Source organism: Primulina eburnea, chromosome 7 (genome assembly GCF_022965805.1).
Source record: "Primulina eburnea isolate SZY01 chromosome 7, ASM2296580v1, whole genome shotgun sequence".
NCBI lineage: Eukaryota > Viridiplantae > Streptophyta > Magnoliopsida > Lamiales > Gesneriaceae > Primulina > Primulina eburnea.
Window position 1 is genome coordinate 32432625 of NC_133107.1, and position 72089 is coordinate 32504713.

The window sequence follows — 72089 nt, forward strand, 5'->3', positions numbered from 1 at the left end:
TCATGTCCTGTTCTGCCTCCAATGCCCTCGCTACTGCGACCTCATAGGTCATAGGCCCTACCACCTTCACGTCACGGCGCAAGATTGGCCGCATCCCAAGGAGAAAGTGTCTCACCTTGGCCTGAGCATCATTGGCGATCAAGGGCATAAATTGGCAACCCTTCTCAAACTTCTGCACATAATCAGCTACGCTGCTATCTCCCTGTCGTAGCGTCATGAACTCCCCAATCAGTTTCGTACGCACTTCCTCAGTGAAGTACTTGGAGTAGAACACCTCCTTGAACCCATTCCACGTGAGAGTCTGTAGGTTAACTATCACGGATGCGCTCTCCCACCAAACTCTTGCACTCCCATGAAGTAGAAAGATAGCGCACCTCACTCGATCAGCATCCTGCAACTCCATGAAATCGAAGATTACCTCGATGGATTTAACCCATCCCTCTGCTATCAATGGGTCCGTCGTCCCTGAGAATTTATCTGGGTGCATCCTGCTGAACCTCTCGTAGACAGCCTCAGCTCTGGGTCTCGCCCCTGCATCAGCCACTGTCTGGTTACCCATAAACTGGGCAAAGAACTGAGTCATTCCGGCCATCATCTGGGCCTGCATGTCGGGTGGTGGAGGTGGTGGAGGATTGGCCCTCTCCTCGATTCGAGGCTCTCTGTCCTCCTCCCTATCTTCTCGGTTAACCTCACGTCTAGGGGGCATGCTGTTCCAATAATTACCCAACACGTAAACCCAACATGCATGATTATGATACCAAAATCAAAAGATGCACATAATTTGAACTTGAAACATATACATGCTGAAATCATGACTTAATGCATAGTACATAGCATAACTCAAAACTTTAAAACTTACAGACTTGAGGTGTGACTTCGAGAGCTTCTTGCGACTGGCAGTAGGCGTAACCCTTTACAAGAACACCGCTCTGATACCAACTGTAACGTACCGTACTTAACTACTTGAATTTTGCGGAAAAATTAAAAATTTTATTCAAATAAAACATCCGTACGGTCGTCACCCAACATTCATAAAAATATCTTTAAAGTAATTAATCGTCAAATAAAAGTTTGCTAAAAACAACGCTGTCTCAAAACGCCTCCCATTCAAATCAAAACATCAGAGTAGTTTAAAAGTTTGCATAAACATAAACTCGCGGTCCTCGGGTTTAGCCTGCCACTCAGCCCAAGCCTGCCCCTTGGTCGCCACCTCCTGTCTCCTGCTCATCGTACTCACCTGCATCGATCAAGTCTAGTGAGTCTAAAGACTCAACACGTATAAACTGGAAGTAACGAGTACTACATAATAAAAATCGCATGCTTCTTTAAAATAGGACATACATAACTTTAAATTGACTTGCATAAACTTCAACTTGAAATAAACTTGAACTTGAACATACATACTACGACGTGCCATGAACATAAACTTTTCTTAAACATGCTATCATACCTCAACATACTTAACTGCATAATTTACGTGGAGGATGTTTCAAAGCAAGTGACCCTTAACATGATAAACGCCTGATCAGACACACCACAGTACTGGGCTGACAGGGACGTATCCACTGTCGCATACATAAGATCCCTGTTCATGATTTAACAGGCCAGTTGATCCACGTTCATAATTTAACGCTTCACAACCACGATCTAACCCGTTCATAATTTAACGGGCGGATTGGTCCCCGTTCATGATTTAACGCTTTCCAATCCTTAACTTTCTTTGGTCACAAGACAATTAGCATACCTCCAAACTTAAACATTTTCTTGCACGTCAACATACTTACTAGGCGTTGAGGGATTCGTTGGACTTGGACTGGGCCGTTGCTGCGACGTACTAACATGGAATTGCATACTTAACTTGCATAACTTAGACGTAAAATCATACTTACCCCTAAGTTCAATCAACACTTGGGACGTTCTAAAATTTCCCATGACTCGATCATGAAAACATCATATTAAACCTTAACTTAAAACCTCAACCCAATTCCTAAGTGAATGAAAGATTGTACCCCGAAAATAGGAGGACACGGACCCCGTGTCTGGGTCCTGGCTTGGGTCCGTGTAGATACTGTATGGGGTGTGTGTAGAAAAGCAAGGGCACGGACCCTCGTCTAAAGGTCCGGGTCAGGGTCCGTGTAGATACTGTAAAAGGAGTACTCGGAAAGGGGAGAGGCACGGACCCCGTGCTTGGGTCCGTGTGGGGGTCCGTGTACACTCGGGTCCTAGACATTGCTGAGGGAACAAAGGCACGGACCCCGTGCGGGGGTCCGGGTAAGGGTCCGTGTGCCTACGTATTTCTGAACCTGCGAGGAAAAACTTACACAATACTTAGTCTCCTAATTAACACATAATGGCACAAGATTCCACAACTCGAGACTATCCTAGGACACCATAGCAGTGAACTAAACTCGTGTAATTGCCCCAACGTGACGACGTTCACCCTACAACTCATACGAACCAAAATACGGTCTTTGACATCAACTTGATTCCTACGACATTTGATTCAACTAGATGACCAATGACCCGAAGCGAACCATTAGTGATCGACCCAACAACATAAGCAAGTACCTACACGCAGCAACAATCACCGGTCGAGCCCCCAACGAAGCCTGCAACATAAAACTTCAAGAAACGTATCAATACAAATTTTCTGAAAATCGCAGTTTGAGCAGTCACACGAAAAATATCATAACTCTCTCATTTTTCGTCCAAAAATCTCGTACCTTATATCAAATCGAAGGTATCGAAAAGTTCTACGTTTTTGCCGTTGAAAGTTTTCCCAAAATGTGAACAGAAAAATCGCAGTTTTTGAAAAGACAGCAAAAACGAGTTTTAGATCTAAAATTTTGCCCTCGAAATTGATCCGATCTATACCCCGCTCAAACTACTAACATGATACATAACTTTTACGCATAAAAATCCACGCAACGCATAATATGACTTGATCGACACAGCAAGAACATAATATACGTGCCTTATGATATCAAACGTTACCGAAAGACGACACCGAAGCGGAGATAGGAGCGAGGTTGATCCGGGACGAACGTGGCACCGTTTTTCCTTGAAAATAACCAACGAAAATCGCCGGGAATATTGACTAAAAGGGGCGGCTGCTGTTTTGCAAAGAACCCTAATCTTTTTCTCTCCAAAATAATGAAATTTTGAATTGTATTGTGTGAGTGTGTGTTTTACGTTTTCTAGTGTGTGTAGAGTGTGTGTGTGCGTGTGTTAGATAATTAGGAGGAGTAAAATTTGCTAATTAATAAATAACAATGCTAATCAAGATGCTAATTAAAATGTTGACTCAAATAACAATTTAATTAAAATACTATCCTTACTCATCTTTAAATAAAACTCTTTAATTAAAATATAGCACACACCATACTAGATTTTAAAAGTTCTAAAATCATAGACTCTCAAAATAATAAAATTTAGGATTCAAACTACTAACATCTCATAAAATACTAAATTTTAAAAGTTTTAAACTCTTAAAATCACTAACTAAACATTTAGGCTCAAAAATGCTAAAACTCACTAAATTATTTAAAATACCCCCAAACTCAACTTAAAATAAAATACCATCTCTAAAATTGCCAAAATCGTCCCCGGGTCTTTTCCTCAATCCCGCTTCGAATAATCGCCTGAAACATGAAACTCGAAAGACATTTCCACGTGCATCACATAACATAATTTAATTTAAAATAGTGCATTTACATAAATTATGCATGACTAAAGCTCCTTTAAAATTAATTAAATGCTTTAATAATTTAAATAGATGCATGGGTTATACGTGTACTGAAATCGGGTTCTACATATTTGTTATCTAAAAATGAATTGTGACATTCCCATCAACAATCTACAATAAATAACACAACAAGCACTAGATTCTCTATAGGCTTCGATAGCATTATAGGCCTTCCGAACTCTATAAATACCATTGATGTATTTGATCTTTTTGTTGTTTAGAATTTCCTCTTCCGAGTGATAAATTGTAAACATATAAAGCATTCCAAATATGACCAATAAATTGAAAGCATTAAGATTAGAACAATAAAAATGAACAATATGAAGAACTTAAATAACTTAATTTATAACTTCTAACACATGGTTTCTAGTTTTGTTCCATCATTCCTCTAGAATTAAAACTTAGTTCATAATAACACAATCAAAACAACAAAACATGGTTTCAAAATAAGACATAACAAATGAAAAACAAAGGAAAGAAGAACTTAGAACAAGAGTTTGAAGAGCTGATTCCGTTCCCGAGTTGTACAAAAGATTTCTTCCGAACTTGATGAATTTGATCTTCAATCTAGTAGTAGCCTCTTTCACACTTTCCTTGGCTCCCCCATACCCTAGATAGTAGCAAATGATGTCTTATTATAGTCTAGACAAGATAGAAGTCGTAGCACACAAAATTATCAAACTTCCACGCGCAGCACACAAAATTACAGAATTTCCGGATTCTGCTTTTCGAAGACCGCGGGTGCGGTGAAGAACAGACCGCGGGTGCGGTCCTCTTTCTGGTGTATGAGCGCAGGTGCGCTGCCTATTTCAGTGCGGGTGCACTAGCTTACCGCGGGTGCAGTACATGAATAAGCGCGGGTGCGCTGCAGCTACTGTATTTTTTTTTATCTTTTTGCACTTTCCAATTCAACACTTTTAATACTTCACACTCTTATTCTATACTTCCAAACTATAACAACAAAAACAACAACAAATCAAATAAACTGCTCAAGAATCACATAATTCTAAGTTAAAAACAAGTAATAAAAGTGAAATAAATTACACTTATCACCATTACTCAACTCTATGTGATACATATATTCCTGTGACTGCTTCACCATCAATTGTTAGACCACAGATGATTGAAACATCTTGTAACATGACAGTTGCTTCATCACATGTAAAGTGAAACGTGTGTGTCTCGCGTCGCCAATGTTCAACAAGAGCATTATTCAAATGATTATAAAAAACTTGTGAGCCACATTCTAAAACTCCATAAAAACACATATGATTCAAGTATCCAAGTACATGATTGTGTATGTAATTATCATTGTTTAACTTCCAAATCAAATTGTCTGACCTCTTCACTTTGACAATATCATCAACAGTTACGGAAGAAACTATAGATGACATATGTGTCGCTTATAAATAGAGGACAGTGGGATCTTCTGGACCTCGATTGTCCGTCATTCAGAAATAAGTTGTCGATCTTCTAAACTTCGTTATACGGTAAGAAATGAGCTCAAGATCCAGTGAGGAAGGGAGGATTTTCCAAAGCCACAAAACAAATAAAGAGCAGAGTAAGGAAGGTGCAAGAAAGAAAGAAGAGTCAAAGAGATAAGGTGCGGTGTGGGTGGAGGGAACATTTCCACGTGGCCACGAAGCACGGATGCTCGCCTACCCACGTGGAGCATCCATGCTTACGAAGCACTGATGCTCGCCCACGTGGAGCATCCGTCCTTCGTAAGCACGGATTCTTGCACATGTGGAGAATCTGTGCTTACGAAGCACAGATAATGCTCACGTGGACTTTAAATCCGTGCTTCGTAAGCACAGAATAAAGTATTTATGCGAATTTTTTTTTAAATTTAATTTTAAAATAGTTTTTTTTTAAAAAAACCCGGAGTTTATATATATTATATAAGATCTATTAATGTATTTTATTATAATAAAAGGTGATAATTGTTGCTTTAACGTGAATATTTTAATATTTTTATAATGTAATTATATATATCTACATTATATTAAGTTTGAGATATTTAAAGTAATCAACTTTCAGTGTCATGGTCTGTTTTAATAATTATATATATTAATAAAGTGTTAAAACATTAATCCAAGTCATATCTAGCTCAGCGGATAAAATCTTTATTTCTTAATTAATTATCCAATTTCAGTTTCAATTTTTACTTAAGTCTATTTTTTTCTTTCCTTTTTCTATTTTTTTTATTCATATATCAAAATTGGAATGTAGTCTTTCACTATTTCTTATAATTGCATTTTGATATTCATTTAAATATAAACTAAATGAATTATAAAAAATATTTTGTATGCACGCAACACATGCATCAGTTGTGGCGCCCCAAACCTCGCCACGTGATCATACAATATGCGACGTCATATTCTTAACAGTTAGATTAACAAGGACATAAAATATAACTGAAATCATAATAGAAATAACCTCTTTGCTGTTTCTGGACAATCAGAGCATCAAAAATATCAACAACATCACTCTCATACTACTGCAACAACAACATCAACAATACGTCGCACCCCTACTCTACCGACAACAATATCGTCAATCGAACAACATCAACAATACGTCTCCCAATAAACGACAGCCAACAAATTAAAAAAATAAAAAATAATAATAGATATAATATTAAATCACCCATTTCCGGTGATGTTCCATCATTCAACACAACAGTATTCATCAATACTAAACAATAACAACATATTCTCGTACTTCAACACGTAACTGATAATCGAGTATATATAAATCTGGCAATTTATTTGATCATAAGGCTTGTGATGTATCTCAAATAGAAAATCTCATGTCAATGATTTCAAAACTAAAGTGGATTAGTCGATTGGATAAACCGATAAGTCGCAAGTTCGAAAAAAAATCAAAACCATGTTCTCTCTTTTGTGACACAGAAATTTCACAGCTTGAACAGTCCCACAAAAATGATCATAACTCACTTTTTTCTTGTCCAAAAATTACGAATTTACTGTCAAATCGAAGTTATAAAAAATTACTACATTTAATATGTTAAAAGTTTTTCCAGAAAATCGACCAAAAATTCACAGTAATCAAAATCACAGCAAACTCGGTTTTTGAGATCTAAAAATCGTTTCAAAATCAATCCAACAATTTTGTGCTTGAACTTTGCATATCACACATGAATTTTGCACACAATAAACATCAAAACAAATAATATGACAAGATCGATGAAAAAATGAAAGAATATACATGCTTTTGATGATTAAACTCACGAAACGACGGATAACGACGCGAGGGAATGCGAGACTCGATCCGGGACGACTTGTGGCATGATTTATTTGCTAAAATCGAACGAAAGTTTGCCAGAAATTTTAGAATGGGAAGGTGGCTGCTGGTATAGCTCAAGAACCCTAGCTATACCTTTCAAAAAATGAAATGGGAGTGTGTGTGTGTGTGTGTGAGGCGTGGGTGTGTGTGTGTTAGGTGAAAAGTTGCTTAATTAATTATTTAACTAACTAATTAGGGCTACATGTGTTTAATTAAATAATTAGTGATAAAAATAATACTACTCTAATTATTCAATACTACACAAAGATTAAATAAAATAATTGAGTACCAAGTTTGAAGATTAAAATCTCCAAATTTTCAAATTGGTATTTGAAAAGTTTAAAATCTTAAAATCACCTAATAAATTAAATTAGGCTATAAAATGCTCAAAATTTCGTAAATCATTTAAAATAATAATTTTCTTGACTTGAAATAAAATATCTCATCTTAAAAAATCGTCTAAATCGTCACCGGTCTCTTTTCCCGATCCCGCATCGAATATTTGTCTGAAACACAAAACTCAAGAAAACATTTTAACGTGCATCTCAATAACATGTAATAATTTAAAATCATGTAAAATAATCAATTATGCCTTGCTAAAATCATTTTAAAATTAAATAAATAATTTAGCAATTTAAATAAATGCAAGGGTTTACATGTACTGATTTTGGGCTCTACAGGTGCTAACTCCAAATCATGCACATGGTACCTTGTTTCATGTGGCGTCACATATCTCGAGGCATATGCCACAACATGTTGATCTTGTATCAAAACACATACCGAACCATGTAAAGATGCATCAATATAAATAACAAACATCTTGTTCTCTGTAGGGATTGATAACACCGGTGCTGTCGTCAGTCGGTGCTTCATCTCGTGAAAATTTCTTTCACATGCCTCAGACCACTGAAATCACACACATTTATGAGTCAACTGTGTCAAAGGTCTAGCAATCTTTGAAAATCTTTCGATAAATCGACGATAATAACCTGTTAAACCCAAGAGACTATGGATCTTCGGTACAGATGTAGGTGAAAAACACTGCAACACGGCTTCGACTTTCGTTGGATCAACATAAATCCCATCTCTGGATATACTTCGACCCAAGAAAACCACTCGATCCAACCAAAACTCACATTTACTGAATTTGGCATACAACCGTCTATCTCCCAATACCTGTAATACTGAAAGCAAATGCCCTACATGCTTAGCCTCACTCTTGAAATATATAAATATATCATCAATAAACACAATAAAAAACTGATCAAGATAAGATTGAAATATCTTATTCATCAAACTCATAAACACAGCTGGAGCATTCGTCAACCCAAACAGAATAACTAAAAACTCATAATGCCCATATCTGGTTCTGAATGCTATCTTCTGAATATCTTCATCTCTAACTCGTACCTGATGATATCTTGACATCAAATCAATCTTTGAATTCACCGAGGTTCCCTGCAACTGATCAAACAAATCATCAATACGAGAGATGGGATATTTATTCTTAATTGTTACCTTATTCTGCTCTGATAGTCAATACAAAGCCGCATCGTTCCATCTTTCTTTTTCACAAATAGGACTGGTGCACCCTAAGGCAATACACTAGGATGAATTGTATCCCTTGTCCAGAAAGCTCGTAACTGGACTTTCAACTCTCTCAATTCTACTGATGCCATTCTGTAAGGAGCACAAGAAATAGAAGAAGTACCTGGCATCAACTCAATCCCAAACTCCACCTCATGGGCTGGTGAGAAGCTTGAAATCTTGTCGGGAAATACATTGGCGAACTCATCAACTACAAGTATCTCCTCTATTCCCACCTTCTTCTTCTTTTCGGTCACATCTACAGCATAAATGAGATAACTCTCATGGCCATACTCCAATAATCGAGACATCTGGATAGCAGATACCAATGGAACACAGGGACGAGAACCCATCCCATAAAAGGTCCAACGCTCTTTCTATCTGTATAAAAATATATTATCCGCAGCTAACAATCAACAGTCCCAAAATATCTCCTCAGCACATTAATTCCCACAATAAAATCAAAACCAGTAATCTCCAGAATAATCATATCAGATATCAGCTCGTAGCCCTCATAAGAAATAATAACATCTGATATCATTGATACGACTGCTATATCAACTGCAAAAGGTGTTGAAACAGAAAAAGGCATAGACAATGAAGACAGGCACATATGATATTCAACCACAAACTCTTTGATATAAAAGTATATGAGGCACTTGTATTGTAACGTCCCGAAAATTTGAAGGTGCACGTGAACCACATGCATGCAAATTATCAAATTTCTTATGTATTTTAATTAAATTATTTTTATTGCATGAAGTAATTATGGTAGCTATGTTTACATGTTTAAAATGTAATTTTCAACTAGAACGTATAAAACTGTGTTTTTAAAGGTTATTTTCGACGCGATCGAGGAACGGAGACGGGGACCGTAAAAGGGAAATATTTTTATTAAATAATTATTTTTAATTATTTAATACATGGGATATTTTATTTGGTATTTTCGAAAATGTCAACTTTTGAGATGTTTTCACGCACCGAGTCGTATTTTAAACTGGTAATCAATTTTCAATGAAAATAAGGATTTTGTGATAACTCAACTAATATTTTCACAAACTTTCTTTAACAAAATATTTTAATTATTATCTAAAGGGCCTAATGGGCTTAATATACTAAGTTAGTTGACCTAAACTTGTGCCATTTATTTATATATCAAATAAGCCCTAAAACCCTATACTTTTACAACTAAAACTCACGCCCACTTCTCCTAGGAGTCCTAGGGTCCTTCCATCAGCACATAAACACACACACACCACATGTACAAAGAGGCTTCCTTGTGAGTTTTTGGAAGGAAAATTCAGCAAGGTCTTCTGTCCACTAACGTTCCTCGCCTCGCAAGCTATTTTTCGTGCATGAAATACGTAAAAAGGCACACCTTAATCTTCATTCACTCATACTTCACACCATATTATATATTTTGATACTTGATTGCATGAAAAAGATGATACACTTTGTATATTTTCGTTTTTATAGCATAACATGAACAAAACTAGAGTTTTCATCTTTTAAAACTCTTGCTTATGATGCACAAAGAGGCTGTCATGGTATGGTTACTAAAAAGGACATTTTTACACATGTTTAAGAGTCCTTAGGCGCATGCTTAAGAGATGGACAAGGTAGGGTAACATGATGAATGAAAATTGGGATCAAATGGGGCTAGGGTTGAGTTTTTGGTCCTAGGCGAGGGAGGCTGCTAGCTGATATTTGGGATGAGTTCAAGGGTCCGAATGGAGACTATTCGTGGTCCTGAAGGGGCTGTGCAAGGGCTGAAAAGGGAGGACATAGGCTGCACATTTTTTTGGGTGGCTAGGGCAGGCAAGGGATCGGGTTTAGGGGTTGGGGATGCTAGGCTCGCTAAGTTCGTCCAAGAGTGTCCTAAGGGTTCAGTCTAGGTCCTAGGATGGCTAGTTAGGGGCTGGACATGGTGGTTAAGGGCTGGAGTTGAAAGAAGTAAGGGTTGGTACAAGCTTGCGTTTCGACCTAGAGCAAGGAAAGTTTAGCAGCTGGTCTAGGCTTGTGCAAGGGTTTAAAGGGCTTGATTGGGGTTGTATATGGTATGGTTATGCGCTAATAATCTATGGTTACAGTTTGGTACGATTTGGGTAAGTTTCGAGTTGAATCGGGTCAAAACCGAGACCTACACGTAAGTTTTAAAAACTAATTGGGAAATTAGTCGAGGAGCTTAAGTTTACGTCTAAGAAATATTTATGGGTGTATTTTAAGTTATTATATTTGGATGGAATGGGGTCGTCGTTTTTAGGTCTATGGATAATTGGGAAAGTTAGGGTTTTAGGATCAAAACGGTTATTTTACACCTGAAAAATGTTAGACGTCCTGGAAGTGCCCTAAATACTATAATGAATGTTACAATTTTTATGATATTTTATGATGAAAAACGATACTGCTAAAAGATGTGTTGCATGCTTGAGTTTAAGATAATAATGATATATATGCATGAATTCTATGAAAATAAGAAAAGTTGAAAGAGGTGACTTGATTGTGACATAAAAAGATATGATTACGGATATCGTCAGGGAAAAGGCTCCAGAAAGAGCTTGTCTATAGGAGAAGGCACCTGAGGGAGTCGGGATACGGGAAAAGGCTCAGAGGGAGCCCATTTACAAAAGAATGCCCCCAAAGAGAGGCCAACGATCGTATTTCCATTAAAATGATATGATGATATGTAAGGCCAATGCTCAGTTGATTGGTGAGAGTGTCGCTGATGTCCCCGCCGCTTGTATCATGATTATACGTAGATGGATCCATCAAACTACAGTTGATACGAAGTCACAATTAACAATCTGAATTCAATAAAATCGGAGATATAGTTGTTATGTTCACAATTAACGATATGTTATGTTATACAGGCCAAGGCTCATATGACCAAAATATGTAATGTTTTATTTTTTTAAAATCGTTAATTATTTAGTAATATCACGTTATTAAATCATGCATCATAGAATTTTGTTTCATGCCTTCTTTTACATATTCTTTTAAATGCAACACAAGAGCAATAGGCAGATTTTTCCTCTCAAAAAAATCAAGAAATTCAACAAAAACATATCTGTAACAACCTTGGTCAAAGGCATGGCGGTGAGTGGGGAGTGCAGTGCAACAGGAAAGAGTAAGGATCGGAGATATAGTTGTTGTTAGTCATACCTTGATAAATTAATGCTCTAAATTTCTGGGTCACAGTTCATCGACATTGTTTTCGTAGGTGGTGGTACTGGGCTCTAACTAGAAGTCAAACTGGATATTGTGCACAGACAGACAGAGGTGACAATGTCGTCAAAGCGTTGTGGTCGGTCAGCGGGACAAGGCACGACGGAGGTGGAAGTGGGACAGGCGTGCGTATAATTATTTTAGGACTTGTTTTCTCTTAAATTTCTCCAATTCCTATCTTTCTTGGTGAACATGGGATTTGACTTTTTTGGTCTCGCAGATGAGTCTAACAGCCATTGCAGAATTCAACCAGAACGACGACTCCAACAAAATATATGATTTTTTTTTTGTTTTTCGATTTCAATTTTTTTAAAAAGTATAATAACAACCTGATGTGATGCCACACAAGCGTCCAAGGTAACAAACCCTCTATATATATAGAACCAATATATATATATATATATAATTTGTGAGACGATCTCATAAGTTAATTTTGTAAGACGAATATCTTATTTAGATCACTAATGAAAAAATATTACTTTTTATGCCAAAATTATTACTTATTACTGTAAACATGAACATGATTAAATCATTCTATAAATAAAGATCCGTGAAACAGTCGAACAAGAGATCTACTAATATAAACTCTCACCTTTTATGTGATACATGATACTTATCTATACTATATATAAAGTAAAAGCACTTTATAGTCTCTCCTGACAAATCAATTTTTTTCTCCTAAAATAACTTTTTCCCATAATATCATTTTTTTAATGAAAAAAATACAATAAAATAAAATAAAAACCTCAAATATTAATTTTATAAATTATTTTAACTTCATAATATTTCACACAAAAAATTATTATTTATAAATAAATATTTATATTTTTTGAAAATTTGAAGAATTTTGGTGAAAAGTAGAAAAGTTCAAAATTGGTTAGATAGGGACCCGGGTCATTGTGCAAAAAATGTCCAGGTATAAAAGGGCAGGTAAATACTCTTTATTTTTTTAAATTTCTTCAATTTAGTTATGACCACCACATCGGAACTAAAATCAACAAAAAAAATTATAATTCTTGCATGGTTTAACTAAATTATCCCTAAATGAAGCTTTCGAATTGAATGGAAACAAAATGCCTCCCAATTCTTAATACTTTGACTAACAATATTCTTAGGTGACCAACTACCAAAATATTTACCCATCTAAGCATGAGGATTTGTTCCCCCATATATCTTGATCTCTGAAACGAACAAATAAGCGTGGTCTTATTTTTAGCTTGGTGCTAAAATAATTAGTAATCCTAAACTTCAGTTGTTCTCGTAGTAGCGGCGAGCGAAATGGGAACAGCCTAAACCGTAAAAACGGGGGTGCCCTGACTCATATTCCCTAACTCTATTGATGTGATGCTAGCGGAACCAAAACAAATACGAGACATTCTTGTAAAGCTCAAGAAGTAAACTCTCGTTTATACCATCATATTCCACAAAAATTTTCGAGCGAGTTCAAGGTTATGATCCCTTGAACATCTTTCTCAGATTGACTACCAAGGTTAGGAGGATCCAAGAGGTCTAGGTGGCCGGGCAGAGGGAGATTGGCCTACACTTTCGAGAAGTGGGAAGTCGGATGAAAGAGCATATTAGAGAGAGATTAAAATCAAATGTAAACAACTACATCTATATAAAAGGAAAACAAAATCATCGCCTTAGCTTAAGACTGAAAAAGTGATATGATATACCCTGAGATTTACTTAAATGTAGCAGATAACAGGGAGGCTCGAAAATTGATGTGTATTCGAATCATAGAAACCAGCGCCAGCTATTGTTAAGCATGGTAATTGATAGAACATATGATGAAAACAAGAAGTGGATGTCAAAAAGAATTTAAAAATCCATTAACTGATAAAAGGTTCTATTTGCAAATACAGTAGATAGAAGAAACAACAGAAACAAATGCCACTCAGAGAGCACAAAAGTAAATATCTCTCTTGATCCAAGTACTTGTTAGACCAATTTGCTTAAATCTTTATACTCATCAGCCTCGATAACCTTCCATCATAAAGACCCTTCTCAAACCGCACCTTGCCACAAAACCTTTCAGTATCAGTTGCTAGCAACCTCATATTCTCACCCCGATACGCCCCATTCACTGTCTTAACATGGCCTCCTATATGTGGAATGACCGTCTCCAGCTCCTCCTGACCCTCAAAACATGCTTATTCTCAAGCATTTCAATCTCCCCAACATATTTAACAATCACCTTCCTTATAACCCCTATCTGCTTGTTATATCCTTTATCCGCCAATTCCTTGCTCATCACCTTCACGACCCCCCCTCAAACAACCAATGATCCTTCCTATTCCTCTGTTCTTTTGCCTTTTCTTCTTCTTAATCAGTTCATGCAACGTTGATTCATTCTTCATCGATTTATTGTCATCTTTCTGCTTCTTGCTTTTTCCAATCTTACTCTCGAACTCTTCCTCATCAAACAACAATTTTAAACTATCTTTCTTCTTATGTGCATTCTTGGCTGATCAACCCAAACTAAGCATAATTTTTTTTATCGCCATCTTCCTCATTTTTCTCCAACATTCTCGATTTGTTTCCCTCTTAATTCTTCCCATCTGCACTAGCAGAATCCGCTGTTTCCATCATCTGCTCAGACCAATCTATTTGCCTCTGTGTCTCCCTCTCCTGCTTCTCCTCACCCGCAAGATCTGTCCTTGCTCTCTTATTCTTCATCCTCTCCTTGAACATTGTCTGGGAATCTCGATCAATGTAAGTGATGAACCAACCCTTGGGGTTTTTTCAACCTTACATTTCCCAGTTGGACCCAAATACTTAAAAAATTCAATCAAGGTAGCTCATCGAACACATGCATCTGGCGTTGGTGGGACTCGCTCATGCAATGACACTTGAACCCATTCTCATTGTGGCATTGTTTCAGGCACATCTGGCAGTACCATCAGAGTTTTTGCAAACCCTTGGCTTTGATTCGGTTTCCGATTGCTTTCGGGGTCAAGAATTTGATCTTCCTCATTGTAGAACAATGTCAGTTAACTGGTACAGCATAAAACAAATTAACGACAAACGTATATATCATTCCTAATTATTGAACAATACAATCAAAATAAACAAAAGAATCAAAATAAATTAAACAATTCCACAATCTCAACTAGCTAAACTCGTGTAAACTATCAACCAAGGCATACAAACACTAAACTATTCACATCTCCTGCTTTAAAACTAAACATAAAGGCTAAAAAATTTGTAAAACCTCTAATACAGTCTGGCATACAATTTAAGAATTTTGGGCGGGAGTCATAACTTTTAAATCCATACACCTATGAATTCAGGTTCGACCTTTGTCCAGGCATTTTGGGAATCTCGTAACACTTAAAGCACAAATATACAAAACCCTATTGTTCCCCAATTTCATATTGAGACGCGGTAGATTCTCCACTTTTGTATCTGATTTTGACCTTTTTCCCCTACCATACATTTTCCCCAACTTTTTTCTCAATACTACAATGTCCCTACAGTAACCCTCCATGAATTTGACCATTCGAAAAATGGATTAAAAGAGTGAGAATAACTTTTACAAAAAGAACATTGGTGATACCCCATAAGAATCCGGGTCATGGATGACCCAAGATATTAATTGGATAGCCCATATCAGAGCCAATATGCCAGGGTACTCTCCTCACTAACTGGGCATTGATTCTCCTCCTGAGTAATCAAAAGCCCAGGCTCTCATACATGTGCCAGGGAACTTCCACCCGGTCTACCTCAAGAATTGCACCGCACTCGAGTGTGATTGATACGGGCTGTCTAATATGTCAGAGCAACATGGGTTTGGAGTGTTCTAGAAGTCATCAGAAGCTATAGGATGGGCAACCGACTTGAGATACTTAGTAAGTGGCAGTGAAAATAAGGTACATACCTACATTTTCTCCTATAAATAGCAGGTATACATCTCATTTAATGATTCGGAAATCTTTGAACTTTCAAGCACTCACATATATTCGCTTGTGTTCATATTCAACCTGCTGACTTAAGAATAGGAGTGGCTACGTCGGACACTCCTTCGGCGCCCATTCACGAGTTCCTTTCTTGTTTGCAGTTGTTATCAAAGCGCCATTATCTTCACACAAATTCCTAAACATCAAATTATTGATTTGATCCGGTGGAGCCCCTTACCCAGCTCATCCATTTAACTAAGATCACATCATTGGCGCCATCTGTGGGAAAGTTGAGACTAAGGCATTGATATGGCTCCAACTAGAAGAACTAACCAGGACAATTCCCGGGCTCCTGGAGATGGTGCACATACTTCGGGACCAGGTGGTGTTCCTCCTACTGGACCTAACCTTGTTACTGTGACCCCGGAAGATCTGGCTCGGATGATAGCTGATGTAGTGAAAAAAGCTATGGCCCAGAAAGACCCCTCTCATCATGTTACCACTCCAGGGACGGAGCATGAGCAGGAGCAGGATCAAGGAAGAAGGGAGGAGGAGGAAGTGAGAGAGGAGGCTGGGGAATCTAGTGCTGGGTCCAAATCCCCAAATGTGGCGGAAGAGTTGTTGGAATTAAGATAGTAGATGAAGGTCTTAAAAGGGCAGTTGGAAAGCCGGGGTACTTCTCGGGTAATTGCCAAGGGATGCCATTTGCTGAAGTCATTGTCCGGGAACCTCTTTCCGGGAACTTCAAATCTACCAAAGTGAAAGATTACGATGGAAATGCAGACCCCGAGGAGAACCTGGCCAGGTTTTAAAATATGGCCATGTTACACTGATCGAATCAAGTGTAAGGTGTTCCTGACAATGTTGATGGATTCTGCTCAAAGATGGTTCGAGGGATTGGCTCCTCAAAGTATTCATTCCTTCAAGGACTTCCAGAAGGTGTTTTCAAACCATTTTAGCAACAGCAAAAAGTATAAAAAGACTGCATTTAGTCTTTTTGAAGTCAAGCAGAGTCGGGAGGAGAGTTTGAGGGCTTATATAAGGAGATTTAATAGAGTGGCTGATGTGATCAATTAACGTATCAAGAGTGTTTAGAGGGGAGGGGGGGGGGGGAGGGGTTGAATAAACACTCACAATTAAAACTGATCTTTTCGAATTTTGAGTTCAGTTTGGTGACAAACTGATTCTCGGAATCTTGTTGGTCAATGACAATCAGTTAAACTAAAGTAGTTGAGGAAAGCAACTGACTAAAAGATAGAATACAAAACTGAAATAAAATACACAAGGATTGTTTCTGGATATTCGGAGATTTCAATTACTCCTACGTCACCCCTTCTATCTCAAGGATAGAATTTCCACTAAAAGACTTTGATCGAATACAAGGTTTGTACTGACCCACTTCAGTTTGGACTTATCACTGCCAAAAACTGAAACTCTTAGTATGACAAAATATTCTCAGTGCGTAACTGATCTTAGCACTATCGAATTTAGCGATTATTACAAAGTGCTAGTGAGCTGAAATTGTAGCCTTAACTGCTACGAATAAATAAAGTACGAGTGAGCTAAGATTTTGGCAGAATAACAGCAAGCTATGAATAGAGTAATCTCTTTGTTGTTCAGCTGTTCTTCTGTCATATTTATAAGCTTCCCTTCCAACGGTAACTTGAGATATATTTGAATCTTTGTATCCATTGATTGCCACTTCATTATTCCTTGGTAATTGTTTGCTTCATTTATTGTCGGCTATCTTAACTGCAATGCGTTGTTCTAAGCTGTATTGATTGAAGTGCGGCGTTTCATATTCAGTTGCAGTCTTCTCTGTCTCTTTTTCGGTTGAATGTTCTTTCCCGAGACATGTTTAGTTGAAGGATGCTTAACTTAAAATCATACGGCTGAATGTATTATCTGTCAGTTGACGTGTTCCAGTTTTGTTGGTGAGGAGAATAACTGAAATGCGTTTCAGTTGCGTAGATTAGTTTACTAGATTCAGTTGCTGAGTTCAGTTTATTCTATCAGTTGCTGAGTTCAGTTTACTCGATCAGTTGCTGAGTTCAATTTACTCGATCAGTTGGTTCGTATTTTCAGTTGGTTCATATTTTGTCAAACGCAGGAATTTAGTTTCCAACAATTTCCCCCTTTATAGTGTTTGACAAAACTAAGTAAATAATAACTGAACGTCTGAACTCATTGTAGATAAAATAAGAGATTGATCAACTGAATAATGAACTACACGAATCTGTAGAGATTTTTCTTCAACGAGAAGATTTCTTTTGTTGTTCTATAATCTCTTTGATCTCTTACCCCTTTTTGTCAAACACATCCAGCTTCATAGATAGTCTTCGAACGTCAGTGGAAAGAATTTTGACATCTGAGGAGATACTTGAGACAACAGTTTGTAAAGAAGTATGCAGCAATTCTATTTTATTAGAAACAGAAGATTCCAATCGCTCAACTCGTTTGTTGATTATATCTTGAGTTGTAAAGAGACTTTGAGCTAATCCTCTGTTATTTTTCATTTCATCCACAGTGCGGGTAAGAGACTCCATGTTTGCTTGAATGGCTTTTAGTTTTGCTGAATCAAATTCCATTGAAGAATCCAATTTGACAGCATGAGAAAGTTGTGTGGATTGAATTCTCTTGATTTCAGTAATCATCTGCTGCATATTGTGCTGCATATTCTGGATTTCTTCAAGGACAAGATCCATTTCTGTGGATTGAAGAGGAGATGACTGATCAGATGTTCTTGGTTCATGTGAAACTTGATCAAAGACTACCATGGTCCTATCAGATAGTATCGTTTCAGGAACAGTTTGTGCTGGAACATCTGTTTCAGTTACTGCTACTTGGACTGGAGGAGATGAAGATTGATGTTGATAAGCAATTGGGCTTTCCTACTGAATAAGTCCTTTCCTGCTGAATAAGATCTTCAGTGAGAGGGTCATGAACTGATATTCGTGCTGGTTCATCAGTTGGAAGTTTTTCAGAAGGAATCAACAATGCCTCCATATTTTCAACAATCTGTTGATTTGGTGATTGAGTAGGCACCACTGTTTTCTCCTTTAGTTCAGAATCAGCAGGCTGAACTGGTGCTTCTGTTGAGATAGGAACCTCTTGAGTGATTTGATCAGTTGAGTGATCAACTTCTTCAGAAATGGATTCACTAATAATAGATTCTGTCACCACTGCTTGAATAATTTCATCAATGTTGGCAAAATTCAACTCAGCTTCAAAGTACAGCTGATGTTCCACAGCAGATGATTGTGGCACATCCTGAATTGTTTCTTCAGTTGTAACAATAGTTTGTTCTGAGGGTGGCTCTTTCTGCTGAGAGGAGGGTTCTTCTTCTTCAGAGGCTTCCTCAGGAAGAACTAACTCCTGATTCATTTCCCACATTTTTATATGAGCTTACAAGCTAGTAAGATCTGTATCTAGCTGAGTGATCACAGCTCGATCATTTTAAGCAGTTGGATTGGTGGGATTGTAGTTTGCCTTCAATTTCTCAAGCAGTTGAGATAGCTTTTTAGCTCGAATTTGGTCAAAAAAATAGATTTTCCTCTCCAAAGCCTGAACAATTGTGGCAGCTTTGACTATCTTGAGGACAATGGCTTCCAGTTTGATAAACTTGTTCAGCTGGGATTTCTTTTTCAGCTGCTTAGCAAAAATTTGAGTTCTGTAAGTGGTCCAAGCATCATAGGATTGAAGTTTTGATGCTGCAATATTATTGACCTGTTCCCAAACAAGGTCAATATGAGTTTGAATGGAATTGGATGGCCTGGGCTCTTCAATCAATTTGCCTTTGCCTTTTTCAGTACTGAGGATGTGTGGAATTTCCAATCCAGTACGAGTAGTATCCACCAGTTCTGTAATCTTTATACCTTTGGGTCTGGCAGGTGCTAGAATAGTAGGTGTATTGATATGAATTAGAGGAGCTTTGATCCTAACTGTTTCCTTTGTTGCATCAGCTGAGATTCTGGTGGGATGAACTTCAGGGGAACTGCTTTGATAGGCTGTTGGGCATTTGAAGATTTCAGCCTTTCAGTAGGAATATATTCTGCTGTGGTTGGTAATTTTGTCCTTTGTGTTCTTGGTTTCTTTGCAACTTTTGTAGAGGGCGTCTTCTCGGAATCAGATTCACTAATATTCAATTTTCTTTTAACTGTCTTCAGTTGAGCCAATGTCTTGGCCTGGTTAACTGATTTGGGAGCAGCCTGTTGCATCCCAATCTCCTTCTTGATCTCTACAAACTGATCAGGAGAGATATCGAATTGAGTCTTGGGTGGCAGAACATTCTTCCCATTGAAAATTTTGAATTTAGATAATCGCTCGGAATCATCAGCCACCAACCCTTTGACTTTCATTAAATAGCTTAGCGGCACTGCAAATCCTTTGGATTGCTTGGTGGAGGAAAACATATTTTTCAAGATACTGAAAATGAGTTGCTTCCAATTGAATTTTCTTCCAGCCATAATAACCGTAATAGCTTGAAACTTTTCCAAAGTCAGGGCAGCATACGATCCTGCCTTAGCCAGTAGCCCTTTGGCTACAATATCAGCCAGCAACTGAACCTCATGCTTCAGTTTCTTCTTAGGATAGGAAACTTTGATTTTCCGTCCATCAGAAGAGAGTGCAGTTTGAGTTTCTTCAATATCTGATGCTTTAACATCAGCAAGTTGTACTAATCCATCAGAAGGTAATGAAAAGATTTCTCCGAAAGAATCTTCAGAAATGGTCACCAACTGACCATTGACAGAGGAAATAATGCTTCCATCAGGATTGATATATCCATTTGAGTAGAGATCCTGGAGTTCTTTTGGGTAAATTTCCTGCGAGGATTGTCCCCAAAACATCCTGAGACCAGCATATTCAATCTTCAGAAAGACGTTCTTAACATCAGCTTCTTGAACTGATAAAACTGAGTCAAAGTCAATGGCCATAGCGTTCAACATGTGAGCTGGGATTTGATTCACCATTTCGAAAGATAAAATGATCTGATTTTCGCAAAAGATAAGCTCTGGAATTAGTATGCTCTTAGGAACTGATTGTATGTTTAAGAAAGTAAACTGAATTGAAGCGGGCATAGGACATTTGTACGTGATTGTTCAAATTTGGGACACGTGTCAGTCCATTAAAAATTTGAATAAAAATGTGTGTACGTGTGTTATAAGCGTGTGTGCAAAAAATGAACGGTTTAAAATAGGCCATGTTACGAAATTGCAGTCACATCAGTTGATTTGGAATATAATATGTTTTTAATTTGTTAACTTATATGAGAAGATTTGTAAAATATCCAGCTGAACAATCAGTTGGGAAACTGATTCATTTCAGTTGAGAATTCACAAACAATTGTCTTCTCAGTTAACCTCTTAAAAACTGATATCCCCCCTTAATCGGTGCATAGAATAATTAAAGTGACGATATAAAATAAATTTAAAGGTCAAAAAGATTAGCGTTTGCTGAAACATTGACGGCCCTTCAGCTTCAAGGATATTCAGCTATAAATAGAAGTAAAACGGTTATTTTCAGTCATATTTGTGAAAATATTCAAGACAAAAAGAATGGCAGATACGAGTAGCTCGAGTGCTTCGTCGTTTGCTCTGGAGACCAGGAAGGCTGATATAGAAGATGAAGTCTTCTATAAGAGTCTTCACTACTGGGAAAAGTTACAGAAGCTTGAGTTCCTGTATAATACTGGAGAGGCTACCACTCTCAAACTGGTGGCAGAGTTGAGAAAAGTGCGGGAGCAATTGAACATAGCTGTGTGGGTGGATGTCTTTAAGGATGGTCAAATCTACCAGCTAATGCTTCGAAAGGAGCTGAAAATCCTTAAGCGCATAGCTGATTCTCAGAGCTTTGTCAAGACATCTACTGGACCTTTATCCGCTTGGTTGAAAATGTGGGTAAGTGTTGTAGAGGAAAAATATGATGATGTAATTCGTGCAAACGTTTATGGTTATGAAGTATTTATATGTGCTTAACTTTGTTCTTCTCTTTCTGCAAATGATAAATTTCATCAGTTGTTATATATGAATTGCGAATTTAAACAGATGAACTGATGAAAGACTAACTGATATAAGTTGACTTATGAACTAAAGTCAGTTAAGCATTAAGTAATAGATGACAAACTGATACCAGTTGATAATTAACAACTGATAAATAAAAAGTCTGGGTAAAATAGGAAAAACGCTTCGGTTGACTTGAGACTCTTTGGTTTCTTCAACATTTAATGTCATCTGCCTATAAATAAGACGAGAGAGATAAAATGTGAGACAATAACAGTTAAATATGTCGGATTCAAGTAATTCTGATGCATGCAGCAGTACGCATGTTCATGTTACTGAACAATCAAGGCTTTATTTAGAAGAGTTGAAGAAAAAGATTGAAGAATATGTTTTGAAGAAAGTGATGTGAACATCGTTCAAAAATCATGATTTGCAGAGGATAAGTAGTAATGGTGCTGCTCCTTCTCATGCTCAAGCAGCAACAGTAAGAAGATATATTAATCGTTTTGAAGTTAGGCATGTTACAGACCTGGTTGATGACAATGTTCTGTTACATGCAATGCTATGGAAGGAATGTCATGTGATTGAGAATATTTCTATAACTGAATCATTTTCTAGAATCCGAATGTATGAGTTGAATGATTAGATTATAGAATGGCAAGATTCAGTTGGTTCTGAGATTTCTTTTGTAAGATGGAATCGATTTTATTCTTAATAAATTATCATTTTCGATTTGTTGTTGTGTTCTTATTTTCTGCAAATATTTTATTAGTAAAACAGGATCGATAATAATTTTAAGACAAGTCAATTAAACCAAGAATATTTTGAAAGTGAGAAAACTTAGTCTCGGGTAATGGTTTGGTGAACATGTCAGCTGTTTGTTGCTCAGTTGAAATATACTCCAGTCTAATGTCCTTCTTCAAAACATGATCTCTAATGAAGTGGTGCCTGACATCTATATGCTTGGTCCTTGAGTGAAGAACTGGATTATAGGTGATGACAATTGTGCTCGTATTGTCACAAAATATGGGCGATTCATTTGTAATTACTCCATAATCTCTCAGTTGTTGCTGAATCCAGATCAGTTGTGCACAACAACTACCAGCAGCAAGATATTCTGCTTCAGTTGTTGAGGTAGCTATGGATGTCTGCTTTTTGCTAAACCAAGAGATCAGTATGTCTCCTAAAAATTGACAAGATCCACTTGTACTTTTACGATCAAGCTTACATCCTGCATAATCTGCATATGAATATCCAACTAAATTGAAAGTAGAGTCTTTAGAATACCATAACCCAACATTTTGTGTACCCTTAAGGTATCTCAAAATTCTTTTATCAGCTGAGAAATGTGATTGCTTAGGATTTAATTGAAATTGATATTCCCCCTGATCAGTGTCCAATTTTACTGATGAGCTCATGGGAGTATTTGCAGCTGAACTTGATTCCATGCCAAATTTCTTCAGCAGCTCCTTTGTATATTTAGTCTGACTGATGAATATACCAGTCTCTAGTTGCTTCACTTGCAGTCCAAGAAAGAATGTCAGTTCACCCATCATGCTCATTTTGAACTTTTCCTGCATCAACTTAGCAAATTTCTCGCATAATTTGGGGTTAGTTGACCCAAATATGATATCGTCAACATAAATTTGAACAAGTAAAATGTGATTATTCTTGAAAATTTAAACAAGGTCTTATCAACTGATCCAACAGAAAAATTATGATCAGTTAGAAATTTTGAAAGAGTTTCGTACCAAGCTGTGGGAGCTCGATTAAGACCATATAAGGCTTTGTTCAAATGATACACATGATCAGGAAAGTTGTGATTTACAAAACCTGGGGATTGTTCAACATATACTTCCTATTGTAGTTGACCGTTCAGGAATGCACTCTTTACATCCATCTGATAGAATTTGAAGTTCTTGAATGAAGCATATGCAAGGAATATTCTGATAGCTTCCAGTCTTACAACTGGTGCATATGTTTCATCATAATCAATTCCTTTTTCTTGCCTATATCGTTGTGCTACTAGTCTCGCTTTATTGCGCACAACTGAACAATCTTCGTTCAGTTTGTTCCTGTACAACCATTTTGTACCTATAATAGTTTTTGAAATTGGTCTTGGAACTAAGTTCCAGACATTGTTATGAGTGAACTGATTTAGCTCTTCTTGCATTGCATTTACCCAGTTAGGATAAAAAAGAGCTTCATTAGTTTTCTTCGGTTCTAGTTGTGAAACAAAAGCTTAATAGATAAATAAATTTAGCATTTGATTGCGAGTTCTTACTGGATCAGATGGATTTCCTATTACCAATTCAGGTGGATGTGATTTTCTCCGTCCATACTCAGTATTTGTTGTATCAGCAATTTCTTCAGTTGGTAACTGAATGTCATCAGTTTGCTCTATCAACTGATCATTAGGAATGGCTTCTGGTTCAACTGATTGATCTAACACTTCTGGTTCGGGTGTTTGGAGGTTGTTTTAATTTATATGATTGTTTCCTTCATCATTATCCTCCAAACTGATATCTGTAAATCGATCGACTAGCTCAACTTGATCAGTTGGTTTATCAGTTAATTCAGTTTCATCGAAATCAACATGAGCAGATTCTTCAACATTTAGGGTTTTCTTGTTGAAGACTCTATAAGCTATACTAACTGATGAATATCCAAGAAATATTCCTTTTGCAGATTTAGCATCAAACGTTTTTAAATAATTTTTACCATTATCAAGAATAAAACATCTGCAGTCTAATATTTTGAAATAAGTAATTATACTTTTTATTCCATGTCAGATCTCATATGGTGTTTTCATATGATTTTTATTAATAATTGATCTGTTCTGAGTGTAACACGCAGTGTTTACTGCCTCTGCCCAAAATCTTTGAGAAATACCAGAATCAGCAAGCATCGTTCTAGCAGCTTCTTTAAGAGTCCGATTTTTCTTTCAGCTACACCATTTTGCTGAGGAGTTCTGGCTGCTGAGAGCTCATGCTTAATTCCAGCATTTTCTAGGAAATTTGAAAGAGTTTGATTGATGAATTCAGTTCTCGATCAGATCTGATTTGATCAATTCCAACTGATTTTTCATTTAAAAGTCTTTTGAAGAGCTTTATTATAAGTTGCGATGCAGTATGGTCTTTAGATTTGAGAAAAATGACCCAAGTAAATCTTGAAAAATCATCTACGACTACCAAGTTGTATTTCATTCCTCCTAAACTCATGACTGGTATAGGACCAAAGAGATCCATGTGCAACAGTTCTAAGCATCGGGATGAAGATTTACCGCCCTTGTTTTTAAAAGAGGATCATATTTGTTTACCATACTGACATGCTGAGCAAAGTTTTTCTTTTGAAAAGTCTATTTTGGGCAAACCAGTTACAAGTTCATGTTTACTCAGATAGGCAATGGATTTGAAGTTTAAATGATTTAGTCTCTTATGCCACAACCAGTTTTTAGATGATTTGGAAGCAATAAAACAAACTGGTGCATAAGTTTGATCATTCCAACTGACTTTATATGTGTTTCCACAACGTTTGCCAGTTAGTATGATTTCATCAGTTGAAGTTTTGACTGAACATGAGTTTTTGTCAAATTGTACTAAAAATCCACTGTCGCATAACTGACTGATGCTAATCAAGTTATACTTCAGGTTTTCTACTAATAAAACATCTTTAAAAGTAAAGTTACCATGGATAAGCTTACCCTTACCCACAGTTCTACCTTTGGAATTGTCCCCGAAAATGATGTTTGGACCACTGTATTTGATCAGTTGAGATAACACACTTGCATATCCTGTCATATGTCACGAACATCGACTGTCCAAATACCATATTGAGTTCTTGTTTGTACCTGTTACCTGCAATCACACACACAATATAACTTGATACCCATATCTATTTGGGTCATGAGCTGATTAGTCCCTTAGGAACCCACACTTGGATTAGTCTAACAGACTTTCCAGTAGCTGTATTCAAAATTGTTTTTCTCGGCTTTTGTGTGCTTGATGTGTAGTGTACAGATGATACATTATGTGTTTTAGCTTTATTCAACTGATTGTTCAGTCTATATCTCTTCTGAACTGGCTTGCAGTTATAGTAATTGAAATAGCTATTCGAATAGTTTTTGTGAAACCTCTTTCATGACTGACTTTGTGAATCAGTTGAGAATTTTTTACTATAACCAATCCCATATCTTCTAGCCTTACTCATATTCTTAGTAGGTTGCTCAATCATTTTACTGGGCACAATTTGTTCTTGTACCACTGTTGCTTTGACAAAGTGAATGTATTTCCCTTTGTCTATTTTTAGCTTTGGTTGAGTGTCATTTGGATATATTTCTCCTTGAGTGTTGAATCCTAAACCAGTTTTATCAGAAACTGATTTTTGTGAATTCTGCATCTCATTCAGTGCAGTAGATGACTTGTTCCAAGACTGAATGAGCTCAGTCTGTTTTGAGTTTTCAAGAATCAACTTCTGGATTAATGACTGATTTTTATCGCTCTCTGCTTTTAGCTCAGCAATTTCCCTTTTTAGACTCAAGCTATCAACTGATTCATCAGTTTTGGTTTTATTGTCTGTGGGAGCTGTTTGCTTTGCTTTGATTTTTTCAAATGATGATGCAAGCTTTTGATACTCATTTACCATGTCATGTAGTGTTAGAATGAGTTCTTCTCGTGTGAAATCAGTTGAGCTGAAATCAAATACCTGTTGGCTAGATGATTCTTCTTCTACATCATTTGCCATCAAGCACTTGACTTCCTCATCATCACTAGAGCTGCATGAGCTTTCTGGTTCTGACTCCTCAGTATCAGTTTCTGCCCATTTGGATTTGTTTTCTTCAGCTAAGAGTACCTCATGTTTCTTTCTGAAGGACTTCTTATCTTCCTTGGGTCTTCTTTTGTGCTCATAAGATTTTTTTCTTCTATAAGTTGAGCCTTGACTGTCCTTCTTGGGTTTAGGACAATCAACAATAAAGTGACCTGATTTGCCACAGTTGTAGCAGACATTTGATTCATCTTTGGAGCAATTCCTTGGGTATGGCTTCAGAACCTTCCAAATTTTTTGATGAACAATGACATAGCATCATTGCTCAACTGATCAACAGATTTATCGACTGAACTGATTGGTTCTGTTCTGACAGCAGCTAGAGTAGTTGTGGCTGTAGGAGTAGATGATTCTCCTTCTCTGGTTTGCAGCTCAAATTCATAAGCCTTTAAATCAGCAAAGAGATCATGAAGTTCAATCTGGTTCAGATCTTTGGACTCCCTCATTGCCATGGTATTGACATCCCATAACTTTGGAAGACCTCTCATTATCTTCAGTGCAATATCTTTGTTGGTATAAACTTTTCCGAGTGCATTTAACTCATTGATGATACTGCTTACTCTTTCATCATACTCGTGCATTGATTCTACTGCTTTCATTTTGATGTTATCAAACTTTTGAACAACAACAGAAAGTTTATTTTCTTTGGTTTGATCATTTCCTTCACACAGCTGGATCAGCTTTTCCCAAATTTCTTTGGCTGTCTTACACATCTTTATTTTGCTGAAGGTTGCTTTGTCCAGCTTCTTGTACAAAATGTCTTTAATCACATTATCAAGATTTGCTTTTCTTTTATCTTCAGTTGTCCATTCATCTATGGGCTTTTCTATTCTTTGTGGTGCCCCTTCTGTTATGGCAACTGCTGTGTTTGTTTTCAGAATCTTCATGGGTCCATCAGTTATGACATACCACATGTCATCATCTTGTGCAGCTAAATGAGCCTGCATTCTGATTTTCCAATCATCAAATTCTTCTATGGAGAACATAGGAATTTTGTTGAATGAAGTCATGCTAGCAAGTTTATAGATCAAAAGTATTCAAGAACAAGATTCACCTGCTCTGATACCACTTGATATGATCGATTAACGTATCAAAAAGGTTTAGAGGGGGGGGGGGGGGGTTGAATAAACACTCACAATTAAAACTGATCTTTTTGAATTTTGAGTTCAGTTTGGTGACAAACTGATTCTCGAAATCTTGTTGGTCAATGACAATCAGTTAAACTAAAGTAGTTGCGGAAAGTAACTGACTGAAAGATAGAATACAAAACTGAACTAAAATACACAAGGATTGTTTCTGGATGTTCGGAGAGTTCAATTACTCCTACGTCACCCCTTCTATCTCAAGGATAGTATTTCCACTAAAAGACTTTGATCGAATACAAAGTTTGTACTGACCCACTTCAGTTTGGACTTATCACTGCCAAAAACTGAAACTCTTAGTATTACAAAATGTTCTCAGTGCGTAACTGATCTTAGCACTATTAAATTTAACGATTATTACAAAGTGCTAGTGAGCTCAAATTGTAGACTTAACTGCTACGAATAAATAAAGTACGAGTGAGCTAAGATTTTGGCAGAATAACATCAAGCTTTGAATAGAGTAATCTCCTTGTTATTCATTTGTTCTTCTGTCATATTTATAAGCTTCCCTTCCAACGGTAACTTGAGATATATTTGAATCTTTGTATCCGTTGATTTTCACTTCATTATTCCTTGGTAATTGTTTGCTTCATTTATTGTAATGAGGCGTTTTAACTGCAATGCGTTGTTCTAAGCTGTATTGATTGAAGTGCGGCGTTTCATATTCAGTTGCAGTCTTCTATGTCTCTTTGTCGGTTGAATGTTCTTTCCCGAGACATGTTTAGTTGAAGGATGCTTAACTTAAAAGCATACGGCTGAATGTATTATCTGTCAGTTGGCGTGTTCCAGTTTTGCTGGTGAGGAGAATTACTGAAATGCGTTTCAGTTGCGTAGATTAGTTTACTAGATTCAGTTGCTGAGTTCAGTTTACTCGATCAGTTGCTGAGTTCAGTTTACTCGATCAGTTGGTTCGTATTTTCAGTTGGTTCATGTTTTGTCAAACGCCGGAATTTATTTTCCAACAGTGGCTCTCGATGTTCCCACATGTGCCACCGAGACAAAGACAACTGCCTTCACCCAGGGTTTAAGGGAGGGTAAGTTCTTTCGATCATTAACCAAGAAGGTGCCCGGGGATTTTGAGGACTTATTATCTCAGGTAGAAAAGTACATTAACATGGGGGAGGCACAAAAGCAGAAAAGTGAAGCGGGGAGGAAGGAGAGGAGAGACCGGGTGGTAAAGCCCGAGGAGAGATGGCTGAGGAAGATCAGTCAGGGGAATTTTTCGCATCACGTGCCCTTGAAGGTTATCCGGGATCGGGAGGTCCAGGAATGTAGTAGGGATTTGTTACCGTCTCAGCAGATCGTAAGTCCTGAGAAGAATGGATTTTGTACAATTCACGGAGTATGCTACCATAATACTGAAAGCTGTAAAACCTTGAATAGAGACTATGTCCCCCCTCTGCCCAGGGACATAACCAATCCAACAAGAGGTCGAGAGTGCCACCTTGGACTTCTGGGCAACCAGGACCCAGCAGTCGGGGAGATTCGAGGAGTGCCCCAAGAAGCGATGCTGGTAGGAGGAGAGAGCCGGAGCCTGAAGGGAAGAAAGCTTCGCCCTCCGTGGCGGGGTTAATAAAGATGATATCAGGAGGCTCCACTGATGGAGACTCCAACCGGGCAAGGAAATCGAGAAGTAGGAGGGATTGCATGGAAGTGGAAGGGATGAGGGGGAGTGAGGCGGTGATCAGTTTCGGCCCTGAAGATTTAAAAGGGGTAAATCTACCCCATAATGATGCCCTAGTTATCTAAGCCCGGGTGGCAAATTATGTTATTCTGAGAGCCTTCATGGACTCGGGCAGTTCTGTGAATGTTATCTTTAAGGATGCCCTGGTGCAGATGGATTTGCAAGTATTTCAGCTGGAGACCATGGAGACGACACTTTTTGGCTTTGCTGCCATGTGGTTTATCCAAAAGGGGAGATTGTCCTGCCATTGACTTTGGGCTCCCGGGATCTTAAGAAAACAGTGATGGCAACTTTCAATGTACTGGATTCCCCATCATCATATAACATCATTCTGGGCCGACCGGCCATAAATGAACTGAGGGCCGTGGCATCGACCTACCACCAAAAGATCAAGTTTCCTGTGGGAGCTCGGGTGGGTGAAGTCCGGGGAGATCAACCTTATTCTCGGAAATGTTACCTGGAAGCAGTCCGGGTGGACCAGAGTAAAGCCAAGAAGGAGGGGAAGAAAGCAAGAATTGAGGAGATAGGAGGGAGAGTAGTGGAAAAGGGTGAGGTGCATTTTGTGGCTGAGAAAGATCATGAGATAATAGAAGTTGGGCCAGGCAAGCAGATCCGAGTGGCTCGAGACCTCAATTCATCCACCCGGGTCAGTTTAATCAACTGTTTAAAAACTAATATTCATGTTTTTGCCTGTCCCAATAGAAATTGACAGGGATCTCACCCCTGACATCGGAGCATCACTTAAATATTCTCCCGAGATCTCACTCGATGAAGCAAAAGAAGAGGCATTTTGGTCCTGAGAAGGAAAAAGTTATTGACGAACATGTGAGAGATCTGCTGAAGGCCGGCCACATTGGGGAAATTCAATTTCTTACCTGGCTCTCGAATGTGGTATTGGTGCGAAAGTCCACGGGAAAGTGGAGAATGTGTGTGGACTTCCGGGACCTCAATAAAGCCTGCCCCAAAGTACATTATCCCTTGCCCGGGATTGATCAATTGGTAGATTCCACCTCGGGCTATGACTTGCTGAGCTTCATAGATGCTTACTAGAGGTACCATCAAATCCCCTTGGCCAAGGATGATCAAGATAAGGCCAGCTTTATCATCTCGGCAGGTACGTTTTGTTACGTTATAATGCCTTTCAGGTTGAAGAATGCCGGGGCCACTTACCAGTGTCTTATGAACAAAGTCTTTGAGAAGAAGTTGTGCCGGAATGTGGAAGTTTATGTGGATGATATTCTGGGCAAGTCTAAAGAGGTTGCGGAATTCATTGCTGATTTGGAGGAAACTTTGCCACTCTGATGCATTATGGAATCAAGCTCAACCCTGCCAAGTGTATCTTTGGCGTTAAGAGTGGCAAGTTTTTGGGTTTGATAATGACAAACCAGGGAATTGAGGTGAATCTGGAGAAAGTCAAGTCTGTACTATGCATGCCATCTCCCCGATCTGTCAAAGAAGTAAAGAAGCTGACCGAGAGAATTTCTTCTCTTTCTCGATTTATATCTCGGTCAGCACACAGAAGTTACCCGAGAAGTGTAACATGTTTCTCTTTGGCAAAAATGGCTGCTTCTTTATCAGAAGCCAGTACCCGAGAAGTGTTGCATGTTTCCCGACTAGTCCTCTCCTCAGAGGAAGAAATATTGCCAGCATCCGAGGACTCTTGGATGACACCCCTGATCAAAATCATTATAAACAATGAATTACCTGAAGACAAAGCCCGAGCCCAGAAGATAAAGAGATAAGCTCACAGGTTTATTCTCTTAAATAATTTCTTGTACAGGAAATCATTCCAGAGACCTCTATTAAAATGCTTACCTGCGGAGGAAGGGGATTATGTCCTCCGGGAAATTCATGAAGGGTGCTGCGGTGAACATCTTGGAGGAATATCTTTGGCCCGAAAGACAATGCTTGCCGGATTCTAGTGGCCAACTATTAGCCAGGACTCTTCCCGTGTGGTACGGGCTTGTGAGGGTTGTCAACATCATTCAAATTTTCAGCACAGCTTGGCCACTCTTATGAAGCCTATCTGGGCATCTTGTTCTTTTGACCAGTGGGGTATGGACATAGTCTGTCCTTTTCCTATTGCTCAGGCTCAAAAGAAATTTTTGTTGGTAGCTGTGGACTATTTTTCCAAGTGGGTGGAAGCCGAGCCCTTGGCCAAGATCACTGAGCAAGAAGTCTTGAAGTTTCTGTGGAAGAACATAGCATGCCGATTTGGAGTACCCAGAAGACTGATATCAGATAATGGAAGACAGTTTCAGGGCAAAGAGATTACATCTTGGTGCCGAGAAATGAAGATCACTCAATCTTTCACCTCTGTCTCTGTTGCATATCCTCAAGCTAATGGCCAAACAAAAGTTGTGAATAGGATTCTTGTACAAGTATTGAAAACTAGGTTGCAAGGTAAAGAAAAAGATTGGGTCGAGGAATTGCCTAGTGTTCTTTGGGCGTACAGAACTACTCCCCGAGCACCTGCTCAAAAACTACCTTCAACTGGGTATATGGTTCTGAAGCAGTTATTCCAGTGGAAATTGGGCAATCATCTGCCTGGGTAGAATCTTACCCAGATTGGACCTTATAGAGAAGATAGATCAAGCATTGATTAGAATGGAAGCATATCGAGGCCGGGTTATGAATTTGTATAACAGGAAAGTCCGAGTCCGAGACTTCAAAGTAGGAGATCTGGTCATGAAGAAAGTCAATCCAGCTGGGGATGTTGGAAAGCTAGAAGTTCGGTGGGAAGGGCCTTATAAAATAACTCGGAGGGTTAGCTCGGGAGCTTTCTATCTTGAAGATGCCCAATGACGTTCTCTCAAAAGGCTTTGGAATGTATTTAATTTAAAGAAGTATTATGCTTGACAGATTTAATTTTATTCGAAGATATAATGAAGGATCTATTTTCTGAGAGAAGTATTGTGCATCTAATTGTTATTCACCTGGGAGGTACAAAGCCCCGGTTATTTAAAAAGCCCAGGGCACTACACCCTATCTCGGGGGCTCGGGGAACCACACCTCGACCATTAAAATCCCAGGGCACTATACCCTGGATAGGGAACTGTATCTAGACCATTAAAAGACCAGGGCAGTACACCATGGCTCGGGGAACCACATCTCGACCATTAAAAGCCCAAGGCACTACACCCTGGCTCGGAGAACCACACCTCGACCATTAAAAGTCCAGGGCACTACACCTGGCTCGGGGCACTACACCTCGACCGGTCCGGTCCAAATCTCGAGATGTGCTCCTCTGCCCAGTTTTTGCACTTTGGTTATACATACAAAGGCTTTACACCCGGCTTTAAGGCTTTTACATCTCGGTCATTTGCCAAGAATGGGGTATTTTATGTATTACATGATCAAAATCCCGATTAATTATTTGAAGTTACCGGTTAGTTCTCAACACTTCAAAAATTTTCCGATTATCTGCATCATGCAGTTCTATTATCCGGGTTTTAAAGATATATCACAAGCACAATGGATGAAATGAATACATTTTTATTAAAAGCCCGAAGGCAGGAATTACAAAGACAAAATAAGAAGAAAAATACAATCCTACTCTAAGTCTATTGGATCGGACCCTGGCTGTTATTCTTGGGCCTCCTCCTTCTCTTCTTCGCCCTCCTTAGGAAGGGATGCTATGGCATGACCGAAATCCGAGAAATCTTCCTTATCCTCGGGTATAAGCACGGCTTCTTCGAATTGTTGCCGACACTTGTCGAAACCGGTCTGGAAGAGAGGATAGGCCCGGTTTTCAACGACCTTCTTGAACTCAAGAGACTGGAGGAAGGAGGCTTGCCACTTATCTTTATTATACTCAGCCAGGGCCATGGCACTTTCGGCTTTCTCTGCCCAGAGTTGTTGCACTTTTACCTGCTCGGATAGAGAATGATTCCTCTACTCCAAGACAGATATAGAGCCTCGCAGATTCTCCCCTTGAACAAAGACCTCAGTGATGTCCTCTTTGGCCTTGTCCAGTGCAGAGCGCAAGCTGGCCACTTCCTCTTTGTAGGTGGCTTGAGCCCGGGACAATTCCTCTTGTAGTTTCGCTTGAGTATCCTGGAATTGCTGAGCTCGATTGTTGGAAATAGTGGCTGTAGCAGCAACCTCCTTGAAGGCCGAGATCATCAGTTGAGCAGCCTGCTCAAAGCAAGTTAGTAAAAAAAAGAAAAGGAAAGAAGAAGAACTTACAGCCAAGAGCTTGTTGGAACCTTCAAAAAGCTTGGCAGAAGGCCGGGAACTCTTCAAGTGAGCCTCCTCGTCAGGAGTAAGGAGCTGCTTAAAGAGCCTAAGCCCTGTGACCGAAGCTCCCTCCTCAAAAATATTGACCCGGGGAGGCTGACCGGAAATGAGGGGTTCTTGAGTAAGCTGTTGACGGGGAGGGATGGTTGATTGAGGTGCTTGAGAAGAGCCTGGCCTTCCTCTTGATTACCCTTGACCAGGATAATCTTTGGGCTTGTGAGAGCCTTTCGCTTCCTATGGATGAGAGGGACGTAGTCTTCTGAATCCTCTCGGGATTCATCTCGAGTCGCCTCCTCCTCTTGTTGAGTCTCAACCCGAGTCAATTCAGCATGCCGAGCAGCCTCCTCCTCGGCCTTTTTCTTCTTTTCAGCCGCGGCCTTCCGGGCTGCCAGCTTTTTCTCCTTTGCCGCCTTCTCAGCCGCCCACTTCTTTGAAAAGGCTTCTTGCATTTCGATTTTATCTGCACAAGAACAGAAATGTTAGTATGATTACGATTTAGAAACTGAAGTGTAAAAGAAAGTACAGAAAAGGAGAAAAATTACCGAGTTGGGCGCCCGAGCTAGCCACCTCGTCAATTACCCGATCTATTGGGTCCTCAGCTCGGGCACTCAACCTGTACGCCACAAGATTCTCCTAAGAAATAAGGGTGGAGGAAATATTTTTGGCCTCCAACAAGTCTTGGCTTCGGGTGTAGAATTCCTCAAGTTTATAAGCTTGGCGAAGGGTAGGTTGAACAGGAAGAGAAGGGAGAAAACCGGAGAGATAGGAGAGAGGGACCGAGAGTTGAATGAAAAAATATCTTCCTTTCCATCCTTTTTGGGAAGAAGGGATGTCATCAAGGAATTGGGCATTAAGCAGGGCAGAAAGAGAGAAGGCATTGTCTCCGAGTCTGCACACAAAATAGTAATGGAGAATGAGGGGGTTAATTACAAGATTGTGCATTTTAAAGAATAAATAGGCAGAAGCCATTATGCAGAAAGAGTTAGGATGGAGTTGATTGATGGGCACACCAAAAAACTTGGCAAGCTCGATGTAAAAAGGAGGGAGGGGGAACCGGAGACCATTTCTAAGTTGGTCCCGTAAGAAAGTTGTATAGCCGGGAGGAGGGTTGTATACCCTATCAGAAGGGCCGGGAATCAAATGGGATAATTAAAAGGAATAGAGCCCAGGGTCCTGAGCTCCTCGTCTGCCCCCGAGCACAAAGTGCTGCTCATTGAGGAAAACCAATGAAATCTCGGGTTCTCATAAGAAAGAAGGTCTTAAACCCGAGCTTTGCCCTTACCCTTGTCCTTCTTCAGAATGCGGGAAGTGCCTGAGGAGGAAGGTTTTGAAGAGGAGAGCTTGGTTTGTTGAGCTTTTGGTTTTTTGGAAGTTTGGGTAGGAAGGCGATGGCGAGGGGCAGAAGGAGATGAATCGGAGCAGGACGCGGTGGACTCATCACCAGATAAGCCTCGCGCATTTTCTCCAGATAAATGAAGTGGAATTCGACATTTTTGAGAAGATTGGAAAAGAGAACTTACGAGTTTTAAGGAAGAGAGAGGGAATTGTGCGAGCAAATGGTACGAACGGAGGGTTCGTGGCGGAGGAAGATCACCGGAGTTGAGGAATTTGCACGGTGGGGAGTTGAGAAAATATATTGCAAGAGCTTGGGCAGGATTTTGAATTTGTGAAGAGATTTTGAAAAATAGGTGAGTTACTATATATAAAGGGAGGGAATTAATCTTCACCGGTGATCTAAATTAATCGGCCGGTCCAGATGGATCTTGGAAGTTGTGCGGGTAGGCGAAAGGACACGTGCAGATATCGAGGTGTCAGAATTTTTGGATTTTTGGAATACAGAACATTTTTCGACGAGATTTAATGCTAGGGTACACGTCATCACGACGATAACCCTGTTGCCAGAGAATAATAAACAAAATAATATTTAAATTCCGGGAGACATGAGGCCCCGACATCTTCTCTTAAGTCCGGGAGACATGAGGCCCCGACATCTTCTCTTAAGTCCGGGAGACATGAGGACCCGGCATATTATAATCTAAGCCAGGGAAACAGCAGGCCCAGCATATCATCCTAGCTCTGGGATATTTGAAGCCCCCGATGCTCTTACACACTCTAAATTATTTTTCTATGAAAATACAAATATGACTGATCGGGACAACGAGTAAGACTCTAGATCGACTATTTTAGGGATGGGTGGTGATACCCCCATAAGGATCCGGGTATTGGGTGACCCGAGATATTAATTGGATAGCCCAGATCAGAGCCAATATGCCGGGTACTCTCCTCACTAACGGAGCATTGATTCCCTTCCCGAGTAACCAAAAGCCCAGGCTCTCATACATGTGCCCGGGAACTTCCACCCGTCTACCTCGAGAATTGCACCGCACTGGAGTGTGATCGATACGGGCAATCTAATCTGTCAGAGCAACATGGGTTTGGAGTGTTCTAGAACTCATCAAAAGCTATAGTATAGGCAGCCGACTTGACATACTTAGTAGGTGGCACTGAAAACAAGGTACCTACCACATTTTCTTCTATAAATAGCAGGTATACATCTCATTTAATGATTCGGAAATCTTTGAACTTTCAAGCACTCACATATATCCGCTTGTTTTCATCTTCAATCTGCTGACTTAAGCATCGGATTGGCTATGCCAGACACTCTTTCGGCGCCCATTCACAAGTTCCTTTCTTGTTTGCAGGTGTTATCGAAGCCATTATCTTCACTCAAATTCCTAAACTTTAAATTATTGATTTGATCCGATAGAGCCTTTTAACCGGCTCATCCATTTCACTAAGATCACATCAACCATAAATAACTATCCAAATCTAAAGAAATAAACAAATGATCAAGAGTTGAGATTTATAACATGATTATCAATGAAAAAGGATGGAATCATGGAAAAGCGATGTAAAACAGCCCGATCATCCTCGGTTTCGCTCCAATGGTTCGATTTCACTGGTGGATGCTGTGTCTTGGGTCTTAGGGGCTAAATTGGGCCCCGTGCACAGTAAGAGACTAGATTGTGTGTGATTGACAAATGGGCTTAAAAAATTGATAATGTTGTTGTCAAAAGTAAAAATTTATGGTAAAAAATAAAAATATCAAACTCTCAAAATTCTCAAACTACACACTTTATAATATTTTTCTCTCAACTCAATTGTGAATTTCTTCACAAATGGTGAGGCTATTTATAGAATTTCTTTACAAATAATCCAAAAATAAATTCATCATTACCTACATCATCACACACTAATTTTCAATATTTACAACTCTTATTTTCAACATTCAAATATTCATCATTCAAATATTCAATACACATATTTTAAATATTATTTTTCAACACTCCTCTTTGTGATGATGATCATAATGATTGTCTTCATTATGTGTTTTTATACTGCCTCGTTAAAAACCTTACTAGGAAAAACCCATTGGGATAAAAACCATAGTAAGGGAAAAATAGTGCAATCACATAAACTCCCCCTCATGTTGATATGAACAAGTCTTCACAAATTTCGTAGATTGTCCATCTCAATATTATATATATGCTTTCTGAATATTGTCGTAGGAAGTGCCTTTGTGAAGAGATCTGATGAGTTTTCACTTGATTGAATGTGACGAACATCAATACATTTATTTTCTCAAGCTCCTTGGTGAATGCAAAGAACTTAAGAGGAATATGTTTAATTCTGTCGCCTTTTATGTATCCTTCTTTCATTTGAGCAACACATGCAGCATTATCTTCATATAGTAGCACAGGCTTCTCGTCGAATGATAATCCGCATGAAATTTGGATAAGTTGGGTCATTGATTTTAACCATACACATTCACGACTTGCTTCATGTAGTGCAATAATCTCGGCATGATTTGATGAAGTTGTTACGAGCGTTTGTTTCTGTGAACGTCAAGAAATTGCAGTGCCGCCACGAGTAAATACATATCCAGTTTGGGAATGTGCCTTGTGTGGATCAGATAAGTATCCAGCATCGGCATAACCAATTATACTTAGATTAGCATCTTTTGAATACAAAAGTCTCAAGTCTGTCGTTCTTCGTACATAACGGAATATATGTTTAATTCCGTTCTAGGGTCTCTTTGTTGGATATGTGCTAAATCTTGCCAACAAATTTACGGTAAAAGATATATCAGGCCTTGTACAATTTGTAAGATACATAAAGGCACCGATAGCACTTAGATATGGTACTTCTGGACCAAGAATATCTTCATCATCTTCACATGGACGGAATGGATCCTTTTCTATGTTTAAAGATCTAACAACCATTGGAGTACTTAAAGGATTTGATTTATACATATTAAAACGTTTAAGGATCTTTTCTGTATAATTTGTATGGTGAAAAAACATTCCACCTTCTTTTTGTTCAATTTATAAACCCAGACAATACTTGGTTTTTCCAAGATCCTTCATTTCAAATTCTTCCTTCAAGTATGACACAACTTCTTGAATTTCCTTATTCGTTCCAATGATGTTTAAATCATCAACATATACCGCAATAATTACGCATCCGGATGTTGTTTTCTTAATGAAAACACAAGGGCATATTGAATTATTTACATATCCCTTTTTCATCAAGTGATCACTTAGTCGATTATACCACATTCGACCTGATTATTTTAACCCATATAATGATCTTTGTAATTTCACAGAATAACATTCTCTAGGTTTTGAACTTTGTGCTTTAGACATCTTAAATCCTTCAGAGATTTTGATATATATATATATATATATATATATATATATATATATATATATATATATATATATATATATATATATATATTACTATCAAGTGATCCATATAAGTAAGCTGTAACAACATCCATAAGACGCATTTCGAAATTTTCAGGTACCACCAAGCTAATCAAATACCAAAACGTAATTGCATCCATCACGGGAGATACGTTTCTTCATAATCAATTCCAGGCCTTTGAAAAAAACCTTGTGCAACAAGTCGAGCTTTATATCTTACTATTTAATTTTTCTCATTTCGCTTTCGAATAAAAATCCATTTGTATCCAACAGGTTTTACACCTTCAGGTGTGAGGACTATATGTCCAAAAACATTACGTTTATTTAGCGAATCCAATTCAACCTGGATGACTTCTTTCCATTTTATCCAATCCTACAGATTTTACATTCACCAAAAGATTTTAGTTCACGATCTTCAATATTATTTATGATGTCGATTGCTACATTATAAGAAAATATATCATCAATTTCTTCTATATCTTTTCGGTTCCATATTTTTCCAGTATTAATGTAATCGACATATATTTCACGATTCTCGTTAGTTTGTGTTTCTGACAGAACATTTTCATCATTATGTGTTTCTTCAAGAACATCATTCTCTATTTTGTGATTATCATGTTTTTCTTCAGGAACATCATTTTCTCTTTTGTCATCATCGTGTTTCTCTATGAATTTTCTTTTTCGAGGATTTTTATCCTTGGAACCCACTGGCTTTCCACACTTCAAGCGTTTAATGACATCATGAATATCTTCAATTTGTTTCTTCAGAATTTCAATTCGAGTAGGGGCATTTGCAGCATGTATATATGATTTAGTTACCTTTTTTGTGTCTGCAAATGCATCTTGTATTTGATTTGCTATTCTTTGCAAGTGCACAATTTTTTGTACATCTTTTTCACATTGTTTTGTTCTTGGATCCAGATGTAACAATGATGATGCATACCATGTAATTTTCTTTTCGGTATGTTTATGTTCTCCCCCTAACATTGGGAAGATTTTCTTATTAAAATGACAATCAGCAAAACGTGATGTGAACACGTCGCCTGTCTGAGGTTCAAGATATCGAATGATTGATGAACTATCATAACCGATCTAAATTCCAACCTTTATTTGAGGTCCCATTTTCTTTCGTTGCGGTGGTGCAATAGGCACATACACCATATATCCAAAAATTCTCAGATGAGAAATGTCTGGTTCTTTACCAAATGCAAGCTGCAATTGGGAGTATTTATGATATGCACTTGGTCTGATACGAATTAATGCAGCAGCATGTAAAATTTCATGTCCCCATATAGAAATAGGGAGCTTTGTTTTCATAATCATTGGTCTAGCAATCATTTGCAGACGTTTAATCAATTATTCAGCCAATCCATTCTGTGTATGTACATGAGCAACAAGATGCTCAACAATGATTCCCATATACATACAATAATCATTGAAAGTCTGGGAAGTAAATTCACCAGCATTATCAAGTCTAATTTTCTTGATTGTATAATCGGGAAATTGATTCCTCAATTTTTTTAGTTGAGCAAGTAATCTTGCAAATGAAATATTTCGAGTTGACAATAAACATACATGTGACCATCTGTTGGAGGCATCAATCAATACCATAAAGTATCTGAATAGCCCACATGGTGGATGGATTGGCCTAAAATTATCACCCTGAATACGTTCAAGAAACATTGGTGATTCAGTTTGGATTTTGGCCAGTGATGGTATTATAATAAGTTTTCCAAGAGAACATGCTTTACATTGAAACTTATTATTCTGAAAGATCTTCTGGTCTTTCAACGGATGACCATGTGTATTTTCTATAATTTTTCGCATCATTGTTGAACCAGGATGTCCTAATCGATCATATCAATTGATCAGTATTGAAGAAATATCAAATACCATGTTTGATTCAATTGGACTTGTATATGTATAATGCAATCCAGTAGGTAGCATTGGTAGTTTTTCAACAACATATTTCTTTCCTGATTTGTATGTGGTAAGACACATATATTTCTCATTCTCTTCATTCATTGTTTGAGTATCATACCCATGGGAATATATATCATTAAAACTCAACAAATTTTTTTTTGATTGTAGGTGAATACAAAGTATCATTGATAAAAAAATTTGTATCATTAGGTAACAAAACTTGTGCTTTACCACATCCTTTAATCAAGACTACAGGACCTGATATTGTATTCACCATTATTTTTGTTGGTTTTAGTTTCAAGAAATATCTTTTATCTCGTATTATAGTGTGCATTGTACCACTATCAGGTATGCAAACTTCAGCTTTGTTCGTAGCATTTTCCATATTTGAATTTCAAAAAAGATATACAATGAAAAAAAATTATTGACAATACATATGAAATAATTGAAAAATACAACACATATCATAATTGTACAATGAAACATTATCATATGAGTACATGAAAAATAAATTATTTTACAATTATATTCTACCAATATATTGTTCATTTTAAGAAAAATCATTGAGTAAATCTCCAACGTCAATATTTTTCATTTCTATTCCACCAATATATTATTCATTTCCAGAGAAATCATTCAGGAAATCTGCAGCATCAAAATGACACTATAAGAAAAATAATTTTCCTCAGCACATCATCAACAGCGTGCATCAAAAGCACGCTGCGAATACTACTTTTCACGACGTGCACCCATATGTGCGCTGTTAATAGTGTTGCACTTGATACTATTAACAGCGTGCATTAAAAGCACGATGCGGATATTACTATCGACGGCGTGCATTCAAAGGATGCTGCGGATACTAACTTGATACTATTAACGGTGTGCATTAAAAGCACGCTGCGGATACTAACTTGATACTATAACGGCGTGCTATTAATGCATGCTGCGGATATTACTATCGACGGCGTGCATTAAAAGCACGCTGCGGATAGTAACTTGATACTATTAACGGCATGTATTAAAAGCACGCTGCCGATATTACTATAGACGGCGTGCATTAAAAGCACGCTGCGGATAGTAAATCATTTTTTTAAAAAAAAATCGTGTTCAGATATTAACAGCGTACATTAATCGCACGTCGTCAATAGTATTATTCACGGCATGCATATTATTAGCACGCTGCGGAAAAAGAGTTTGAATTTTTTAAAATAGCGACGGTTTTTGAGTAAACCCGTCGCTAAGTTTGACCTACATTTAGCGACGATTTAAAAAAATCTGCCGCTGATTTTACATCGGCGACGGTTTTTAGTAACTGTCGCTAATAAACATACATCGGCGACGGTTTAGTGAAAAACCGTCGCTAAAAAAATCGCAAATTCACTATTTATGTCCGATCTCCGTTCCATTTTCCTTCACACCACTTTTACGCCGCGGATAATCTTGAACTTTTAACCGCTTGCAACTTTGCAGCGCGCATAGAAATCCCATATGCGCACTGCGGAAAGCCGTTTTTGTTGTAGTGTGAGTTGAATAACTCAAACGGCCACTGTATTCAGTGAAGTTGGTCTCTATTTCTTTCTCTTTTATCGATTCTTTATAGAGTTGCAAAGGGGCTTGGGGGCTCGACAAATACGAGACGAATGTCCTGGAGTGTCGCATCTAAAACAAGAACTTTCAAATCTTTTTGAGTGATTTTCATTTACACTCATGTTCTCATGATGTCTTTTCGGTGGGTGGTTCGTCACACCTTTTTGAGATGAGTTATAATAATAACTATCTCTATTGTTTTCAAAACCACGGTCGCGACCACGATTACGACCATTTCCACATCCACGTCCACGTCCACGACCACAACCTCGACCTCGACCTCGACCAAAACCTTGTCTCTGGATTTGATTTTGGTTTCCAGGTTTAAATTCATTTTTACTCACAACATATACTTCTGGAAATGCTGTTGATCCAGTGGGTCGAGACTGATGATTTCTCATTAATAGCTCGTTGTTCTTTTCCGCCAGAAGAAGACAGGCAATAAGTTCAGAATATCTCTCAAATCCACGCACTCTATATTGTTGCTGTAAAGTTAAATTTGATGCGTAAAACGTGAAAATGTTTTTCAAGCATTTTTGATTCCGTAACATCATGTCCACAAAATTTTATTTTCGAGATTATTCGATACATCGCCGAATTGTAATCACTAACTTTCTTGAAATCTTGAAATCTTAATATATTGCATTCATCACGGGCGGTCGGAAGTATAACTTTCCTTATATGTTCGAATCTTTCTTTCAATCCTTTCCACAGAGCCAATGGATCTTTTTCGATGATATATTCACATTTTAAACCTTCATCAAGATGTCGACGTAAAAATATTATAGCTTTTGCTTTTTCTTGTGATGAAGATATATTATTTTCTTTAATGGTCTCGCTTAGACCCAATGACTCAAGATGTATTTCTACATCGAGAGTCCATGGTATATAATTTTTTTCCGTGATGTCAAGCACAACAAATTTGAGCTTTTTCAAATTTGACATGATGGTACTAAAAAAATTACGATGCATTTTATTAGTTAATGAATATTGCAATACAAAGTAATGGATAAACAACAAATACAAGCATTCGTAAAAATAAAGAAAACACACGAGGAGGATATTCTCCAATAAATACAAGAATCATGAGTATGATAACCAAAATAATTAAAAATAACTTTGAGAAAGCCATCTTCTTTCTTCTTCAAAAAATTTGATGAAGAATAATTTTTAGAGAAGAAGAGAAAGTTGGATTGATTGAATGTGTTTGTGAGATCATATTTATAAGGCAAAAACTAGCCGTTTTGTTACCGTTGGTGTACAACAAAATAAAGGTACATATTTGTATAATTTTATAGTAATAATATGGTGTATATAATATTAGTCATGTTTAAATAATTATGTATATCATATCATATTATTATAATGAGGCGTCATAAGTTATTTTGTATAAAAACCTTATAGGCTTTTATACTTGTCGTATCCTTTACCGGGAGTGTGGGATGTCGTCTTAACATCCTCCCACGATTTATAACAAGTTTTTGAAAAAGTTATTTTTATTATTTCTAATAATAACATTATATTATATATTAAATATATACATAATAAATAAATAACAGTAAAATAAATATTATTACTTTTGTTACCATTTTCTTCTGTTTGGAGCTTGGAAAATTATGAAGGACTTTTAGAGCTTTGTGATGATAACGTGTTGTGAAAAAGTAAAAATTTATGGTAAAAAATAAAAATATCAAACTCTCAAAATTCTCAAACTATACACTTTATAATATTTTTTTTCTCAACTCAATTGTGAATTTCTTCACAAATGGTGAGGCTATTTATAGAAATTCTTTACAAATAATCCAAAAATAAATTCATCATTGCCTACGTCATCACACACTAATTTTCAATATTTACAACTATTATTTTCAACATTCAAATATTCAACACACACATTTTAAATATTATTTTTCAACAAATTTAACATTATAAAAAAAATTATAATTTTAGGGACAATTAGGCTTAAATCAAACCTTTGAAACCATCTTCTATTTGAAGTCGTCTACTTCAGGAGAGTATTTCATTGTTCAATATTATGAAGGAACATCACTCAAAAGTATTTCAGTCTAGTTCGATATGAAAATCCAAAGTTTTTTAAGGTAAATTCTTGAATAGCATAAAATTTGTGAGGATGATTTTTTTTTTTTTAAACGGGAAGAACTTCCATTGTTTTATAAGGGAATCTGGAGTGATGTTTTCTTCTAATCTTGCGTTTTTCGTGTAGTTGCATGTGCGATGGCCAACTTTTTGTGACCTCAATTTTCAATGGATGTAGTACGTTTTACAGAATATATTTCAAGAGTCTGTCGAAAAAATGAACATATTAAACCCCAATTTATATCACTACAATAATTAACCCCCCAACATAAGTTTTAAGTGATATTGAAAGATGATGATAATATCCCTGACTCTTGGTGATGCAAACGTGGTTGATCAAAGCACCAAAGAAAGCATGGGAGTCGTTGGAGTTGCCCGAAGGACCTATAACGAGGGGACGAAGCAAGAAGTTTAAAGATGCACTTCAAGGACTCATGATGAGCTATCAAGGAAGTCCTACAAGTTGGATGTCTAAATTAGAGGAGGTTGGGAATCATGGGAATGATATTGGAGGTCTTTGGAATTTAATTCAAGGTCAATTGCCGCGGTGCAAGAGTGCACCCGCGCTCCTACAAGGACCGCACCCGCGGTCTTGTAAAAAAAAAAAAAAAAAAAAAAAAAAAATTTTTTTTTTTTTTTTTTTTTTTTTTTTTTCGAAGCCTGACCGCACCCGCGGTCTTTCAACAGCGCACCCGCGGTCCTTTAGTGCACTTCCGTGTCAAAGTTTCTAATTATCTCATTTAAGCTTTTCACAATACTTTTCTTGTATTTTATTGCTTATATAATTGATGTATTAGACTTGAACGAAATTAATCATTGAAGATATATAAAATTGCATTGAGTTCTCTCAATCTTGCAAGGCTTTTGTGCTTTGTGTTTATCAAAATCAAACTTATCAAAGATTTCATCTTTGTGGCGTTTGTCGATTGTTCTTCGCACGGATTGTCAAAACAAGTTCTTTGAAGGTTCGTTCGAGATTCAATTGTTATCATCGTTGATATTTGTTGCTAAGATTTAATATCTTAGAGGTGAATATCACAAATCTTTACTTGTTTCAAAAGATCGGGACAACAAATCGATCCTTGTTTGATATTGAGTTGAGGGTGCGATTTCTATATTCGTGCTTGCCTTTCATTCGTACGAGGATTCGTATCATTTGGTATCAGAGCTTAGGCTCATTGATTCAAGTAAGTTATCCTTTTTTTTTTTTTTTTTTTGTGTTCAGATCTGTTTAAAAAAAAATTATTGTTCTGTTTCAGATCTGTGTTATATTGTTGTTTCTATTGTCATATCTATCAAAAACAAAAACAAAAATTCGATCTGTATCAAATCTGTGTTATCCTTTCGTTTCTGTGTCCAGATTTGTGTTATCCTTTGTTCTGCCTTAAGATCTGTGTTATTTTCTATCATCCTTTGTCATTCTTGAATCTAGAATTTTCGAAAATTTGTGTATCATCGTTCTTGTTATTGTGCAGTCCAAGTGAGACAGTTGCGAGTGTCCACGAAGTGAATCTTTTTGTTTGATAAAAAAAAAAAAATACAAAGATTGAGCACACCTTTGAGAGAAAAATCAAATTTGAGTGGAAAAATCATTTGAGTGCGAGAGCTATTTCTTTGGAGTGATCGTGAGAATTTGGGTGAGGAAAATCTTTTATTTCTACTAACGTTTTATTGCAGGTATAAAATCTGAAATTAAAATGGAGAAGGAAGTAGGAGAGAGTTCGAACCAGGGGTTGTCTAAGGTTCAAATGGAGGCGTTATTTGGGCATTTTAGTAGAATGTTGAGGGTTGAGTTGGATCCTTTATATGAGAGATTGGATAGGCTTGAAGTTAGTACGAGTGAAAATAAATCTAAGCCTAAAGGTTTGGGTAGAGTGGATGAAGAAGAGGATGATTATGAGTTGGAAGGAGAAGAGGAGAGTCAAAACGAGAATTGGGGTAGAAGCGGAAGAGGTAGAGGATTTGGTAGGGGAAGAAGAGAAGCCTTACGTGGGAGGTACGATGATGAGAATAAGGAAGATAATAACATAGGTAGCATTAAGATGAAAATTCCGTCGTTCAATGGTAAGTCGGATCCAGAGGCTTATTTAGAATGGGAAAAGCGAGTTGAATTTGTGTTTGATTGTCACCATTATTCCGAACAAAAGAAGGTTAGGTTGGCCGTGGTTGAATTTGTTGATTATGCACTTATTTGGTGGGATCAATTAGTGACCACTAAGAGGAGATGCAATGAGAGGCCTATAGAAACTTGGGCGGAGATGAAAAGCATAATGAGGAAAAGGTTTGTACCAAATCACTACTATAGAGAAGTGTTTAAGAAGTTACAAACTTTGAGACAAGGTGTGAAGAGTGTTGAGGACTACTATAAAGAGTTGGAAGTAGTCATGATTAGAGCAAACATTGAGGAGGATAGTGAGGCTACTATGGCTCGTTTTCTGTGTGGTTTGAACAGGGAAATTCAAGACCAAGTGGAGCTTAGACATTACTTGGATCTAGATGAAATGGTGCAGATGGCGATTAAAGTGGAGCAACAACTCAAGAGGAGAGGAGTTGGTCGTACCACACAAACTGGGAATACATCAACACCTTGGCGTTCCAACGTTGTTAAACGTGAAGAAAGCAAAGCAGTGGTCAAGCCCAAAGTTGACATTAAACAGGAGGCGCCTAAGCAAGGAGTGCAAGGTAAACCTGAAACTCCTATTAATCGTTCTAGAGATATTAAATGTTTTAGGTGTCAAGGAGTTGGACATATTGCTAGTCAATGTCCCAATAAAAGGGTGATGGTGTTGAATAATTATGGGGAGTATGAATCTCATAGTGAGGGAGATGATGGAGAGGATGAAGATGAGATGCCTGAATTAGAGGATCCTGATGAGGGATATGAGGCAGTTGTGGGAGAAGCGTTAGTGACTAGGCGTATAATGAGTACCCAAGTCAAGGAAGAAGAAACTAACCAAAGGGAAAACTTATTCCATACTAGGTGTTTTGTCAATGGCAAGGTTTGCAATCTTATTATAGATGGAGGAAGTTGTACCAATGTTGCTAGTCTTGAGATGGTTGAAAAATTGAGCTTGCCTACTTTGAAACATCCCCAACCATATAGGCTACAATGGTTGAATGACTGTGCCGAAGTGAAGGTGAACAAACAAGTTTTGGTTGCGTTTTCGATTGGGAAGTATATTGATGAGGTGTTGTGTGATGTGGTGCCAATGCATGCTTGTCATATTTTGTTAGGGAGACCATGGCAATATGATAGGCAAGTGACACATGATGGGTTTAGAAATAAATATTCTTTTGTACTCAAGAAAAAACCCATTGTTTTACTTCCTTTGTCCCCAAAGCAAGTGTTGGAGGACCAATTGAAAAAGAAGAAAAGAGATGAGGCCGAAAGAAAGAGTGAATTAAAAAGTGAGATGGCCTTTGAAAAGAAAAATGAAATGGCTAAAACAAAAGTGATAAAAAAATTGAGATAGCCATACAAAAGAAAAATGAGGAAAAAGAAAATGAGAGGAAAGAGGCCAAAAAGAAAACATATATGGCCCAAAAGAGTGAGTTGAAGCAATTGATGCACACACATGAACCACTTGTGTTGATTGTTTATAAGGAGATCCTCCTTAACACAAGTGATATAGCCGGGTCCCTTCCGAGCATTGTAATTTCACTTTTGCAGGAATTTGAAGATGTATTTCCGGAGGAGCTACCTCAAGGATTACCACCATTGAGGGGGATTGAGCACCAAATTGATTTGGTACCCGGAAGTGTATTGCCAAATCGTCCAGCTTACAGAAGCAATCCGGAGGAGACTAAGGAGCTACAACTACAGGTAAGTGAGTTGTTAGATAGGGGTTTTGTGCGTGAGTCCATGTCTCCTTGTGCTGTACCTGTTTTACTAGTTCCTAAGAAAGATGGTTCATGGCGTATGTGCGTGGATTGTAGGGCAATTAATAACATAACCATCAAGTATAGGCATCCCATACCTAGACTAGATGATATGTTAGATGAGTTGCATGGTGCATGTATTTTTAGTAAGATTGATTTGAAAAGTGGTTATCATCAAATTAGAATGAGGGAAGGTGATGAGTGGAAAACGGCATTTAAAACCAAGTATGGGTTATATGAGTGGATGGTCATGCCTTTTGGCTTAACTAATGCTCCTAGTACCTTTATGAGGTTGATGAATCATGTTTTGCGTGCTTACATAGGAAAATTTGTTGTGGTTTATTTTGATGATATTCTTGTGTATAGCAAAGATTTAGAAGAGCATGTTGAGCATTTGAGACTTGTACTGATGACACTTAGGGATGAACATTTATATGCTAATCTTAAGAAATGTGATTTTTGTACAAGCAAGCTTGTTTTTCTAGGTTTTGTGGTAAGTTCACAGGGGATACAAGTGGATGACGACAAGGTAAGTGCTATTCGAGATTGGCCAACACCTGCTAATGTTAGTCAAGTTCGAAGCTTTCATGGTCTTGCAAGCTTCTATAGGAGGTTTGTAAAAGATTTTAGCACATTGGCGGCACCGATGACCGCGGTGTTTAAGAAGCACGTTCCATTCCATTGGGGCGAGGAGCAAGAGAAGTCTTTTAATATTATTAAACAAAAATTAATAAATGCGCCTTTACTTGTTTTGCCTGATTTTTCTAATACTTTTGAAATTGAATGTGATGCTTCAGGTGTAGGAATTGGTGGTGTTTTGATGCAAGGAGGACGGCCGGTGGCATACTTTAGTGAGAAGCTCAATGGAGCAGCACTGAACTATCCAACATATGACAAGGAGTTGTACGCGCTTGTGAGGACCTTGGAGGTGTGGCAACACTACTTGAGACCTAAAGAGTTTGTGATTCACACGGATCATGAGTCTCTTAAGCACCTTAAGGGACAACAGAAGTTGAATAAGCGGCATGCTAAATGGGTGGCATTCATAGGTACATTTCCCTACATAATCAAATACAAACAAGGTAAGGATAATGTAGTGGCTGACGCACTATCACGGAGGTACGTATTAATCTCTACCTTGGATTCGAAAATCTTGGGATTTGAACATATGAAAGAGTTGTATTTGTTGGATGAGGATTTTAAGGAGATATTTGAAACATGTATGCATGGTCCACATGATAAATTTTATTTGCATAATGGGTTTTTATTTAGAGAAGATAGATTGTGCATTCCTAAGTCATCAATTCGTGAATTACTTGTGAGGGAGGCACATGGTGGAGGTTTAATGGGGCATTTTGGTGTGGCTAAAACTTTGAGTTGTTTGCATGAGCATTTTTATTGGCCACATATGAAACGTGATGTTGAACGTGTTTGTGAAAAATGCATTACTTGTAGACAAGCTAAGTCTAGAACACAACCACATGGCTTGTATACACCACTTCCCGTCCCTAGTGAACCTTGGGTTGATATTTCTATGGACTTTGTTTTGGGGTTGCCTAGGACAAAGAAGGGGAGGGATTCAATATTTGTTGTTGTTGACAGATTCTCTAAAATGGCACATTTTATTGCTTGTCACAAAACTGATGATGCATCAAACATTGCAGATTTGTTCTTTAAGGAAGTCGTTAGGTTGCATGGTATGCCTAGGACAATTGTGTCTGATCGTGATGTTAAATTCTTAAGTTACTTTTGGAAAACCTTGTGGGCTAAACTTGGCACGAAACTGATGTTTTCTACTACATGTCATCCTCAAACGGATGGACAAACTGAAGTTGTTAACCGAACTCTAGGAACACTTTTGCGTGCTATCATTAAGAAGAACTTAAAGAATTGGGAGGATTGTTTACCATTTGTTGAGTTTGCTTATAATCGTTGCGTGCATTCTACTACAAATTATTCACCATTTGAAATTGTATATGGTTTTAATCCTTTGACTCCGTTGGATTTGATGTCTTTACCTGTGAGTGACAGGTTGAACATGGATGGCCAGAAGAAAGCTGAATTCGTTAGAAGTTTGCATGAGAAGGTCAAGGATAACATCGAGAAGAAGAATTTACAATACACGAAGCAAGCCAACAAGGGAAGGAAAAAGATGGTTTTTGAAAAGGGAGATTGGGTGTGGTTGCACTTAAGGAAGGAAAGATTTCCAGAGAAGCGACGTTCAAAGCTTTTACCTAGGGGTGATGGACCATTTCAAGTAATTGAAAGGATCAACGACAATGCATATAAACTTGATCTGCCAGGTGAGTACAATGTCAGTTCTACTTTTAATGTTAGTGATCTTTCGTTGTTTGATGTAGGAGATGATCAAGATTTGAGGACAAATCCTTTTCAAGAAGGGGAGAATGATGCAAACGTGGTTGATCAAGCACCAAAGAAAGCATGGGAGTCGTTGGAGTTGCCCGAAGGACCTATAACGAGGGGACGAAGCAAGAAGTTTAAAGATGCACTTCAAGGACTCATGATGAGCTATCAAGGAAGTCCTACAAGTTGGATGTCTAAATTAGAGGAGGTTGGGAATCATGGGAATGATATTGGAGGTCTTTGGAATTTAATTCAAGGTCAATTGCCGCGGTGCAAGAGTGCACCCGCGCTCCTACAAGGACCGCACCCGCGGTCTTGTAAAAAAAAAAAAAAAAAAAAAAATTTTTTTTTTTTTTTTTTTTTTTTTTTTTTTTTTTTCGAAGCCTGACCGCACCCGCGGTCTTTCAACAGCGCACCCGCGGTCCTTTAGTGCACTTCCGTGTCAAAGTTTCTAATTATCTCATTTAAGCTTTTCACAATACTTTTCTTGTATTTTATTGCTTATATAATTGATGTATTAGACTTGAACGAAATTAATCATTGAAGATATATAAAATTGCATTGAGTTCTCTCAATCTTGCAAGGCTTTTGTGCTTTGTGTTTATCAAAATCAAACTTATCAAAGATTTCATCTTTGTGGCGTTTGTCGATTGTTCTTCGCACGGATTGTCAAAACAAGTTCTTTGAAGGTTCGTTCGAGATTCAATTGTTATCATCGTTGATATTTGTTGCTAAGATTTAATATCTTAGAGGTGAATATCACAAATCTTTACTTGTTTCAAAAGATCGGGACAACAAATCGATCCTTGTTTGATATTGAGTTGAGGGTGCGATTTCTATATTCGTGCTTGCCTTTCATTCGTACGAGGATTCGTATCACTTGGTTTCATTGAATCCACGGGGAGGAGCAAACATTCAAAGATATTACATAATTTAGAACCTATATTAAAAATTATTCTGTTTCTATAAGACGTTTGTATTTGTACATAATTTGTAAAATGACAAAAATAAAAATTGTTGTCAATTCAACCACCAAATTTAAACAACTAATTAATTCATTGCACAAAAAACAATAATCTTGGTTGAACCTATGAAATTCAACAATTATTCAGTATTAACAATCTTCAATGGGATCTTGATATCCCCCATGGAAGAAAATGAGGGAACAACTTTATACTACGTCGTACCCCCAATGAAGGAACCCTCTCATAACCCAATCTTAAACCAAAATCAAGAATATTTAGTTTATTCATAAAAACAACACAATCATAACTAAATAAACAAAATATGTATCATCAACCGATCAGTGCATCCATCAGAATAAGTTTTTATTCTATTGTTGAGTATTAAATTGAAATGCAGCTTCTCCCCAAGCATAGTAAAAAAATTGGGTAATATCATCGATATAAAAAATGATAAAACTTGAGGAATAATAATTTTATGTGGAGAATATCATGCAATTGAATATGAACAAAGTCTAGCAAAATCATCAATTTCTAATTCATCTGTCTCTGTATGCAAGAGAAATAAGCTTTTCATAGATTGCTGCTCGTTTTGCTTTTCTCATTTGGCCTCCAAATAGATGAGCCACAAATAGAGACTCCATTTTAAGATCTAAGTCTACTGGTTGGCCAATATGATGCAAACCAAGAATAACAGAAAAATCAGTTAGACTTAAAGGAATCTGAATATCATCACCAACAATCAAAGAGCACAAATTAATATCAAATCTATTTAATATGAAATAAATTTTGCAATTGCTGATAACAAGTTCGGGCATATCAATCCAAATGTGTATCATTTATCCTAATCCTATGTTGTTGCCCAAACATTGGTTTCAGTTCTTCCATCGCATTAAAGCAAGTGTGGGAGCGTCAACTATGGTATACTTTCACATTTTGGCAAAAATTTGTGTGAGACGGTCTAACGGGTCGTATTTGTGAGACGGATCTCTTATTTGGGTTATCCATGAAAAAGTATAATTTTTTATGCTAAGAGTATTAATTTTTATTGTGAATATGGGTAGGGTTGACCCGTCTCACAGATTAAGATCCGTGAGACGGTCTCACACTTTTGTTCATATATGCTATCGACAATGATCTCTTGAACAAAAATTACTGAACTGAACAAACAAACAAAAAAAAAAAATATAAATCAGTTGACCAAAATATAAACCAGTTCTTCTTTCTAAAATTCAACCTGTAATCATACAAATACTAAAATACTAATTCAAATATGTAAGCAAGTACCTTAACAATTATACCTGTTAGAGTAGATGCCCTACAAGTCAACTGTTGACTAGAGATTTTATTGACTCAAGTGTAATAAACAATCTTTATTTTAATATAATTCATTATTTCATGGTTTGTTATTTCTTTATCTGTATACCCATGTTATCAAACATAGATAAAGACCTTGATTATACTTTAATACAAATGAATCGTAATTCGATGTTGAAACTCGTTTGTAAATACTGTATGATCTAAATTCGTTCCTAGTCGATTTAGCCGCCTAAAACATGGATAAAGGTCGCTTGAGCTCGAGACTAGCATATGTGATGTTGTGTACTGCGTTTCTTAGTAAGGGCATAGAGATGTCCAAACATGCAGATGGGTAGTCATATGATGATTATACCGAACAACCCTCCCTCGGCCTTTCCAAGTGGTTATCATTCATCGAGAGGATAAGTCCGTGGTTATGATCGTAAACCATTAGTCCTTACGACCCGAGACAACACTGAGGCTCTATATGCTAGGGCTGTGCTTTGACTCGTTTTCCGGCTCCAGGAGAGTCATCAGGTGGCGAGGTTGGGTACATTTGCGACACATATAGGAGCCAGTGCATTGTAGTCGGGGATTCACCGCTCACTTACGGGTGTGGATATCCTATGTGATCTAATGAAATAATAGTGCATGGAATCTCTGGCCAGAGTACGCGATGTACGTTGGAGAAGGAGTTCTCCAAATAGTACACGCGATGCCACTATTATAGTTATCACATAGTTATCGAATTATTATGCAACCCTCGATGAACCAATGGTTGCAGATTCGATCGAGATATATGAGATGAAGGGACCGTTCTGTACGTTAATCATAATCGACTGGTTCTTGCAGGCACTATCAGTGATACCTAGGGGATCATGGGGCGATGCTACTAGACGCTCTTACCATGATCCGATGGGTGCAATCAGAAATGAGTTCTGACATTCTTGATCAAGGTGTTGATGAAAAGAATGGGGCTAACTAGGGTAAGCCCGAATAAAGGATTATGTCCTGAATCACAAAGAGTAGTGAACCCACGGCTAGCTGTATCCCTGAACCATTGAGGGTCACACAAGTACTGGAATGTTTTCTTCCCGTTAAGAGAATAAATTCAAAAGTTGAATTTATATTATATAGTAAATTTAAGGAGTTGAATTTATGATAATTAAAATTTGAGAGAATAAATTCAAGGAGTTGAATTTATAGAATTTGAGAATTTAATTTATTAAACTCAAAAGTTGAGTTTACTAAATATTAAATTAAAATCTATAGTTAACTTAATTAATTATATTAATTAAGTAAATGATGGATTAAAGAAATAATAAGGATTTTATTATTCTTATTTGAACATGAATATTTCTCAAAAAAAAATTTGGCCGATGATTTGAAAGGATAAAGGGATTTGATTTGGCATGCAAATATTATTTTAGAATCTTTAAATGACTTAATTAATCTAATTAATTAAGTGGATTGAAGATTAGAAAAGATAAAAGAGAATTTTGATTCTCATTAACGTAGATAGGCATCCAAAATATTTCCTTTCAAGATTCACGTTTTTCGAAGCTTTAAAAGGAGAGCACTAAGTCTCCAAAAAGACATCGGCAATATTCTTGCTCTCAAAAGTTTTTAAACCAAAATTTTGTTTCAAAATTTCAACGAAAAATATCTTCCATATTTTCTAGTGTAATTTAGAAGAGGATCAAACAATCCAGTCGTGGACTAATTAGAAGAAAAGAAAGAACTCTTTCGAAGAAAGTTCGTAGGGATTCATCAAGAGCTAATCCGTTTATACCGGATTAGTTGGAGCCACGTGATTTATTCACAAAAGGTATAATTTTCTAAACATCCTATATATGTTTAATTTGTTAAATCATACGAGCGCCTAAAACAATATTATTATGTTTTTCAAAATAAAATAAAAATTTTTAAATCTTCCGCTGCGTTTGGCGTGTAGAAAACCTGATCCAACAATACCAACATTAGCAACCTATAAATTTGGGAGATAGAGGGATAATCGAGAACTACATTGTAATTGCCAAACTTTTTCATTCTTGTTCAACCATTCTAAATAACTATTTCAATATCAGGAAAATAAATGTGCATGTCGTCATTACAAATCAACGACAAAAACCTTAAAATCTAAGAATAAAGAGTTTGCATATAAGACAAAAAAATAGGCTCGTCACCAAACAAATATGACAAATAAGAGTACAAAACAAGTCTCAAACGGGGTCCAAATTCACGACATATTACGGGGCACTTTGAATGTGCGGCTTCCTGCCTTGTCCCCAAGCAAATCGCTTCATTGATCTCCGATGTTGCCCACAATTCTGTAGCCTTGGCTCACAAGCTCGGTCCTCCTCTTCGATTTGTAGGCCACTGCCGACACAGAAACAGAAGAGAAGAACAACATTTTAACATGCATACTGTTAGCAATAATAGATCTTCTGTTGCACACACATCTTTGGATATCCGAAGTACAAGATCACCAAAGATTGTACAAATATGGGTCCCCAAAGGACTGATAAGGCTAGGACCCAAATAGATTTGGGTACCAGATACTAAAATTTGTGTTTGCAGGAACATGAGGAGAAAGCAGAAATCAGTAACTCTACATGGTATCTGGACAGTGGATGTTCCAGACACATGACTAGACAGAAAAACCTACTTTCCGAGATAGTGAGTTGCACTGGACCAAAGATAACTTTTGGAGACAACTCAAAAGGTAAAACCATGGGTAAAGATAAGATTATCCATGGTAACATAACTATTAATGATGTGTTATTAGTTGACAATCTTTGTTACAATCTAATTAGCATTAGTCAACTATGTGATAATGGTTATTCTGTAGCCTTTCAGAAGCATTCATGTATAGTCAGAGATTCTGCTGAAACTACTGTGTTAACTGGAAAGATAGAATGCAATACTTACAGAGTCTCTTGGAACTCAAATCAAGTCAATACTCCGACATGCTTAGTTGCCTCTCTTAGCAATGAACACTTGCTATGGCACAAGAAATTGAATCATCTGAATTTCAAGTCAATCAATTATCTTAAAAAGCAGAATATAGTTGATGGATTACCTGATATTAATTTTGTTAAAAATCATGTTTTTTCTGGTTGTCAGCTTGGGAAACAGATAAGATCGAGCTTCAAGAACAAAGATAGCAAATCAACTTCAAGATGTCTGGAATTATTGCATATGGATCTATTTTGTCCAATCCCTATTATGAGCTTACGGGGAATGAAATATACTCTTGTTGTTATTGATGATTTTTCTAGATTCAATTGGGTAATATTTCTCGCAGGAAAAGATCAAACCAGTATCCTCTGATCAAGCTTCTGAAAAGGATTCAAAATGAAAAATCTACTTCCATAATTAAAATCAGAAGTGATCGGGGTACTGAGTTCACAAACAAATATCTTGAGTTATTTTTGGATGAACAGGGGATTCATCATGAATATTCAGCTGCCAGAACACCTCAACAAAACGGAGTAGCTGAGAGGAGAAATAGAACTCTAAAAGAAGCAGCTAGAACAATTCTAGCAGATGTAGACATCTCTCAGCGCTTCTGGGCTGAAGCTATCAATACTGCTTTTTACACACAAAACAAATCTATGGTCAACAAAAGGCACAATCAGACCCCTTACGAAATTTGGAAAGGGAAAAAGCCTAACGTATCTTATTTTCATGTATTTGGTTGCAAATGTTTTGTATTAAATAATGGCAAAAATCATTTAACTGCATTTGACTCAAAATCAGATGCTGGACTATTTCTTGGTTACTCTGTTGTAAGCAAAGCCTTCATAATTTTCAACAATAGAACTCTTAATGTTGAAGAGTCGATTCATGTTGTCTTCGATGAAGACAGCAGTGCTCCTGAAATATCTAACATGTCTGATTTAAGCAACAGGCTAGACATGATTCACTTGGAACTGGACAGTGAAGATGATGTAGAAGCAAACATCAAGGATCTTCAAAATCCAGAACCAGACATTCCGATAGTGGAACCAGTTGTACAGACATTGGATATACCAATACCAGCAGAAGACACTCAAGAACCTACTACTGGTTCCGTCGAGAACAATCTCAACATATCAAATCAGGAAGATATTCTTTTAAATCCTTTTATTTGGAGAGAATCTCATCCTCCATCTTTGGTTATTGGTAATCCAGCAGCGCCTTTGAGAACCAAAAGACAAATGATTAATGAATACATGCATGCTGCTTTCATCTCTCAGGATGAACCAAAGAAAATTGAAGAAGCTCTTCTGGATCCTAGTTGGATTGAAGCTATGCAAGAAGAACTAAATCAATTCAAACGCAACGAAGTTTGGTTTCTAGTACCTAGACCATCTCACCAAGCTGTCATTGGAACTCGATGGGTATTCAGAAACAAAATCAATGAAGAAGGCACAGTGATCAGAAATAAAGCAAGATTGGTAGCTCAAGGTTTCAGACAAGAAGAAGGAATAGACTTTGATGAGACCTACGCACCAGTAGGAAGGCTCGAAGCTATCAGAATATTTTTGGCCTTTGCTGCTTTCAAGAATTTCAAAGTATATCAAATGGATGTGAAGAGTGCTTTTCTGAATGGTCTTTTACAAGAAGAAGTCTACGTCGAACAACCTCCAGGTTTTATCGATCATTTCTCACCTCATCACGTATTCAAATTACACAAAGCTTTATATGGTCTAAAACAAGCACCTAGAGCATGGTATGACACCTTATCACAATTTCTTATCGATCATGACTTTACAATAGGAGCAGTAGACAAAACTCTGTTTACTTTAGTCAAGAATAAGCATATACTTCTTGTACAGATTTATGTTGATGACATCATTTTTGGGTCAACTAACCCCAAATTGTGTGCAAAGTTTAGAAATTTGATGCAGGATAAATTCGAAATGAGTATGATGGGAGAATTAACATTCTTCTTAGGATTACAGATTAAGCAATTGGATACTGGAATTTTTATAAATCAAGCCAAGTACACCAAGGAATTTCTGAAAAAGTTCGGAATGGAAGCATGCTCTGCTGCTTCCACTCCAATGAGCTCATCTATGAAAATTGATAAAGATGAAAGTGGAATTCCAGTAGAGGAAACTCAGTATCGTGGTCTTATTAGTTCATTATTATATCTAACTGCCAGTAGGCCAGATATCATGTTTGCTGTTTGTATATGTGTTAGATTTCAATCTAATCCCAAACAATCTCATTATATTGCTGCTAAACGTATTTTGAAGTACTTGAAAGGAACTCAGAATGTCTGTTTAGGGTATCCCAATGATTCATCGTTAAATCTTATTGGATATTCAGATGCTGATTATGCAGGTTGCAAACTAGACCGAAAAAGCACAAGTGGTTTTTGTCAATTTCTTGGTGATAGGCTGATATCCTGGTTTAGCAAGAAGCAGACTTCTATAGCCACATCTATTGCAGAAGCAGAATATCTGGCTGCTGGAAGTTGCTGCTCTCAGATATTGTGGATTCAGCAACAGTTAAGAGACTTTGGGATTCAAGCCTCCGAATCACCTATATTCTGACACAATACCAGTGCAATTGCAATCACACAAAATCCAGTACTTCATTCCAGAACGAAGCATATTGACATCAGACATCATTTCATCAGAGATCATGTGCAGAAAAAGAACATTTGTCTGGAATATGTTTCTACTGATCAACAAACAGCAGATATCTTCACTAAGCCTTTGCCAGAAAATAAGTTCTCTTATTTTCGAAACTCACTTGGATTGATAGATCTAACTTGATTATTTATTTTTATCTGGATGCCAACCAAGCGGTCAGCTCTCCAGTAGAGGTACGTAAAAACTCATCTGAAAAAGCAATCTTTTTCAGAGTCTTTAGCTCTTTTAAAAGCATAAGAAGGTAGACGCTATCATCAGAGACAACATCAGCACTATAAGCACTATGGAGACGTCGATAATACTTCGACATCATCATCAACGCCTTAGTAGAAGATGTTCGCCCACTCTCGAAGGAAGACCTAAGCTCCTGGATTTTAGTTCAAGTAGCAAGTGTCTTCTTCAGCACATTGACTTCTATTGCCTCCTTTCTTGCAGCAGTCACCTCTCTCATGAACTCTTCAGCCAAATCAGGACTACTACCTCTTGCCATTTTCTGTAATGACTATCTGGTTTAACCTTTGTTCATATTTATAGATGAAAACCAGGGACCAAAGCTCGAGAAAGTCTTGATTACATTAAATATATGAAACATCACATATCTAGCTCTCATCGGATTTGTTACCATATATTGCACTAATTTAGGAAAAACTATATTCTGATATTCTGTGATTTGTGTCAGAAGCAAAAGGTATTTTGTCTCTTTAACAAAACTAGGCTTATTTTATCTTCCAGTAGAAGCTATCAAGACGACTTTTCTTCTTCTGAAATTTATTCATTCATCAGTTATTTATCTTATTTAGCCAACTGTAAGTTATTTGCAGGAAAGCAGAAGGGAAAGTCAAGTACGTAAACTGAAACTTTATTAGAAACCATTCCAGTACATTAAAGAATGCAGAAGTAAAAACAGTAGATTTACAATTGCTCTTTAACCAGAAGCGTTACATTTAGCTTTTGTCTTCAGTAATATGAGCACCCTGCAGTTTGTTTGCAAAGTACTTCAACAGGAATAAAGATTCCAGCAAAGCTTGAGTCTAGAAAGAATCTAGCAAGCTTGGGTCTTGACAGCACTAATGTGTAATTAGATGCCTTACAGGGCATCATAGATGATATCAGCTTTATCGATCAACCAGCACTCTCTTATTGCATTAGCATGCTTCTGGAAGGAATCGATGCTAGATTTCAATATCAATGGAAGCAACAGATCTGTTTGACTGTCGACATTACAACTCCAGGAGTTTGTTTCAAGGATCATTACGTAAAGAATAATATCCCCAAACTTCCTTCTGAACATTTCTTCGGCTCCTGGATCAGACTCTAAATCTCTTTTAACTTGAGTTTTCATTTTAAATTTTGTATGTTTAACTTCGTTCAAGTTGTGCAAGCATTTATAGAAGAAACAAAGACACTTGCGACTGTTCATTTTCGACGGTTCAGATTGCGATATTGTCAAGAGTCACTTGTCGCTTTAATGACCACTTATTCGTTGCATTTACCGAGGGAGAACAGTATCTTAGTCAGAATAAGATTTTTACACCTTTTTCAGAAAACAGATAGAATGTTTGTCTTTTCGATAAAACTACGAGTTTGCTGGTTTTGTCAAAGTGCTCAAATATTTCAGCACCATGAAACTTCCAACAGACGTTATCATAAAACGACAAATCTTCTTCTGATTTTTTTAGTAACCGCCTGGACAGCCCGCCTTTTTCAAATTTTCAAAATCATTCGTATATCTGACAATTTCTGCAAATCTTTTCAAACACTCAACCAAAAACATACTGACACGTGTCTTTATGTTTATTTGACGGCTATATATTTACTTTAAATTTCACCTTTTCATCTTTACTGTTTCATAACTGTTGTTATTCAACTACTGCTTTCTCTCCATCATCTCAAACTACTGCAAATTGTATCTGATTCTATCTTCATACAGAAATGGCCGGAGCATACACTATCAACGCATATCAAGTAAATTTTGCTTCTATTCTCAACGTCAAGGATGAGAATCTCGTTAAAATGTTTCAAGACCTTGAGAAATCAGGACTTAGAAAATTCCTGGAAGCACCAGCTGTAATTTACAAAAGTGCTCTTCTGGATTTCTACGCTAAAGCGACAGCGTATGAAGGAAAGATTGTTCATTCTCAAGGAGATGCATCCATCTCCATTGATGCCACACTTTTGGGAGCGACCTTCTCCTCCCACTTTCAGGTATTTCTGAACTATCTGATATTTCCAAACTGGATATGTCTATTGCGCTCAGCAATTTCTCAGCTTCTGGAGAAGAATTGTCTCCCTCTTGTCACAAGAAATTACTCAAAATGGAATACCAAATTCTGGCCGATATTGTGGCAAAAGCCATTTTAATCAAAGCCGGCACTTTCGACAATTTGACTAAGGAGAAAGTTCTAGTGATGACTGCCATCACCAATGGAACCAAAGTGGACTGGAGTCGTTTCATCTTCAGAATCATGAAAGACATGGTTGTCAAGAAAAGTTCTGGATTCGCTGTTCAAATCAGCGCAATGCTCAAGGATGCTGGTTTCGCCTCTACCAGTGATCAAGATGCTGCCTCAGTATCAATGATTGATGCTGAGAACGTACTCGCTTTAAGGCCTAAGCCAACCGTGGCTGAATTTGTCGCCTTGAAAAAGGAGATTGGAGAAACTGCTTCTGAGGTTCAGAAACCTCAAAGGAAAATTAAAAGGAAGAGAGTGATCGTTTCTACTGATTCTGATAAAACAGTATCAGAAGAGTCTGCTGCTGATGTTCAACCACCCGTACCAACTCCAACCAAGAAGAAAGCTCGCACTGTTCTTAAGATCAAAAAGACAGCAGCACGCGATTGAGAAAGTACCTATCAGACAGGTATTTCCAGAAGTGGTTCCTTCTGTTCGACCCACTGCTGCTACGTCTGTACAAGCTACTGCGTCTATTCCAACAACATCTACTGCTTCTGCTTTCAAGCCGTTGTCTGGAATAGTGATTCGAGAACCTACGAAGGGGTCTTCTGCATTCCGACCCATTTTGCCTATTTCCTCATCTGATAAAGGCAAAGGAAAGATGATTGAAGAACCACAAATTTTTGGACTAAGAACATCCGTGACCACAGGTGTTGATCTTCATTTGGCAGAAATCGAAAGCTTTGCAAATGATGACATGAATTTTTTTGATGAGTGGCACACGGTCCGACTTTTCCATTCTTTTGCTTATTTCAAGACAAAAGGAACCTATGGAAAAATGATGAACGCAGAGAAGAGAACTTTTCAGCTTGCCAAAACTGAAAATATCATTGAGGCCTTGCGCAGAAGAAGTTTCATCCTCGATCAGATGAAATGTCAGAAGCTAGAATCGGTTCTGAAAGTTCTTGAATCGAATTTTGATCCGGCGATTCCTACTGCTGTTCACGATCAAAACGTTATTTTGATTCTTTCTGACAAGTTAAAACAGATGCGTGAGCAACTTCTTGCTCAAGAAAAGGGCTTTGGCGAGCCTATTGTATATCACGTCGGCCTTGTTCCAGACTTTCAACAGACTCAGACAGTTGAGGAACGAACTACAGCCTCACCAAAGGCTTCTGTTCTCAGTACTCCTGCCTCTCCAACAAAGCCCATTCTGTCATCGTCTCTGTTATCTGTGCATGAATTGGCTTCGGTTGAAGAAGTCATTGAGTAGATTGCTCCAACAGTCTCCACTACTCAGGAAGCAGTACCCACTACTTCATTGCCACCATCACCCTCTCCAACCGCAGAACAACATATGGAAAAATCAGATAGCATATCTCTTTTGCCAAATCTAGAGATATTTTCTGCTGATCATCAAGCAGAAATGAAAGCTCTTTTGGATCAACCATCTGCACCTTCAACTGCAGAACCATCAGACTCACCTGCTGCCATTGCACCAACGGTAGAGAATTTGGCCTCTGACTTGGCCGTTCCAGCTGAAGAAATTGCTCCTCCAATGGGTGCTGCTGAACCGACTGTCTCTACTCTTCCAGAAGAAAGCTCTGCTGATCCTGGTCTTTCCACAGTTGTGCTGTGATAGACACCAATCCGGTCTCTACTGCACTGATTATCACTAATCCTGTTCAAACTCTCACCAACACTCGCACTGCTGAAATGAGGGAACCCATGCTTGCGCGAACCCCCTCCCCTGAATCATATGCATTCAACTTGGAGTTCCAGATTGACGTTCTGCAAAGGGAACTCAATAACGTGTCTGATTTAGTCAAACAGATGTCATGTGAGAACATATCAGAATTTACTGGTGCTCAATCCTTCAGAGATCGGATGGGCAAATACATATATAACACGGCGGAAAACATGGACAAGATGTATGCTGAAACCGTTGTTTTCAGACAGGCTATAACGAGGAATAACAGTCAAATGCTGATTATTCAAGATGATATACTCAAACGACTCAACCAGCATGATGATCTTATTCGATCATTTTCCACCTCCATGGAAGCTATGGATGCCAAGATTGATTCTCAGAATCAATCTCTCACTACACTGAATGATCGCATCTCTTCTCAAGCTCCGTATCTGGAGATGCTAACCAATGGCATTCAGAACCTATCCGGAAGAATGAATGATCTCTTGGCCCATGTGGTTGCTGCTGATGCCAAAAAGGGGGAAGATAGAAGAGATCCAGCAGAAGCTAGGCAATCAGAAGCTGAAGCTGAACCTTCAGACAGAAGACTTCAAGATCCTCAGAATGAAGAAGTCATCTACAGGGATATTGAAACTGATTGATTATTTACTTTGATACTTTATTGACATTATCTTTTTGCTTGATGATTATCTGCTTTATTTAACGCTTTTCTAGTGTTTAGGTTTTGGCATCACCACAAAGGGGGGAATTGTTATACATGAATTTTATTGTGGCGATGTTAAATAAAACCAGCAGACCAGAACAGTAGACTAACTTATCAGAAGCTACTGGTCTAATAAAACAAAAGCAAGTAGAAAGGATAGAAATACAGAACCAGTAGAAGATGTTGCCTAACGTTACTATTTTAATTGTTATCGTTAAAGTTCCTAGTACTAGTATTAATTGCAGCATTAAATACTATACGGAGTCATTTAATGCACTTTACCCAATTAAGTATAAAACAAGACTGATTGTTTTATAGCTTTTCTGCAGGAACCTCTTTTGCTAATAAAGCTGATTGTATCAGTTATCTGAAGACATCCTCTGATTATGAACGTTGAACTCTGTCGCTTATATATACATGGAACAAATCTTTATACGACACGACACTTCGCATAACATCTTTTTCAAGGATCAAAGCTATTTTCACTGATCAGACAATCTCGAAATTCCTTGAGTACTTAGAGTTCAACACAAAGAAAAGTAGCACACGCTTCATAGCTAATATATGATCTATTGAAGATCATCTTGTGCTACTGATTCTTACACTCTTCACAATCTTTACATCACTTATACTTTATCAGGAAGAGTTTGTAATCTGAAAAGAATCTTTTCAGAACTTTGTGTATCACATTATTTGTGAGTTGAGTAACTAAGAGTTTCAGTAGGCTGAGGTGTAAGTCCTTCTGAAGTGGGTGTGTACAAGAGTTGTACTCTAATATCCAAAGTCTTTTAGTTATACCTTCTGGAAACAGAAGAAGGGGAGACGTAGAAGATTTTATCTTCGAACTTCCATAAACAACTGCTGCCTACTGTTATTATTGTTTCTCTACTACTTCATCAGATTGTTTCCGCACATATTATTGTAATCTAGGTGAAGGTGTACGCACAAGATAAACTACTATCTCTAACAGGATTTTAGTGCCTCATCGAAAGAGAAAGAAGAACGAGTAGAGTTTATTCACCCCCCTCTAAACTCAACTTCGATCCTCAACAACTTCTAACATAAAAAGTAATACTTTAATGCTAACTAGGGAGTTGAAACAAATATTGTAGGTCGTCGTGAGTGTAAAGAACAAGTATCTAAGGTAATTTTCAATCCATATCCTCTATTTTTTATCCTCTATCCTCCAAAATAGAGATCCATGATCATTTCCTCTAAATAATACTTTCAAAAACCTTCTCCAACTTATTTCCTCTGAATATTACCAAATACTCTATTTCTTTAATTTATTTCATTTTCAACTCATATCCTTTAAATATTACAAAATACATTTTTTTTAAATTTATTTCATTTTCGAATACACATACACACATATAATTAATTAATTTGACAATATATTATTTAACTAAACTTAATTAATTCGCTAAACATAACACGACTTAATTAAAACAACGTTTGATCAATAAGGTCGACCCACTTTTGTCGACCCAAGCTTTATCTTGGTCGACTAAAGCAAGATACCAAAGCATCTTGCTTTGGTCGACCAAAGCACAACCAAAGCATGGTGCTTTGGTTGGTCGACCAAAGCACGACCAAATCTGCTTTGGTCGACCCAAGTGTGGGTGAGTGAGTCGACCAAGTTTGTGTGTGGGTCGATCATTTCTTCTTCCAGCCACTAATAGATTTTTAAATTATCTATTTCGTAATTATTTCACACTCCTTTTCAATCCTCCACATGAACATTAATACTCCATAAATAGAGGATCATTGTTGCATACTCTAAAATAGAGAAAACAAATAGAGCACGATTGGAGAAGATTTCATTCTCACCTGACATGAGGACTGTCCCAAACCTGACTTTGTGTTCGAGGATTTTAAGCCTATTTATTGATAATTTAAGACATATATATTATATCTAAATGTCATTAAACTTTGAAGTAAAAGTAAACAGATATAAAATTAACATTTTATTTCTTGGCATATTTTTACCTCTAAGATTGTTGAGGATCGAAGTTGAGTTTAGAGGGGGGGTGAATAAACTCTAATCGTTTTTCTTTCTTCTCTGATGAGATACTAAAATCCTGTTAGGGATAGTAGTTTATCTTGTACGTATATTTTCACCTAGATTACAATAAAGCGTGCGGAAACAATCTGATGAAGTAATAAAAATAGTAGGCAGCAGTTGTTTATGGAAGTTCGAAGATGAAATCTTCTACGTCTCCTCTTCTTCTGTTTCCAGAAGGTATAACTAAAAGAATTTGGATATTACAGTACAACTTTTGTACACACCCACTTCAGAAGGACTTACACCTCGGCCTACTGAAACTCTTAGTTACTCAACTCACAAAAATGCGAAACACAAAGTTATGAAAAGACTCTTTTCAGATTACAAACTCTTCCTGATAAAGTATAAGTGATGTAAAGATTGTGAAGAGTGTAAGAATTAGTAGCACAAGATGATCTTCAAAAGATCAGATATTAACTATGAAGCGTGTGCTACTTTTCTTTGTGTTGAACTTTAAGTACTCAAGGAATTTCGAGATATGTCTGATAAGAGATGATAGCTTTGTTCCTTGAAAGATGATATTATGCGAAGTGTCGTCCGTATAAGGAATTGATCCAAGTTTATATAATCGACTGAGTTCAACGTTCAAAATCAGAGGATGTCTCCAGATAACTGATGCAATCAGCTTTATTACCAAAAGATGTTCCTGCAGAAAAGCTATAAAACAATCAGTCTTGTTTTATACTTAATAGGGTAAAGTGCATTAAATGACTCCGTATAGTATTTAATGCTGCAATTAATACTAGTACTAGGAACTTTAACGGTAACAATTAAAGAACTAACGTTAGGCAACGTCTTCTACTGGTTCTGCATTTCTATCCTTTCTACTGCTTTAGTTTTACTAGACCAGTAGCTTCTGATAAGTGAGTCTACTGTTCTGGTCTGCTGGTTTTTAGTTAACATCGCCACAATAAAATTCATGTCTAACAATTTCTCCCTTTGTTGTGATGCCACAACCTAAACAGTAGAAAAGCGATGAATAAAGCAGATAATAATTAAGTAAAAGGATAATGTCAACAAAGTATCAAAGTAAATAATCAATCAGTTTCAATATCCCTGTAGATGACTTCTTCATTCTGAGGATCTTGAAGTCTTCTGTCTGAAGGTTCAGCTTCAGCTTCTGATTGCCTAGCTTCTGCTGGATCTCTTCTATCTTCCCCCTTTTTGGCATCAGCAGCAACCACATGGGCCAAGAGATCATTCATTCTTCCGGATAGGTTCTGAATGCCATTGGTTAGCATCTCCAGATACGGAGCTTGAGAAGAGATACGATCATTCAGTGTAGTGAGAGATTGATTTTGTGAATCAATCTTGGCATCCATAAGTTCCTTTCAACAGAAGCAGTAGGTACTTCTAGTTTCTGTACCACGCTGGATTTCACAAAGTGAATGTATTTCCCTTTGCACATATCCAGTGTTGGCTTAGTATTCGTTTCAGAAGTGCCTTCATTATTACAAAAACCGAGACCACTCCTATCTCCTGACTGTTTTTGTAATTCTTGCATCTTTTCCAGTGAAACAGAAGACTTGTTCCGAGCATTTACCAGTAGCGACAACTTCTGGTTTTCAGAAAGCACCTTCTGGTAATCTGCTTTGGCTCTTTCATTCTCAGTTATTAATTTACTCATCTTAACTTGTAAATCATTACAGCTGTCTACTTACAAGCAAGTTAACTTACTGTTCTGATTCTTTAAGTTCTGATTTTCGATCTTAACTTCATCAAATGATTGAGAAAGTCTAGAATACTCTTCTACCATGTCATGTAGTGCATCAATCAAATCAGTTCGTGTAAATTCGTTAGAGTCAAAATCAAATACCTCTCCAAATGTCGAGGTTGAATCATTGTCTGCCATGAGACATTTGACTTCTTCAGCATCACTATCACTGGAATGACTTTCTGAATCTGATGACTCAGAACTAGAGTCCGCCAATTTGGATTTGCTTTCTTCAGCAATCATTGCTTTTCGATCTCTTCTGGACTTTTTGTCATTCCTCTTATGATCCTTTCTCTTCTGGTCATCCTTCTTTGGTTTAGGACAATCAGCAATGAAGTGACCTATCTTTTCACAGTTAAAGCATCCCATATCACCAGATGGTGAATCTTTCTTGAAGTTGCGATTGGGACCCTGATAAGTTTGATGGTTCTTCTTCATGAACCTGGAGAATTTCTTTGCAAATAAGGATATAGCATCACTACTGATTTGTTCAGCAGACTTCTCCAATGTATTGTCAATGATCACAGTGTGTAGTGCTTGAGGTACAACTGCAGCAGCAGTAGAAGAGATAGTTGTAGTAGCAGTAAAAGCAGTAGCAGTAGCAGCAAGAGCCTTGGTAGGTAGGCTTGAAGGCTCTTCTCCACTTCTTACTTCTAATTCGAACTCGTAAGCTTTCAGATCTGCAAATAAGTCGTGCAGTTCCAATTTGTTCAAGTCTTTGGACACTCTCATAGGCATTGTTTTAACATCCCATTCTCTAGGTAATGCTCTCATCACCTTGAGGGCTATCTCTCTGTTGCTATGCTCTTTACCCAGAGCTGTTATCTCATTTACCAGGCTGCTGAATCTTTCATCGAACTCGTTTAGAGTTTCACCAGCTTTCATTTTTAGGTTTTCGAACTTCTGCATTGCTACAGACAGTTTGTTTTCTTTCGTTTGCTCATTTCCTTCACATATCTGGATGAGCTTCTCCCAAATATCTTTTGCAGTAGAACATATTTTGATCTTGCTAAAAGTGTTCTTGTCAAGAGTTTTATACAATATATCCTTTACAACATTATCAAGGTTGGCCTTCTTCTTATCTTCACTGATCCATTCACTTCTTGATTTTTCAACCATCTGTGGTGCACCTTCAGTAACAGCAACAGCTGTGTTAGGCTTTAATATTTTCAATGGACCATCTGTGATGACATACCACATGTCATCATCTTGTGCTGCAAGATGAGCTTACATTCTGATCTTCCAATCATCGAAATCTTCCTTAGAGAACATAGGGATCTTGCTAAAATGTGCCATCTGTTGTAAATTTTCACGAACAAGAATGACCTGCTCTGATACCAATTGTTGAGGATCGAAGTTGAGTTTAGAGGGGGGGGGGGTGAATAAACTCTAATCGTTTTTCTTTCTTCTCTGATGAGATACTAAAATCCTGTTAGGGATAGTAGTTTATCTTGTACGTATATTTTCATCTAGATTACAATAAAGCGTGCGGAAACAATCTGATGAAGTAATAAAAATAGTAGGCAGCAGTTGTTTATGGAAGTTCGAAGATGAAATCTTCTACGTCTCCCCTTCTTCTGTTTCCAGAAGGTATAACTAAAAGACTTTGGATATTACAGTACAACTTTTGTACACACCCACTTCAGAAGGACTTACACCTCGGCCTACTGAAACTCTTAGTTACTCAACTCACAAAAATGCGAAACACAAAGTTATGAAAAGACTCTTTTCAGATTACAAACTCTTCCCGATAAAGTATAAGTGATGTAAAGATTGTGAAGAGTGTAAGAATTAGTAGCACAAGATGATCTTAAAAAGATCAGATATTAACTATGAAGCGTGTGCTACTTTTCTTTGTGTTGAACTTTAAGTACTCAAGGAATTTCGAGATATGTCTGATAAGAGATGATAGCTTTGTTCCTTGAAAGATGATATTACGCGAAGTGTCGTCCGTATAAGGAATTGATCCAAGTATATATAATCGACTGAGTTCAACGTTCACAATCAGAGGATGTCTCCAGATAACTGATGCAATCAGCTTTATTACCAAAAGAGGTTCCTGCAGAAAAGTTATAAAACAATCAGTCTTATTTTATACTTAATAGGGTAAAGTGCATTAAATGACTCTGTTTAGTATTTAATGCTGCAATTAATACTAGTACTAGGAACTTTAACGGTAACAATTAAAGAAGTAACGTTAGGCAACGTCTTCTACTGGTTCTGCATTTCTATCCTTTCTACTGCTTTAGTTTTACTAGACCAGTAGCTTCTGATAAGTGAGTCTACTATTCTGGTCTGCTGGTTTTTTGCTAACATCGCCACAATAAAATTCATGTCTAACAAAGATTTTTCATAATAAATTTAAATCCTCACATTCAATTTCTTGACTATTAATTACAACATTTATATTAAAATTTTCTATGAATAATATTTATTCATATTTTGTAAAATTTTTATTATTTTGTCGTCGTAATTGTGCTATATTATTAGAATAAATTTGGGCTTTTTAACCGTTTACACAACATTTTATAATAATTTAATAAAATAAAGTAAAAAAATAGTATGTCAAAATAACGTGTCACGCCTCTTGAAGAGGCGTGACTTATAATTTTTTTTTAAATTCAGATTGCGTTGACGAGAGAAGACGAGTTTAGCGTGGTGATTCCGGACTTACAGTAGATTGGATTTTACTACTTGAACTTTAGTAGTTGAACCTTAGATTAATTAAAAAGACTGTTTTACATTATTGTATCTTTATACTGAAATGTAGTTTTATACAGATATGTATATCAGGTAGATGCCATTACCTTCCGCACTTTATTTTAAAAAGAAAATTTTTTTTTTAAAATTTTTAGACCCTGTTTATCTGAACTGATAATTAAATCCTAACGATGATTAAGAAGATGATTAGTGTCCGGGTCCCCACAACTGGTGGTATCAGAGCGATAGATCCTTTAGATTGACATAGTCAGAGTTGATAGATTCTTTAGACTGAGATAGAAGAGAATGAGCGGGGTAGATTGAATTTTCTTTCCTTGCATGTGATTGCTAGCATGAGAGTTATTGCAATGTTGATTTACATTGTGTGTGCTAGCATGATTTATTGCTTTTCCTATTACATGCTGTTTGTTATCTGAGTTGATTGCAGCATGTAATTAATAATCCTGAATCAGAACCGAGTCTGGATCAGAGGTATATGATCAGAGGAGGGCTTAGACAGATTATACAGATTGTGTATTGATTTGTTTGACATTCAGATATACCGCCTCGGAGATTTCCAGAAAGGGGTAGTACTTTGTCTGAACAGCTAGATGCATCAGAAGCTCAGCTAGAAGAAAAGATGAAAGAATTTGAGTTATTACAACCGCCGATTCTGAGTGGTACCGAGACATCTGAAGACTGTCAGAACTGGTTTGATGATATAGAAATCTTGTTTGATTTACTTGATTGTACAGATGAATAGAGAGTTAAAATGGTGCCTTACCAGTTACGAGAAGCCGCCAGGAGTTGGTGGATTACCAGTACAAGAATGTGGGCACAGAGAGGTACAGTGATGTCGTGGGAAATATTCAGAACTGAATTCTAACGAAGATTTTTCTCAGCTTCGTACCGAGAGGACAAGAAATTAGAGTTTGAGAATTTGAGCCAAGGGCAGCTAAATATTGACGCATATATTGCTAAATTCTCGACTCTAATGCGTTTTGCTCCTCATTTAGCTGGAAATGATGAAGCTATAGTAAATCAATTCATCAGAGGGTTGAATTCAGAGGTAGTTGCATTCATGAATTTGCAACGACCCTACCATTTTGCTGACATCCTGAGTAGAGCGAAGAGAGCGGAGGCGAGTCTGATTAGACAATTGACAAGGTTGTGTGTGAAGCCACCCCAGACACATCAATCCCCTCTTCGATATGAGCGTGGCAGTACGAGTGGGAAACAAGAGTTGCTGAAAATTCGTAAGAAGCCATTCAAGAAGTTGGGAAGTGGCTCCTCTAGCTCAAGTGGTTCGAGTCCAAGCCATACTGATGTCTATTGTAGGACTTGCGGAGGGAGACATTCCTCAGAGCAATGCCAAGGAGTGCTTGGTAGATGCAATATCTGTAAACAGATGGGGTATTTTGCTAAAGTTTGTCCCCAGAGATGGTCTCGAAGATCTTAAGGAACATCGTTTATTTGAGAAACAGAACCAGAATTCACAACAGGTACTATTCTTTATGATTTTATTGCATATGTATTGATATATACGAATGCATTTGTTAAAGAATATCTTTGACTGAGTTGTATGGAGATATGCTGTATTTGTTGGGTCTAGTGGTACTGTAGTATTGATTTCCTAGCTTGTTGAGGAAATGTTGATCATAGATTTCTGTGAAATATTATATACTACAGTAAGATAATAATGAGATCAAGTTAGATTATGATGTACTTGTGTTTTCTGATTTGAACGCATTATTGATATGTATATGCTGCACAAGTACAGACATATTGTAGATTTTTTCCAAAAATGGTAAGAGTAAGACCAGAAAGGAATGATCAGTGGAGATACCACGATAAGGATTATAGATTTAGAATTCCTTTGATATCTGTATTGTATATGACTCGATTAGTACAGAAAGGAGCAGATTGCATCCTTATGTATTCAGTAGATCCACTGAAATCGAGTTTAGTATTGACAGATTGGTCAATAATATACAAGTTGGCTTATGTTTGCCTAGATCAGATTTCAGGATTGTGTTATATCAGAAAGATAGAGTTCATAATTGAATTGAGATCAGGCATTGTTTGTATAGTAGATTTAGTACAGAATAGTATTGACTATAAAGAATGATACAAAATGAATTGAAGGAATATTTGAAAGATCATACTAAATATTCTGAGAATTATAATTCTTGTATACAGAAATTGTTCAGATATGTATTTTGTTTGAAACAGATTGTATTCAGAATATGTGATATCTGTAGTTTGTATACCGATTTATTTGCACAGTTGAGACAGAAATTAGTGACTGTAACCGACACAGGTAACAGATATATCAGAATTAGCAGAAATGTCAGAAAGTCAGAATCGCTGAGTTTTACAGATTTTCTTTTTCTCTGATCTCCTTATTATGTTATATCTGCTTACGTATTGTGCTTGCTCTAAATCAGTATTTGAGACATCTGATATTGTTTGAGAGCATATTCTATTTGCAGATGAGATATGACAGATGATTTAGGCACTGTGAAGATTGATCAGTAGTCAGAATCATCAGTGTTGCCGCAATCGTTGTTTTATGAGTACTAGATCTGTATAGGATCTTTCTATTCTGAATCTGATGTA

General features: G+C 37.4%; 1 protein-coding gene and 1 pseudogene across 1 annotated transcript; one reads left to right on the top strand and one right to left on the bottom strand.

Moving 5' to 3' along the window:
• Nucleotides 1–13753: 13753 nt before the first annotated feature.
• On the bottom strand, nt 13754–15178 carry LOC140836216 (KIN17-like protein; annotated as a pseudogene).
• A 14519-nt stretch (nt 15179–29697) lies between these two features.
• Nucleotides 29698–30716, top strand: LOC140835880 (uncharacterized). The gene is made up of 3 exons (XM_073201290.1): nt 29698–30016; nt 30127–30340; nt 30560–30716. Exons 1-3 carry the CDS (start codon nt 29698–29700, stop codon nt 30714–30716), a joined length of 690 nt encoding a protein of 229 aa, XP_073057391.1.
• The last annotated feature ends 41373 nt before the right edge of the window (nt 30717–72089 follow it).

Coding starts and splice junctions, on each gene's coding strand:
- LOC140835880 (XM_073201290.1), top strand. CDS start 29,698: ATGGCAACTTTCAATGTACTGGATTCCCCATCATCATATAACATCATT. Junction 30,017..30,126: donor GATAATAGAAGTTGGGCCAG/GCAAGCAGATCC, acceptor AGAAATTGACAG/GGATCTCACCCCTGACATCG. Junction 30,341..30,559: donor TCCACGGGAAAGTGGAGAAT/GTGTGTGGACTT, acceptor AATGCCTTTCAG/GTTGAAGAATGCCGGGGCCA.